The following is a 72089-nucleotide window of genomic DNA, read 5'->3' as shown; positions in this document are numbered from 1 at the left end:
CCTGATGGATTTTCAATAAATGTCATTTTATATTCTAAAACAAAACCAGACTATTTTGTATTTACCTGTCTTGTGGTATTGGGGTTTTGTTTGGGTATTTTCCAGAATTATCTAACAACAGTAGCTATTCTACTGGAAGCTGGGGCGTTTGTGAACATGAAGCAGAGCAGTGGTGAAACTGCTTTAATGAAGGTAAGTTCAGTGTTTGTCCTGACATGATTTAATAGTAAATACTTTTGGCGAACTAGTAAAACATCAAAGCATATTTGTAGAGTTAGTTTAGGGAACATGTACTATATTTGAAATACAAATACTACCCTTAGTTACTCTAGGCAGTGTTTTAATCCATTATTTTAATGGATTGTTGTATCTAAACAATAAGTGCAGATGCTGTGCTAAATGTAGCTCATCATCCAGTTCCATGCAGATGTGGTCTTAAAACTGAGATAATCTGGTTGTCAGCAGGAAAATTCCAGAAAGTCTTTCATTTAGGTGCTGCTGTGATTGACTTTTATCATTACATTGCAGGCCAGAAATAAAATAATGTGTTTGCAGTCTCCTTCCCACTGCCTGTTCTCCACATTTACCCCTCCTCATCACAAAGGAGATACTTTATTTATTTGTTTTGTAATGGGAGAATTCTAACACCCTTAAAACAGTCTGTGCTCCTCTTAGTATTTTCACCAAGTTCCCCTTCTTGATAGACTCGCTGTGTTTATACATAGGCTGTTTAAGGCAGTTTGTTTGCAGAAAAGGTTACAAAAGCTTTTCTGTCCAACAGTGTGGTATTGTTTCTCTTCTATCCTCTGCAAGGATGAACAAGTGTGCGGAATTCATATTTTCTGTGAAGAAAATAACACCCTTGTGGTTTCCTCATCCACATCAGTATAAAATCTCTTCATAATTTGGCTGCCTCCATGAACCTCAGCTTTGACTTTTCTTGTTTTTAAAGGTTTTATTAGTAATTTGCTGCACAGCTGTACATACTTTCTAATTGGCAGCCTACGGTGACTTAGTCTGGATATTTGTTTCGCTGTGCAGATACAAAGGTCTTCATTGCCAGTGACTTACTGGAACAAGTTTAGATGTGGGGATAAACACATAAGTGTGTTTATCAGGTCACTGTTATTTAACCTCAGGAACTGGATCATACTTTTAAAAAGAGGGTGGGGAGGAAGTCTTGGCACTCCATTCTTTTCTCTGAGGTGGTGTGTGATTTTTGTGGGTTTTTTGTGTGAGGGGCAGGTGGGTTGGTTTATTTATGGAAGATTATGGTTTGAAGGCACAGATTGAAGTTCAGAGCTGAGAGAAATTTCAGAGGGAACTTTGGATAGGCACCATGAAGATAGAAATTTAAACCTCTTGGCCTTTCCCTAATTTGTCTGAGTGAAGCGTTTGAAAATGAAGAACATGTTTGCATTCTTCAAAGTAGAGCTGTCTTCAGACTTTCCTGTACTTCTGTCAAGTCTTTGCTTGACATGCCCTGACATTCTTGTTAATCACAGTGACTGTCTAACATAACTAAATAACAATTTGGGTCGAGCTGTATTAATTTTCTGCACCCCTGAAGTATCATTTGAACTGAGCTTCCTAGAAACAGACACTTTGAAGTGTTTCTTTTAGTTGTTCTGAATACTACTGCAGAAACCCATTTAAAGACGTTCGCAGTTACTGAACCGTAGAAGATTGGGTGTTGTCACAAAATTGTTCTTTAATCTATTTTTATTCCAGTTAAGCCCACTTGATAACTCTGAGTGTTGCTGCTTGTATGTTTTCTGAATTTGTTCCTAATTTTGGATTTTAATTCATTCCTGCAGTTCTGTTTACTCCAGTGCTATGCTCTGTTCTAATGAGGGATTTATCATTGTTGTCCATCCTTCCATCTTCTCACTTTCAACACAGGCTTGTAAAAGAGGAAATTCAGACATAGTGCGGCTTATGATTGAAAGCGGAGCGGACTGTAACATTTTGTCAAAACACCAGAACAGTGCGCTGCATTTTGCTAAACAGTGCAATAACCTACTGGTGTATGAGCAGCTCAAGAGTCATTTGGAAACGTGAGTAAACTGTACTTTGAAGTTTGTTCTGGTGAAGCTTGCAGTTCTGGCCATGTCATAATTTTAGTTTAAGTCCTGGGAAGAGTTGGAGATTTCAGGAAAGAAAACGGGTCTGATTTGGGCAGAAAACTAATAAATAAATCATGTGAAATTAAGACGATGTGAGCTAACAGAATTAGGAGATGCTTGCTTAGACACAGAGTAAAAAAAAAATGGAAAGGAGGAAAAGAGAGAATTGGTAGAAGAGAAATTTTTTTTCCAGATTGCTGTATTTCTAGTTCAAGGAATCTGAAGTGTATAAGCACTGGACTGTTGAATGTAAACTCTTATTAGGGCATGCCAAATAAAACACTTTCAAACAAAAGAACACCTTACAGAAACACCATGGAAAGTTGTGCAGATAGTTAGGTTGTTGTTATACCCTTAAAAGCCAGTGGTGAACTGGAGTGCCAGGGGTAAAGCTTTCATGGCAGTGAATGATGAAAGTAAATCAGTAAATGATGAAAGTGCAGCAGAATACTGAAGAGCAGTGCAGTGTGTGGTGATGTGCTCATGTCATCTGGTCATGAAAAATATTCTGAGCTGATGAACAGGGATGTTAGATGACGACGGACGTAAAGCAGGGCCACCTAGAGCTGGCTGACCAGGACCCTGTCCAGGTGTTGTTTGAATATCTCCAAGGATGAGGACCTCATAATCATTCCAGGCAGCATGTGTCAGTGCTTCATCACCCTCACAGTAAAAACATGTCTTGTGATGTTCAGAGGAAACTTTCCATGTTTTAGTTTGTGCCCACTGCTCCTCGGGCATCACTGAAAAGAGCCCAGCTCTGTCCTCTTTATCCCGTCACTTCAGGTGTTTATTGATACATATACATTGATAAGATCCCCCTGAGACTTCCTTTCTCCAGGCTCAGCAGTCACAGTTCTCCCAGCCTCTCTCGTATGTCAGATGCTCTGGTTCCTTCAACGTCTTTGTGGCCCTTCATTGTGCTCTCTTCAGCATATCCATGTATCTCTTGTAGTGAGGAGGAACTGCACACAGCGTTCAAGTGTGATCTCACCAGTGATCACCTCCCTTGACCTGCTGGCAATACTTTGCCTAATACAGCATAGGATAGCATTGACTGCCTTTGCAGCAAGAGCATGTTGCTGGCTCATGTTCAAAGCATGGTGTCCACCAGGTCCTTTTCTGCCAAGCTGCTTTCCAGCTGGGTGACTCCCAGCATGGCCTAGTGCCTGGGGATGTTCTTCCCCATGTACAAGACTTTGTACTTCCTTGTTGAACTGCACAAGGTTCACGTCAACCCATTTCTCCAACCTGTTGGGTCCCTCTGGATGGCAGCATGACCCGCTGGTGTACCAGCCATTCCTCCCAGTTTGGCGTTACCTGCTAAGTTGTTGAGGGTACACTGCCTCATCATCCAGGTCATACATGAAGATGTCACACAGGACCAGACCAGTATTGACTCGGGGTACACCAGGAGTGACTGGCTTCCAGATAGATGTGCTGCTGATTTTTGCTGAACTAATGTGTTCTGACCCAGTTTTATACTGGGAGGAAAGTATTGTGATGCCAGTATTTTCAATGCACTGTAAAGCTTATCTGAGGTATTGTAAGTTCCTGTTTTGAATGTCTGTCCTGGGGAGATAGAAGGTATAAGGAACGTTTTCTTCTTCTAGCAGGCTAAATGGGAAAAAAAAGTGCTAGAAGCATAAAACCTAGCAGTTGGTCACTGTAGTAGCTCTTGCCAATCGAGGAAGCTTCTAGCCTTACTACCTGAAAATATGAGTTCAGTGCTCCTTGTCAGTTAAAAAGAAGGTAATACAGTAATAGCGGAGCTGAAAACAAAATGTAAATCTGTGGTGTCAAAATGCCTTATAGCACATGCTATTCCAGTTACCTTGTTTCAAAGCCACATGAAGCAAGAAGTGGAAGTAAAAGATGATCAGAAATACGGAGTAGCTTCTGTGAGGATAGACTGAGGGAGGAGGTACACATCACCCTGGGACAGAATAAAAGGTCAAAATATAAAATCAAATCAGAAAGCAACAACAGAAAATAATCCAAAGCCGTGAGGCAGGTTCTGCTGGCTGTCCTGTTAAATGATAGGTTTGATACGGAGGAATATTTTTGCACAGAAAAAATGAAATGTGGATCACGTTACAGAATGCCATGGTTAAAAATGCATTGGATTTTAGAAGGGATTAAGTAGATCTAAGGATAAGTGCAATTTGGCTGTAGTCTTGAGTTTTGGATTTCTCTAAGACAGATTGCTGGAAACTAGGACAGTGTACCAAAAAAAGCCAACCGCTTAATTTCCAGTATTCAATGGAGCTTTGTCAGGCATCTGGAAACTAGGTTGCGTGGGCTTCTGGGCTTGCTTTGGTATGGGGATTCTTGTGGTCTCTTTCCGATGAGACACAGTTTAGATTGTGCAGGTGGTAATCTCAGCTAGCATGGAGGGGTGCAGGCTCTTGAATACAGCTGGAAAAGCTGAGAGTTGGGACCTTTGCCTTGCAAAAGTCTTTAAAACCCATTTGTGTCAAAACAGCTTTCTGAAGAGGGTTACTCGGTAACCTGCTTGTAAAGGTGCCAAACACCGTTGGTTCACATGGCCTCTCTTTGCAGCCTAGGCTGCTCACTTCAGTTACACCTCTCCCAACCCAAAAAAGCCCAAGCCTACCATATTTAATGGTAGTGTCACTACTTTTTCACTTGCATTATTAGGGAAGTTTTACTGGGAACTGCATTTTTCTCAATAGTATTGCCAGTGACTGACTTGTTTGGTTCTGTGTTGTACTCGCGGTCGGGTTGATAAATCAGACATGCAGGGAAGTGGCTGTGTTCAGCCAGCAGGTACATACTGGTGTTTGGGAACATCTGCTGCATAAACAGCCTTCAAAATATGTGGCTAGTTAGATTCATTTTTTCTTAATCTGCTGCAGTGCTTTTGTGTCAGCTTTTGTTCGTGAACCTGATTGATAATGAATTCCACAAACAGGTTACTGATAAAATGTTCTATTAACGAAGTGTTGGGACCTGGGGTTCATGGGTAATGAGGAAGGCATTCACTCCTGAAAATCAGGATTCCAAAATGTGATCTGGAATCCTTTCTTTTTTTTTTTAATTGGCTCTCACTAACTCTCTAAAGTAATTTTACTGTGTGAAGCACAGGCCTCACTGGTTTGGTCTTTTAGGCTCTCAAGAGTAGCAGAGGACACCATCAGGGATTATTTTGAAGCTCGTCTTGTTTTACTGGAGCCAGTCTTCCCAATTGCGTGTCATCGACTGTGTGAAGGGCCAGACTTCTCTACAGATTTTAACTACAAACCCCCACAGAATGTGCCAGAAGGTAGGGGGGTGCTGGTGTGCTGGGTGGGTTGGTTGGTTGGTTTTTAAAAAATGGGTGGAAGGGTGTTAGGAAATTGCCTTTTGTCTTAAAAGCAGCTGTTCTGTGAAATTATTTGTGTGTGACTTACTGCAGTACGTTGTGTTACGGATGCTCTGATTATGGAGCATGGGGAGAGCAGGGATGTTTTGACGTATTGGGGGTGGCGTTTGTGTGTATCTTTCTGTTTAAGAGGTTTTTTTATCACACAAACACAGCTGCTTTCTGCTGTTCCTGGGTTACCTTAGCTTTGTGACGGTGACGTTAGCTCAGTGCAGGTGTTGCAGGAAAGGAATGGTTTAACTTAATACTTTTGAACAATCTTAATCCAAGACTGTACTTGGAAAACCTCATAGTGGATAACCTTGTTTTGTAGGCAGTACCTAATGGACCGGAATCTTGGAGTATAGGCATAACATATAGGATGCAAACACAGTCTGAAAATACTACCAAAAAGAAGTCAGCATCAGTCAACTTTGTCTTGCCCACAGACCCTTTGAAAAAGCTGGGAATGTAATTCCAGAGATACTTGGGAATGTTTCTTCATTCCTTCAGGAATCTAGCTGATAATCTCTGATGCTTGGCTTATCCGAGTCATTTTTATTCACCTTTTGACTGTATTGGGGCAATATCTACTTTTTAATTTTTCTTGAAATACTACATTACTGGGACTGTGAAATACTGCTTAAAGCAAGGTTGAAAGTGGTTGTGTCATCCGTTTTCTGGCTGCTGCATCCGTTTTCTGGCTGCATCCGTTTTCTGGCTGCTGAGAGTTGTAACCCAAGTCTTCCAGCTCTTGATTAGAGGTGTAGAATTAAGAAACCTTATATCAGTTTCTGTATTAAAATGAGGCATCTGTGGGTACTGAAGATTGTTGTTGACTGAATTTCAGCACAGTTCATAAAGATCTCAAATGGACTGGGCTCGGTTGTCCCTACCAACAGAAGAGAGAACCCAAACCACATGAAATTCCAAAACTCTCCTTAGGTAGACCTAAACCCACAGAGGTGAACCTTACCAGAAATTGCTGTACCCATTTTGCTTTCCTTTCAAACAGCCACATAACATTATTTCTGCTGCCAAAGGACTTTAACTTAGGAGCCAAGTTAGTTGTGTTCTGCGCTGGGATACACTGACCTGGGAGATGGGACTTCTGAATGTTGCTTGGATACTCCGTTGGGGTTTAATATATACGGTTTAATGTTTATATTTGTATCTGTCTTCAGAGGTGCAGTGTATGGAGTTGTTCTGAATAAAAGATCTCATTTTGAATTCACATGACTGAGTTGCCTTCCCTTTTAGGATCTGGAATTCTTCTCTTTGTTTTCCATTCAAATTTCTTTGGTAAAGAAGTCGTTGCTCGGCTCTGCGGACCATGCAGTGTACAAGCTGTGGTTTTAAATGACAAATTCCAGCTCCCTGTTTTTTTGGTAAGTCTTTTCATACAATGGATTGACTATAAAGCTGCTTTCTAAAGTCTTTATGGAGCAGCCTGGAAAATCCCAGTGCCTTAATTTGGACTTAGAATATTGTGATTTAAGCATTTATTATCTTGATAATGTTTTTTCTTAATGAAACTTAATTCTTCTTTGTGTATGGAGGGAACTACAAACCTTGCATGTACTAGACTCCATAGAAATTTGTGACTTGAAAGGCAGGGACATAATGCTGGGCAGCCTGTTTCTGGGCAGCCTGTTTCTAGGCAGCCCTACTTGAGCAGGGGGGCTGGACCAGATGACCTTGAGATATCCCCTCCAACCTCAACCCTTGCATTGTTCTGTGGCTTCAGAATGAAGGGTTTGAGAAGGCAAGTGTGAGTTTAAAACTGTTTAATATCCCAACTTTTTGACCTGAGTACATTCTTAAATACGTAACAACCTACCTCGTATTTCTAATGTGTTGTTTATTTAGGTTTTTGTTTTTTTTAATCTACTAAATGCATTATTGCACAATTCTCAAGTCCTCTTGATTTCTCTGTGGCTGCACAAAAGGTTCTTTGTAGAATGCCCAACTTTACCAAAAAATGCATACTGAAAATGTCGTGTTGTATTGGTCCGCTCGCGCAGCACTTTCAGGCATGTCCTGCCATTAACCTCGTCCATATTCTTTTTCCTTTCAGGACAGTCACTTTATTTATTCCTTCAGCCCCACTGCAGGCCTTAACAAGCTTTTTATACGGTTGGCAGACGCTCCTACTGCTAAGGTACAAAGCAGTCTCAAATGTGCATGTTAACTTGTACAGTAACTCTTCCGTAGTCGAAATGCTTCTAGTTGTATGTTGCAAATGTAAAACTTAAGGACTTTCCTTATCCTGGTTCCCATCAGTTGCAGTTCCATCCTGTGACATTTCCAGAACTTAGGAAAGTTGCCAAGGGCATCAGGTGTCACAATGAAATGTTTTCATGCTGCAGACAAAATAATTCAAGCACCAAGATAAGCAATGTTACAGCTAAACATTTTCCTCATCTATATTGTGAATTGACTGACACTCCATCTATCTGTTAGTCATTAATTTTTTGCATACAGATATTTTTGCTTGTGTGTTTGGGAGAACTTGGAAGTACTTACTAGGATGTGCAGTCTGCTTTTAAGTAGGCTGTGTAGTCCATTGTATTTTCCAGGTGGTTTGGGCAGCAGTCCCACTACATATTGCATGATGAGTAATAAATAGACCCTGTTCTGGTAGCATTTCTTTTATCCTTAGAAGACACACCAGTCAAGTTTCTAGAGCATCAGATTTAAAACATATACACTTAAGTGTTTTATTGTGCGTTTCTAAATTTTTATTTTAAAAAAGGGGGAGAAATTGAACTTGTGTGTGTTTCGGAGTTCACTTGTTCAACCACTCACTGGAGTCCTTTTAAAAGTCATTCATATTTCCATAGGGCTGCTACAAACTGATCTTACTAGGTTGTAAACTACTTTTTCTTCCCTTCCTCAGTCACTAGCAGTTTTACACCTTTTCTCATGCTGTTCTCATAGTAAAGTGTAGTTCCATGTGGGTGACCTTTAAATGAAACCTTTGTTTGCTCTCCCAGGTAAAGCTGCTGATTGGAGCGTACAGAGTGCAGCTGCAGTGACCTCACAGCTGTGAGCATGTCGAGTGGACGGACGTTGTTTTGGATGTACTTCTGATGTCTCTGTTTAGAGACTGACAGAGCAGTTTGGAACTTTTTGGTACCATGCTCCTAAGACTGTGTTCCCATCTCGCTGTCCCTTGCTGGCAGCCATGTAGGAAAGTGTGCGTTGGAGAGAAGCTGAATCTGAGGCACTGGTGGGACAGGGCTGTCGGCTTTTTTTACTTTGTACAGATGTAGATGTAAGTATTTGTGCCAATACATGGAATTCTGGTTTTCTTTAACCTGCTGAGTCCAGACTCTGTATTTCAGCTTTTCCACAATGTGGAATGGTACATATAAGAACTATTTAAGGTGAACTATGTGAAATGTCTTTTTTAATAGATTTTTTCCATTTGTAAACTAAAGTTTTCTACTTACTCTCACATTTCTATGTACAATGCAGAACTGCCATAGTTTTTGATCCGTGGGCAGAACTTACACTTTTAAGTTGTTGTGTTACATTTAACTTTGAATTGCGGAGGGCTGATTTGGAACTGTTCCTGCTACTACCAAGAAAGCAGTTCCGCCTGGAGTGATTCCCTCTGAACACAGTGAGATCTGCAGGCACCAGCAGTGGCACTGGGATAGTCCCAGCCACAGGAGGAGCACAGCTGGATTCCTACTTACACCAGTGTTTAAAAACTACTTTTGTGTTAAGAGAAGCAACTGGTACTTTTGACTTTGACATTCTTGGATGTATGGAAAAATAAATACAAGGTAAAAATAGCAAACTAGAGAACTTGTAACTCCCTTCAGTGTGCAGGCAGTGCTTGATGTAGGCTGAGAAGATACATCGACAATCTCAGATGTTCTCAGCTTGCCAGATGAGAAAATGTATTATCCTTTAAAGCAGGAATCCAGTTCCTCAGTGCAAAGAGCTGCTTTTTAAGTATATTATTACTATTTAAATGACAGCAGTTCTGTACCGGTCCTGTGCTGTAAAATACAAATGTAATACTTCTGCATGAAGTATAGAATATTTTTCTTTGTAAATTAACCAACATCTTGAAAAGTATAACAGAAAAAAATAAAACCAGATTGTGCCTTTGCTGTTCTGGTTGCCATGTGTAGTTTACATACCACTATGTGACTATAATATTGGAGAAACCCCTGCAGATAAACTCTTGATGTATTTGAGTGCTTGCCATCAAAATGGTGCCGATGTATTAAGTATTCATTTAAAAAACGTGATTTTTTTAATACAAAGCTTAGTTAACCAGTTTTCCATTTTAGGTTCTTAAAACCTTTTTTTTATACTTAAGAGATGCCAAGTGAGCGGGTACCAAAGCGCATTGCTTCAGTTCTGTGGAGTATTGCATTGAGCTATAAAAAGCGAGAACAGCAGCACAACCTACAACCACCTGCGTTGTTCTGGTTTAGAATGGTTGCGTGTCTTTTGTGGTGATGGGACAGAACTAAGTCTGAGGTTTAACAGAGTTGGTACCTCCACTTCTGAAATACCTGACACCTCATTTTGTGCAGTGTGAAAAGCACAGGCTGAGGCTTGGGGCTGACCCTGCCACCACTTGGGACTACTCATGGCTCTGGGTCTTTTTAGTTGCTGCATGTATCCCTGGATGATGAACATGGAGAGGGGACATGCATGAGTGTTCCCTTACGCTGGGGTGATAGTGCCCATGTGTATGGCTCCCCCTTCCACAGTCACTCCTTGGTGTACATGTAAGGGGAGTTGGCATGTGTGTGACCACTGTGGTAAATGTTGGATCTGTTCAAGGCAGGGACAAAAAGTTTAGGAACTGATGTCCACCTTACATAAATGCTGTCTAAAAATAGTCATGGTCCAGGAGCTGACATAGCAATTAGCTTGTCAACAGCTGATAGGGAGTTTGTTTGGCTGGGGATTTTGATGTTTTTCTTGAGGCATTTGAGAGAGAGGGAGTAGTTCTACAGGACATGGAAATAAAATTTGGGTTCATAATACTTTTATTAAGGGATGGATTTTGCAGCCATCTTCCTCTTGTAGTTGGCAATATAAACCCCATATCACTGCTGAAGATGCATAAAAGGTGTATGAAAATATGTTTGAAGCTGGTTTTTGTCTGAGTCTGTTCTGTGGTTTTTATTCAGTTGCTAAGAACAAGGTTTTGGTGGACAAAAGATCAAGACTGTTCTTATCTCAACCCGTGGGAGTTACATTCTTTCCATTCTCCTCCCCATCCCTCCGGGAGAAAGGGGGGAGTGAGAGAGCAGCTGCGTGTTTCTGAGTTGCTGGCTGGGCTTAAACACAAGCTTTACCAAGCTGGTTCAGACATCCTGTCTGAAGAGTTTGCACAGGAGCTGGGCAAGCATTTGAGGTTTCCCCTGGTTTCCTGGATCTGTCAGATCTGGACATACAGTCCTACTGGAATTGTTTTTCTGTGAACAGCAGGAACAAGACCCCTAAACCCAACAAACATCGCCTCCTAGTCCCCAGACTGGCTCCCTGTATCCTTCCTCCCTGAAACAAGAGGGGTTACCAGGAACTCCCAATGGTTCCACATTGTGGGGAAAGCAATTAACTGCAGCAAGACAGTAGTGACTGCACAGGTTTTATTACTGCGGTGATACAACACTAGGATACACCAATAATTATACATGATTTCCTCACTGCTGTGCACTGCTAAGGTGAGCCTGGCTCCATCTTCTCTACCCTGTTCCATTACACAGCTGGTGCAAGATGATCTCCTAGCCTGAGCTCCTGTATCCCAGATAACAAACCCCCTGGCTCCTGGGCTTCAACCTCCTGATCATCACAGTGACCTCCACTGGACTGTTCCCACGTATGTCTGGTGGTCAGGAGCCCAGAACCGGTCAGTACTCCAGCTGCAGTCCCAGAGCACTGAACAAAGAGGAAAGCTCGTCTGCCCCGGCTACACCACAGCGCTGGTTAATGCAGTGCCCTCTGCAGGACCTTACATCTGCCTTTTCTGAACTTGGTGAGGCTCCTGTCAGGCCCTGGGTCTGTGCTCAATGCCTGTTGATTGCAGGAAATAGAAAATAAACATCCTGTTAATCGCTGTTTAATTTGAATCAGTTTTATAATAGATACAGAAACCCTGACAAAACCCTGTATGTTACAGTGCAATGTTAAACTCACATTGTATCAAAATTCATTTTTCATTATTCATTTCATTGATGGTTTTGGGTTTTCATCTTTTTATTGGACTACATTAAGGCAGCAGGCATTTTTATCATGACTTTCACTTCAGCTGCATGGACAGTGAAATTTCAGTGCAGCCCTCCCTTCCCCATCAGTTAACACTGCCTTCCAGGCCTTTCCAGCTGTTGCTGGCTCAGGTAACAAATACTTCCTATGCTCTTTTAAACTGTACTGCAACCCAAACACAATCCTCATTCTCAGCTAGAACCACCACTTTGCATCTTTTGTCACATTTTAGTGCTTTAAACAAGGAGAAGTCTTTCAATGTATCATTTACTCTTGATTCTTGTAGTACATACAAACTTTAACCCTTTTATCAACACCATTTCCCAGCACTAGTGTTTCTGGGAAGACAGCCTGCTTCTGGTACAGTCTAGCTAGAAAGGGAGTCATGACTTCAGGAACACACCAAAGTTGGCCAACATCAGCTTTACTAGTAAAAGCTCGACTTTGCTTTGCACTGTGGACACCTCCACCTCTGCGGGGGACAGTGACATCACATACCTGGAACTTGTTGCTTCATCCAGGAACAAGCATCTTAAACCCTGCTGGCAGACACCCTTTGCAGGTTCTTCTGATGTGTCTTTCCTAGTCCCTGGTATAAGTGGGACACAGTCCTCCCATCCTTTCAAACTGTGCCACTGCCCACGCCTTACAGGGCAGATCCATCTACAAGCAAAAAGAGTACAGCTTGAGTGCTTGAGTAACAGCTATCAATTTGTTCCACTCCACTGTTCAGCTAGGTGCTGTATCTTTAATGGTAACAGCACTATTCTGGTGCCCAAGAGCAAAGAGCAACAGCATGGGGGAGAACCACATGTAAAGCACAAAAATGCTACAAAGAAACTGATAAACAAGCACAAAGGAAATCGATTTCATCACAACTACTGTTAGGTGCTCTATTGAGCAACAACATGGTAATATTCTCACCCCTGATGGTCCCTGTAATCCTAACCTGAAGGGCAGCATTTTGCACCACTCTGGCACAGCAGAAAGACAGCCTCAGTTCAGAGCATGTATCACCACCAGCCATTCTCGCTGAAGCAAAGAACAACTTTCAGGGAACAGCTGCGCTTCAAGCTATGGAATTACAGGAGACAATGAACTGAGAACTTCCTTGAACACATACTTCAGAGGACAGGACAGCAAACCACACAACTCAAAAAGCGAATTACAGAGCAATGCAGTAGCAAATACTGCTGGGAAATGCTAACACCAGACAGACCTTCCAAGAGGTTACCTGGAATTCTCCAGCACTGTGCATCAGCCCAACAACACAGTTTGGCTTCACCATGAAGGAGGTCGGAGCCCAGCACATTTTCTGTAGAACAGAACTGGATGCTGATCGATTTCAGAACTGGAGAGGGAACACAGCAGCACACCAAGGCACAAATCCTGCCCAGCAACAAGCTAAGGAAGATCAGACTGAGCAGGTGTGACTTAGTTCATGTGCCTGATTTGCCTCACTCTCCCCGTGTTCTGCAGCTTGCTCACTGCCAAAAAAATCAATGCGATCCACTCAATATTTTTAATCTAATCTTCCCTCAGTTTTTAATGCAATGTAATGAGGCCATCAGGCTCTGTCAGACGGGTTCACACTGCAATCTGAAGCGCGCACACACACACACACACAAAGGAATAATAAGGAAGGAGAAAGAAAGGATTTTATCACTCCACAGAGACAAGGAGTCGTTATTTAGCCAGTCAAAGGAACACTTGTATCTCCAGGGAGCCTTGGCCATCGGCTCTTCCTTCACAGGAAGGAAACTGAGGACACACAAATTCTGAGGTGCCTGGGAAGCCTGCCAAGCACCGGGGCTCCCACACAGCTCCTGCGCTGGGGCAGCCTGAGACATAACGACAAGCAAGGCTCAATTCCCAACAGCTTCATGGTTGAGACAAAACAGCAGAAGGACAGAACAACTTCTGAGTCAGAAAATACTAATCGAGTGTTTTTCTTGTTATTACTACTTTTCTGATAATGAGTTTTAACTGTGTTAAATGCAAAACGAGAGACCTTGTCATTTCTAGATTCTGTGAGTAAATCCTTGTGGCTTATTTCTGTAGCCTGGTGTATATTACACATTACTGGGGGATATTTTTTATGTTTTATATTATTGGGGGATAATTTTTATATTAATTGTGATTTCACTACAAATAGAAAACAACAGGATCGCCTTAGTTAAGGGCAAGACAAAACCACAGAACAAAGCATGCACCAGTTTTCCCACCTCCTCAGCCCTCCCCAGTATCAAACAGGTAACAGGGTCCGAGTTAGGGAACACTTAAAACTGATCACAGGTCACAGGCTAGGCCAAGGGAGGGGCGCAGCAGCAGCGCTGAGGGAGCCGACTGCTGGCACTGCCGAAAGGCCACAGCAACTGAGACAAGGGGAAAACCGATGTCACTGCAACCCAGTGGGGGACCCATGGAACTGCAGGCCGTGCGAAGTTGATGGATTGACTACTGGAAACCATTTCCAGAACAAGAAAGAAAAGAAGGTAACTGGCAGCAGTCACCATGGATTTACAACGGAAAGGGGTCATTTGCAAACCCTAAAGAATACTAACCTGACAGCCTCTGTGATGAGGTGACCAGTTCAGTGGCTGTGAGTGTCACCAGAAGTCAGGAGAATAAAACTCCTTAATGCCAATGTAGCATTAAGAAGCAGGAACTTCTTTATTGCAGCCCTGGGTGCTAGGTGGGATTTCCACAAATCAAGCACACCCCATGTCAATTTTGTTGTTACATTTATACGCAAAAAATACAAGGTAGTACACTCCCAGTTACAGCGACAGGTTAGTGATTTGCACATAACTGTAGTATCTGCTGTGTCATTTCGACATTATTATGTCTTCTGTTACTATGTTTGCACAGAGGAAGGGCCTTCACCTGGACAAGGGTCTTTTGTGGGTGTTGTTTTTAGTATTATAATAAGAGTATAATGAGCGTAGTTCATCTATAGGACACCCTTATCTTATTGTGCTGGCAAGTTGGTTGGCTAGATATCTACCTTGCCAGGTTGTCAAATAATAGCCCCTAGGTGCTTTGGTTGCAGTCTAGAGAGTAAGGACTAAGGCTAACATGTTACAGAGAACACAGATCTCAAGCAACACAGATTTCAAGCAGCACAGCAACCCATGCTAACAAAAAGGCTAACTTCTTAAATAAAGATGTTCCCATAGCTGTTTCACAAGCAAACACATAATACACACAGATGTAGTAAAACTTAACCTGCAACATGAGGAGAGCAGTGCATATTGTCTACTATGACTTCAGGGTGGTTTTTGACACTGTCTGACACAGCATCTTCATTGACTAGCAGATAAAGTACAGGCCCAGTAAATGGACAATGAGGTAGGACTGAAGACTGGCTGAACAGCCAGGCCCAGAACATTGTGATCAAAGACGTAAGTGCAGTTGGAGGCCAGCAGAGTACCATAGGAATCAGTAGAGAGGCCTGTCGTTTTCAACATCTTCATTTAGGACCTGGATCATGGGACACTGTACCCTCAGCAACTTTGCTGATGACACCAAACTGGGAGAAGTGGCTGATGTGCTAGAGAGCCATGTCACCATTCACAGGATCTTGACAGGCTGGAGATATGGGCCAACAGAACCTCAGGAAGTTCATCAAAAGGAAATGCCAAATCCTGCACCTGGGGAGGAACATCCCAAGGCACTGGGACAGGATGGGGCCAACTGGCTGGAAAGCAGCTTGGCAGATAAGGACCTGGATGGGGGTCCTGGTAAACACTAAGTCCAGGAACCACCATGAGCAAAGACTGTGACCTGGCCATAAAGAAGGCCCACAGCAGCCTGTACTGCATTACAAAGCAAGCTGACAGCATACAGAAAGAGATGATCCTTCCCCTCTATTCAGCACTGGTGAGACATCTGGAGTGTTGTGTGTTGGCCTGCCAGTACAAGAGACATGGACATAGTGGACTGAGTCCAGTGAATGGAAGATAGCTGAGGGACTGGAGCATCTTTCATGTTCTAAAAAGGCTGAAAGAGCTGCAACTGTTCAGCCTAGAAAAGGAGGGGCAAAAGTCTTACAAATATTTATAAACTTCTAATTAGAGCATATAAAGATGACAGAGTCTTCCCAGTGGTGCCCAGAGACAGAACCAGAGGCAACAGGCACAAACTAGAACACAGGAGGTTCCCTGTGAACATCAAGGAACTTGTACTGTGAGGGTGGACTGCTGGTTGGGGCTGAGATAGAATTAAAATTCTTCACAGTAGCTACTACAGGGCTGTGTTTTGGATTTGGGAGTAAACAGTGTTGATAATACACAGAATAGTACAATTATTTTATGTTGAAAAAGACCTTTAAGATTGACTCCAACTGTAAAGCTTACACTGTCCACCACTAAACCATGTCCCTGAGCAAAACAATACAGGGATGTTTCAGTTACTGCTCAGCACTGCTTACACAGAGACAAGGCCTTTTCTGTTGCTCACATCACCCCACCAGCAGCAGGCTGGGTATACAAGGAGCTGGGAGGGGACACAGCTGGGGCAGCTGACTCCAACTGACCAAAGTGATATTCTAGGCCATATGGTGTCATGCTCAGCAATAAAAGCTGGGGGAAGAATGAAGGGACCTTTGGAGTGATGGCATTTGTCTTCCCAAGTAATGGTTTCACGTGACAGAGCTCTGCTTTCCTGGAGATGCCTGCCAATGGGAAGTGGTCAATGAATTCCCTGCTTTGCTTTGCTTGCGTGCATGGCTTTTGCTTTACCTGTTAAACTGTTTTTATCTCAACCCAAGAGTTTTCTCCCTTTTACTCTTCTGATTCTCTCGCCCATCCACCAGGGATGAGTGAGCAAGCAACTGTGTGGTGCTGAGCTGCTGGCTGGGGTTAAACCATGGCAGTGACCAAGCGCTGGTACAAGTTGCCCAGAGAGGTGGTGGAGTCTCCATTCCTTGGAAACCAAACCCAAATGGACATAGTTCAGGGCAACCTGCTCCACCTGACATCCAGCTTTGAGCAGAGGGCTGGATTATACAACCTTCATAGCACCCTTCCAACCTCAGTCATTGTGAGATTCTGTGAAAGGCATCCCCATTTTCAGCTGCAAAGGTGAGATGGGAGTTAGCACTGCATGGGTCAGGGGAGCGGCTATTTCCAACAGCAAGGGTAACTACCAGCCTGCCTGGCAAACAGTGCATTAACTGAGGTGGCCTGAACAGTAGGGAGGGGAGCAGAGCTCCGACTCTCCATCTGAAGGCACAATAGGAAGAGAGTAACAGTGTGGAGAGCGTAATAGGATTCTGCCTGTCTTGGGTAGGAATTTTAGAACTATTTCAGTTTTGGGAATCAAACACCACATGGCCAATTTTTCAGTATTATTTATAACTCACAGTATGGTCTCAGATGTGTTAATGCAGAAAGATTTCTTCCCATGCTTTTTACAGAATGACAAAGGACCCCATCATGTTTATACTTCCCATGCAACGCTCTGAAGTTTTACTGCTTGCTTCCCACACTTAACAGCTGACTTGCAAATCAGTAAAAGGACCCCTCTCATTAGCAATACATAAATTAGTAATTAATGATACAGACTACTACTACAGAATCACAGAATCATTTGGGTTGGAAGGGACCTCTGAAGATTCTCTGCCATGGCCAGGGACATTTTTCATGTCATTAATAAATACCTCAATAAATCTTTTTCCTTATGTATCTAATTCTCTATTTACTTATTTATTTAACACAACTATAGCGACAGCTCTGAATACATTTAACTGGGCCAAACACACACAGAGAACTAACCCAAATGCCTCTAGCTTTACCAGTAGAACTTTCACATCTCAGATGAATCCCACCATTTAAAATTATTTTTACTTTAGAAAAGGAACTGGTATTTTAGAATTTCAGAACTACTGGAACTATAGAATCAAGTTACTCTTTAAAAGCTTCACATCTGTCAGTCTCAGAGATGCTTTTAGCACCCAGGGTGGGTGATACTACCTACTTGTACTGTATGTACCAGTATGTAGTACCGTATGTACTACCTACTACTGTATGTACCTACTCGTACATAGAGAAACTGAACTCTATCTCAGGCTTTAAAGACACAGCCTTCCATACCAAAGCCTACTGGCTTAATCCCAAAGACTGCTCAGAATCAAAAACTACAATGTTGATCATACAAACTGGATTCTGAATGCAATGAGTCAATAATATCCAGCAGCTCAGCCACAGCATCATATTAATGTGGCACTATGGGCTTCAGATGCAAGAAACATGATGGCTAATCAGATTTTGAGCTGTCTGATAGAGGCTGTGTACATGTATGTCAAGTCCTTTAAAAACATGCTAATGTGTGACAGAAATTATGTAAAGAATTACACTATCTGAAAGCAAGTATTACTTGAAGTGTAAAAGCAGAATTACTGTGCATCACAAATATGAACATAAAAAGAGGGCTCCTAATTTCAGTAGTTGCTGAATAAAGCCAAATACTCTAATACATACCTTGTACAAAACTTTTAGATTTCCTGCTGTATGTGTAATATAGCAGAAGGATTCTGCACGAGCCAGTCTTCATCCGCATTTTAAGATTTTAACAGTAACCTAAAAAATAAAGACAGTAAGTAACTGTGACACTTCAAACTATATATATATATAAATATAGAAGCTTCTCTTTTCAAATACCCATAACACAGGGAAATAAAACTTCACATTACCAGAAAAAAAAAAATTATTCTCTACACATTCTTAGCTCTCAGTTGTTACTACAACAGATTTTTCAAAAGATTTCACATTTAATTTTTACTACCTCAGCAGTTAAAAAGCAGCTGTTCCAAGAACATTCACTAGTTCCTAGATTTTCATACTTCTGCTTGGAGTAGATTAAGTGTCAAAGAGCCCCAAGTGATTCAGCTTTCAAGGGTTTTTAAAACATATCAAACACAACACTGTCTTCTAGGCCTGTCAGTGCATGTGGCCACAGTGACCTTTAATCCTCCTCTACAGTAATTAGGATCCCTGCACACAACACAGTTATTGATGAACCTTGAAAACTAACTGCTCTCACTGTACTGTACTGAGGGCATGGAAGCATGAATAGTCTCCTCCCTGTTGCACAGGCTGCTGTGGTACAAGCATAACTTAAAAGGGCAAAGCTATATATGAAAATAATACAACTGAACTGGAGTAAAATGTCCTACTTCAGAACAACATCTCAGAACAGAGCTGCATAGAAGTCTCATTACATTTTAATACTGAATGCATTAGAAACTGATGCAAAAGTTTAAGATTTTGTAATTTTAAAAGTTATTGAACAGATCTGCTTGCATTTGCAGTTAAGCGCAGTTGGAAGAACAAACAGCAAGTCAGAGTATAATTTTATTCCTATTACATTTATTCACACATTACTGTAATTATATTCAAAAAGGCCCAAATAATAACTGTCAGTAAGGGTTATCCATCTTGAACTGTGTGTCTTTTTCTACAGTCTAGATGAAAAACAGTTATCCAAAGTGTCTGAAAATCAAACAGCTCCATGCCCCAGCCATTCAGGCTTCAAAACAGCTCTCACCCATATACAAACATTCCTTCCTCCCTTGCCCAATTTGTATCACTTCTTCTCCAAAAGCACCTCTGATTTAAAAAAGCATGGCAGTACTGCAATGTCTGAAAGGTTTAACACAATCCATTAGTCAGTCTGGGGAATCAGACATAGAAACACGTTGCAGAGCCAAGGAGCCATAAAAAAACGGCTCTAGAGAGGAAGGCTGCCTCGAAAGCACCCGATTACAGCAGTGCAAGGGGATTAAGAATTCTGTATGTTCTCAGATAAATTATTTTAAGAAGTCTTCTTAAAGAAGTGTATCAACATCTTGAGGTCCTGTTTGATGATCAGAGAGCTGAGCATACCCTGTAAAGTATTTGTTACAGAAGAATTACTTTTGAAAGCCACACACAGGTTGCACCTTTCAGGCTATCTTTGCTCCAGGAACAGGCCCAAAAAACAACTCAAGAGTGACATACATGCAAATTACAACACAGAATCACAGACTTAAAATAAAGGTAACATTTACCTTATCAGATACAGCTGGAAAAAGGCTGAGGCTAGCAGCTCACAGTAAATATGATTTCAAAGTTGGCACAATTTTACTGAGTCCTATTAAAAGTGCTGTTAATTCATCAATTCCCCCACATGCTTTTCATCCCACATTCCCTTTCCCCCATGGTGCAGCTTGCAACAGATCTGATTTCGAAAGTTCTCCATCCATAACAGACATTCCACAAGACGGATACTTTATTCCTAAAGCACATACGAAGAGCATAGCCCTCTAACTCTTTATAACTGGAGCTGTAATTTTTCAAGTGCTAGTATTTAAATAATTTAGCAGGTGAAATGCAGTAACGGCCATAGTGATGCCTGTCAGCTGTGGGAACCAGGCTGGACACTGGTTTTGTCACCTGGACAAATATCCATTTCCTGGGCATCACCTTCACATGGAGAAACTAATTCAGCTATTAACAAGTATGTACCCATGTTAAAGGGAAGCTACAATTACAAAGTGCTCATCTGTCAGTCTGTATTTCAGCATTACGAAAAAAAAAAAAATAATCAGAAGACCCTAACAATTAGGCTTTCCTTCTCCCTCCCACTCCCCGCATCTAAAACCAGGAAGGCTAAAACTTCCAAAGGCCCAACACAGTCCAGTTTCCAGTTACCTTCTCTTTTTTGGCCAGCCAGATTTACTGAAGAGAAAGCAGTGAGCCATAATCCTGGCAACCGGTAGATACTAATGACATAACTATAGCCAAATAAATCTACCATGTCTTTGAAGACAATCTCTAAAACCAACCAGTAACAACTTCTCCACAATTCTCTCTCCACAAGAAATTAAGATCTTTCCAACCTCTTGACACTATATAAACCTTACTGTATATGATTAATTACTTTGTTAGACCTGAACGTATACTAGCAGCTCATGCTGAAAAGGGGGATTCCTAAGAGTGAGCAGAAACACAGCAGACAGTTCTTTTCAAAGTAACAGACTCTGAATCATCTTTATTCATATGATAAAGCTTTTCTTTACAATTAAAGCTCAAATGGGTATGGTGCCAAGAAAAATTCATCTGAAATATTCTAAAAGGCAGACAGCATGATAAACATGCCTATTCAGAGATAAACACATGCATCATGCACAAGCTGATATTGTGCATATACTGAGCCATTATCAAGGAAAACTGAAAAAAAACTAGCTCTTCAGTACAACCTATCTCAAGTAACACATACTCAGCTTTAACAGAATACTCTCCACTACTGTCCTTTCAATGAGGAATTGCTATACACAACAAGCTCCAAGCTGCCACAGAAAGGACAAAGATTTTTGTGTACCCGTGTCTTAAGCAAGGTCTGAATTTGAAGACCCTGAAATTGGCATTTCATAAATTTAATCAAAATTGCTTACTTACAAGTTATGTTCCTAGATGTAAGACCGTGCATTTAATACGAAATGAGGATCTATTTCTGGGGGTAAAAAAAAAAAAGAGATTTCCTACCACTTCAAAGAAGTTTGGATTTGATCAGCAGAAGGGAATGAAGTCTTTAACTTCTTAACATCACTGAGGATTCCACTCCACAGTGTAAAGTATTATATTTTCGTAATATATACGTATTTTTGCCAATTTTGTGAGCTGTGAGGCTGCAAAGTCATTAAAATAATCCTATATGAAACAGCAACTCAATCCTGTACTTTTGAATATAGCCCTCTCCCCTACACTGCTCACTAACATTCCCATGTCAAGGAGTCTGCAACACCAGAACAGCTGGTTAATCAGTGATTTTCCTAATTATCCATTCTACATCTGCTGTCTTTAACACAGCAGCAATGTCCTCAGATGTTCACATTTCTATTAATTTTGCGCATGCCAACCAGCTTGAAAAATATCCAAGTTAACGGTATTATTGTCTCAGCACTCGTATGTCCTGTTACACAAATGTGAAGTTCTTGAAACTTCTATAACAGAAAAACTAAGTAGTACAAAACTGTTGAAGCAGCAAGGGATTAACCTTTAACCCTCACCTCTTTCATCTAGAATTGACAATGTATAGGTGTGATTTCACCAATTAACAAAGAAAACTTAAGAAACCTGACAGATGAAAAGGATCTGAAAGTGCTCTACCACTCAGCACTGGAAGTTACAGAAGTCAGTTAAAATTTCATGAGCTTGATTTGTCAGATTCTAGAAACTGAGTGAATTCACCTACCACAGAAACATATGGCTGAGTTTGAAACAAATTTAGAGAATTTGCTGATTTACAGCAGATATGGTTAAACCAGCACAGCTAGCAAAGGGTTAAGCAGTAGCAGTACTGCTCTAGTGCTTTAAGGAAAGCCAGGACACCAGACATCATTGCACTGCACACTGCGCAAACAAGTTTACAACTGTGCAATCTGAGAGAACTACAAAGAAAATTTTAGACACATTTAAATAGGCATAGTTTCATCAATATCCTTTTAGTTTGATTTCAAAATATTTTTTAAATTGTTTTAAAGTAACAAAAATGTGTTTAGGCAAAGCCCAAGAGTTTTACGAGATTTTATGGTTTTAAGACTATAGAAAAATCAGCATAAAGTTTCTACTATAGAAAAACACATATACAGCTGAAATGTGATGACCTAACTAGTTTGAGGATATTATGGATCTTCTGAAAACTAAGGGGGAAATCTAGTTTCAAGGGAAACTTCCCTAGGTTATGCATAATCCAAACTTTGTCCAACTGAAAAAACAAGCCAACATTCCCAAGGAACTGTGAAACTAATATACTATGCATTTACTTCTGAGGTGTTAGTAATGCTGCTTTACCCAACTTTACACAATGCTCCCCATTCCCTCCTGGTAGGATTCCTTACCTGTTATTTTTGAAGCAGATGCCAAGTTAGGCCAGTGTCCTAACCTCCTCTTCCAAAATAATGACAGCTGAATTATGTTTGTGGGACTAAAATCTCTGAAGCCGTAAGACTGCTGGGGGAAAGGGCAGGGCAAGCTGTGGTCACATGGTCCTTATGAAGAGCAACAACTCAAGAGTCACTCCAAGAGCTTTCATCTTTGAAGTGTTTCATTTGAAAATGTAAAATTTAACACTAAGCAATAGATACAACTATGTTGAAATGACACTGAGTAAGGAAGCATTCAAATACCTAAGCATATCACAGAACTTTAATGTTAACTCATACGCAGTTCAATAAAGTTAAAGCTTTATTTACGTAACATAACAATGGAAGGGTTAATGTTGGAAGGGGCCTCTAGAGATCACCTGGTCCAACTTCCTGCTCAAGCAGGGTCACTTATAGCCGATGCCCAGGATCACCCAGGGCTATGTCCAGACAGCTTCTGGTATCTCCAAGGATGGAGACTCCACAACGTCCCTGGCCAATTTGAGCCAGTGGTTGGTCACCCTCACATTAAAAACTTGTTTCCTGATGTTCAGACAGAGACTCCTGTGCTTCAGTTTGACCATTGCATCTGGTCCTGTCAAAAGATTCAGTCATTCATTGTGCAGTCCAGCAATTTCCTTCTTCCTGTACTAACTCTGCTAGGTGACAATTTTTAGCTCTGACTACCTCATGACAATACTAATACCAGCTTCTACCTTCCACCATAACAAAGCCATATTTGTTGGAAAAAAAAAATCTTACATTAGATTTCAAATACACAGAAAATGGAAGCTATTTCAGCACAAAACCAACAGAACAGCATTAATAAACTGCAGGGTATCCTGCAAATGCTATCACACATCAGTCCACCGACATAAATACTTACCTGTTTTTTAAAAAAAAACACCATAAAGCAATGTTCAATAAAGGTACCATTTTTCATGAAAACTTGTGCTTTATAGAGATGAAGGCATTTACAGATGTTTCAGTATCACATAACTAGTCCTGGCAGCAAACCAAGCATGCACTTGCCCAGTCTAAGCAGGTTACTATTCAGACCTGGGCTAGAAGTTATGTGTAATGCCACCAAGGAACTCATGAGAATTTTTAAGGCAGAATACGTGGTGAGCTGAACTGCACAAAACCAAAGAGCACGGGTTCTCTACTTGCTACTGTTGTACAAACTTCATTGCCGGGCAAGCTGGGATTCAAACATTGCTTTTTGTCTTTTCCTTGCTCAACTGGACATATTGCTGATGCTGCACCAAGATTTATCTCAACTTTCCTGTACCATTTTACATTCCTTATTTTAGAGAAAGTGGCTACTACCTGCAAGATAAAGCTGTTATTCCTACCTGAAGTGAAATGGCTAAGTAAATATCAAACATTTAAAAAAGCATTAAGCCTCAGCCCTTATACATGCACAGCTAAGGAAGCACCTGCCAACATGTAATGAAGAGGACCGAAAAGCACAATATTAGGAATAATTTCAAGTTTGAATAACAGATTTAACTATCAGGCATCTCAGTGTGTGTTAGGAATACTACTAAAATTAACTCTTCCACCACTTATCCCCCTCTTCAAATGTGACACTCCACTTGACTACAACTTTCTTCACTTGAGAACGAAGTACAAAGGCCTAATGATGAAACCATGTTTGCACAGGACTAAACCAAGACCACAGGGCACGAAAGAGTGAACTTCCTTTTGTTATCATCTTACATACAATTAGTTGGCATCACATTCAAGACTAAAGTATTTCAAATCAAAGTGACTCGCTGTTGGCACTATTTTTCACATTTCATTCAGATTTCAAGATGTAAGGTCATACTACAATTCTCACATTAAAAATATGCATTTAAAAATAAGTTATCAAAATTGTGTCAGGTGTCCAATTTGTAAATATCAACACATTAACAAGAAAATGGTTATGAACACAAGCTACAACATGTAAGTTGTTATTTATGTTACCTGTTTGTGGCTTTTGATGTACACAAGGAAAAACCACTCACTCTTAACACACTATAAATATTATTTGCTACGCTTTGAAAAAGAAACTCTGTATAAGCAAGCAGCAGCTTCTCCAACAAAGTCCACATTTCAAAACGAAGTTCTGTATAGTGAATGATACATCAATTTCTTTGAAAGGTTAAGAGAATAATTACATGTTACCAGATTCTTTCACTACTTTTTACAGACCATTTTAAAAAGAGCTCAGTCTGCTCTCCTATTCTGCTCAACCTTGTTCTTGCCTTCTCTTAACTTCATTTCCATCTTATTTTACAACTTTTCACCAACTTACTTTCACAGAGTTCTGCAAAATTTTGCATCTGATCATCATCTGATTGCTGAGTATGCTCTGACAGGGTATATTTATGCATGAATTTTGAGTGATTCTATTTTACACCATGTGCAAGCTAAAATAAATGCAGATATCCCAGTAGCTTAAAGATGAACCTCAGCACATTGAGGTAAAACCAGGTCTTTGCTTCTTTATTACAAAATGAGGGAATCAGACTGAAATAATCATCCAACATTCACTTTCCATAACAAATCTTGAATTATCAAAGGAATCTGGATGTAACCAGTTTGCATTTTTTGAAAGCTTGTATATACTATTTCTTACGCCTTGGCTCAGATCAATGCCTGGCTGAGAATACCACATCTGTAATTCAGGGAAATTAATGTTTGGGAGTGCACTGCAATAACTGAAAAGGAGTAAACTAAGATCACTGTAGCTGGGAGGAGCAAATACTGATTTAAGTGCCAGACCACCCTCAAACCCTAACTGCAGCAGCTACCACTGTGCAACTGAAATTAGGTGAGGAGAAGAGATGAAGACTTTGAAAAGCACCTTTGTAGCCATAAAGGAACTTCATTAACTGAGGCAGGTAAAGTAACTGCCAGAACAACCAAAGGCACTATAATATTCCAAGTCCTGGGAAGGCTGACAGTCCTGGAGCTGTAGATGTACCTTATCAGCAGACAAGCAACCTCAGGTACCAAGTGTTCAACCACTCAGATCTATGTCACAATCAAGGCAAAGATGTCATTTTCCTGCAATTAGTGCAGAACCATGTTTTTGCCAGCAATTACATTTATCCAGGAGCTCTCGAATCTTGGCAGAAGGCCTCTAATGGAAGCCTCTACTGGCACACTAAGTTGTACATATTTGAGCTGCAGCTCTTTCCCAGCACAATTTGACTCATATACTTAGCCTTTCCCTGCATGTCATTAAATGTCCCACCTCTGTTCCTTTATGTAGACAAAAAAAAATTAGAAAATATAGGTAATTCCCCAATTACATTACTGTTCAACTGATCTTAATGAAACACAGGCTTTTAGACTTCTTTTGCCTACTAAAGCATGTATTATTTGCATTTTTACATTAAAATAGTTTCATGTATAGCAGAACTCTGAAAGAATATTTAAGAATTTTAGATGGGTTTTACCTAGATAAGTTTATCAAGTCATACTGGAGGGTTTTAATCCTATGGCAGCTTCCAGATTTTTAGAAGAGATTCTGAAAGATGAGGTCAAACCACATCTTCATTCTTTTCCACATTACTACCTCCCCTATCTGTAAATACATGAAGAGTACTTATCCACTTTTACTTTTCCGTATTAGCATTTCTACACACCTGTGAGTCAAGAAAAGGTACCCATTTATTATTTTGTCATGCATTCCGTCAATTACTGTCAACTAATTTATACAAAAGAAATTTTAATATTAAATTAACCCAGACCAAAGTTTTCTTTCTTCCCCTCAGGAAGAGCCATAAATCTTTTCAGCAACACATTAGGTTAAGAATATATACGTGATATTCATGTACCAGCAAAACACATATGGAGAGGTATGCAATGACTTGCCAAATCATATGAATAACTGTTTTTTGTTTTTACTGTGTCTCTGACATATGATCATTTCCTTTAACCCACTTCCATCAAGTTTAGTATTACAACCCCCTGATAAAGTTTTATCTTTCACATCATCAGGAAACGTTAAAGAGAACCTGGAATACAGAACAGGAAACAAAGTCCTAAATCGAATACATAAGGATACCCAGAAGCGGGCTAGAAAGTCTTCAAAGATGAATGATCTGACCCAATCCTATATTTCCTATATTCAGTATGTCTTACTACTCACGTAACTTCTAAAGCTTTGCAGAAGCTTGCAGAATTGTCACCATAATGCTAATAAATTTAGGGTTGAGTCACAATGCCCTCAATATGAGACCAGTGAAAGGTTCAGAGTTCAAATACTTCATAAATATGTAACACCTCTAGTAAAATAAAGCTTTCCCACCTTCTTTCAAAGGTACACCATTGAGCTTCCTTGACAAGTGGGCAGTTTCAAAGATACCAGACTTTTTTTAACAATTTTGATTTTTTTTTATATCAATGTGAAGATTCTACATTACCAGTTTTCCTACCTGAGACCTCAAGAATTAAGCAGCCTAGAATAATCAATCCCTTACCATCCCCCCAAAAATCCAGACGAAGACTGTCAAACCCCGAGTACTTCTGTCACTACTACAGCAATAAAGCAGAAGTGTATGTGTAGTATTAAGATTCTAGGCATAGTTTTAAAATCCGTATTTTCCAAAACTATCAGACATTTGGGAAATTCAGGTTTATGGTTATCTGGAAGAAGAAAAAGATACATGAAATAATTCATTTCCAACATAGTAAGAATAATGTTAAAGATCAGCTTTTACCCAGCTAGGCTTAAAGGCACAATGTATTCAGTCTTCAGTAACTATCATCACTCAAATTATCCTATTTCTGATGAATCCGTAATACATGTCAATATCCACAGTAAAGTATATCTGCCTAACCTAACCTATTTTAAGATGCCAACAATGAATTGAAACTTATAACTGGGTAAAATAAGACAACATTTCTTGTTAAGTGTTTATAGCAATGTTTTGCACAGTAGCCCCAATTTAAAAAGATGCATGTCCAGTAACATAACACAGCTCAGAATGCATGATTTGCATTTCCCCCCACCCCTCCCACACATCCCCCCACACCACCCTCCTGTGGTCTGGCTTTCAATACTCAATATAATTTTTAAAGCTTCACTTCAAAAATGATGAAACTCAAACTAATTTTTTTTTTTTTATGTTTAATACAACTTGGGGAGTTACAATACTATTCAGAGTAAACATCAAGTCAGTTGTGATTAATTTACTGTCTTGTACACATACTTGTGATTTAAACCAGATTATCCATGGAAACTGAACTACTTTTTTATCTTTACCATTAATACTGAAGTGAGCCACAAGCAGGTAAAAAAATCTAGAAGTAATCATACATGAAAGTATATAAAGTAATTTTATTCTCCTGAGCCAGCTGTCATTTTGGAAACTGTAAGAGGTATCCCAGACTTATGTTGACTTTCCTAAGAAGCACATCTTCATAACTTGATACTTTTTTCCCCATTTGTAATGGAAAAAGCCTATGCTGCACTAGACATGCAGAGTGAACACAAAACATAAAGCAAGCTTAGCAACTAATACCCCCTCCCCCCCCAAGTTTACATAATACCAAACAAATGCTCTAGTACCCCCTTCTACAGACATTCACATTCAGCAGTGTGAATAAAATATGAAACTGTACACAGCTACGATGCAAGAATGATGTGGAACATGCATGAAGTGGTGTTACAAAAACTACACAAAGCAATGATAAAGCAAAACTATACATGGCAATGATAAACCAGCACATACACCAAAATGGGTATAAAAGCACAACCATCCCAACTGCCAAGGTGATGTTTTTCATTTTTAAACCAGTAAGTCAATAAGACAATTATTTCATACATTTCCTTTCAAAAATCTGAACATTCAGGTTTTGAAATGTAGTGGTTACATTCTTCACAAACTAAGGCAGAAACTTCATTTGTATTATTTGGCACAGCTCTGGTTCTGAAAATGTCAGATGTGGAACTGCTACTGATAAAATGCTGGAAGTTCTAGAAGCACAACATTCCACACTACAACAAAACTGCAGATGAACTACTGTTTATTAATTTTCTTCCTTCTGTGCCTTCTGGAAAAGGCTTTTGACATGAAGATGATTAAAAACTGGAGCTGCAGCTTACCTTTCATATGCTCTGTCCCTTAAAAGTGGAGCATAATATATGGAACAACGCAGTGCTATTGTATCAAAGAACGAGAAAGTTAGCATATTAAAAGACATCTTGTAACTGTGGTACATATTTTTTTCCAAGAAAAAGTACACTTGAACAGTCTTGCTTCTCTAAAACAACTGTGTATATCATCTGTCCTGGAGAAATTGTGAAGAACACTATTTTCCATATTTTACTGGCTTGCATGCAACCTTCTTGGCAACTGCAGAAAGTGAACAGACAGATCAAGCTCACATATAATTTGGCTCAACATTTTAGTGTATGGGGTTTTCTTCATTACTTCAAATACTTGTCCTCTTGAGTCATCACTAAGAACGTAAAACACAACTGTGCTATTCAGACATCTTAAAGCCCTCAGCACAGTTCTTCTCTGTTTGTTCTAAATTATGTATTTCTAAGAAGTACTGAAAAGTCATCCAAACTCACTTTGTGAGAAAGTATGGGCAACTACACTCTCTACGTGGCATGTAGAGTCAGCCCAAACTAACCTAAATCCACACAGCCAAGAAAAGTCTTGTACTGCCCACTCCTTGGTGTTCTTTCCTTCCACAATGAAATGAGCAGAATAGAGCAGAATTTTCATCGGGATTTTTTTACTCTGCTCGCTGCATGGGCACAGAGATGCAAGGGTGGCACAAAAGCAGGCAGGAAGCATGACCAAGCAGCAATGAGGGCAAAGGGCTATGCCTATCTGCAGCAATGCATGTACTGCATTATTATTTTACACACAAAGATTCCAACTTTTCCATTTAGCATACATTAAATAATTTGTAAGCAACTTGAAAGACCACCTCCTGCAAGCAGTTCACAGCTGCATTCTACAGTACTGTGACAGCTGATTTATGTAGGTTTCTTTCCTGCAGTTTTCACTAAATAAAAATATGTAAAACTTAGTAAAAGCACTGCAAAATAAATCCTTTTACAGCAAATAATGAATGGCAAAAACTTTTTTTTTTTAAAGAAACATTAAAATGCCCTAAACACTAAGAGCAAACAGCTGCAAAGAAAGTTACAATAAATCATGGGGTTTACAAGTTTTTAGATTTATTACATTTCCTCTTCCAAATTGCTTACATATTTGTGGTTTCCTACCCTGCTTAAGTATATGTGGTTATTTAATGAAGGAAAATCTGTTTTGCTTGGCAGGGGTTGGCAATGGAGGGGCTATTTAGGGAGGAGTGTTTTGTTGGTTAGTTGCTGGTTTTTTGGTTGTTGGTTTTTTTTTGGTGTTTTTTTTTTTTGTGGGCTTTTTTCCCCAAATAGTCACTGAAAATAAATTTTTTCTCCCTTTCACATAAATACATACACTGAAATTAAGGGAAAAACGTAATGAAAATACCTTAATCCTATCACACAATTACTAAACAATTTCTGTTTGATGCTTCTCTGGTTATGAGACACAAATGCAAGACCAGATTGTCACGGGTTTGATGAAAGGCTAACGATGTTAAAATCAGCTGCTTTGTACTTACAACAACATGAGGTGCGTATGCTGTATACAGTTGCTGTATTCAGTCACAAAAATCAAGTTCTACAGAACAATTTCACACCACCACAGGAGAAACATCCAACTACAGTGACCCCACCTTATAATCCATGAATATTAAAATATTTTTAGAATATTACTTCATTTCAGTTTTTTTTTGTCCTTGGCCATCTGCACCCCACTAAACTCAAAGTTTAAAACACCCAAGTCATTCATGTAACTGGTACTTCGTTAACGGTTTTCATGTACAACAAGCTTTATTTTTGTGAAGCTACTGGAGATAGAAAAGTAAACCATGTATCTCCCATTTTTATTACTTTATTCCCCCTTTATTCCCCCTCCCCCATCTTTTTTCCATTTACATACAAGACCCTTCACACTTATTCTCAAGGTTCTACACAATTTTTTTTTTACTGAGAAATTCAAGGCAAGAACATTATCTTTATTCTCACTGTGCTTCTTTCAAGTCAAGCACTTCACGTCCCGCATACAGTTAGCATGTAAATTCAATCCAATTATACAGCTAGGCGTTACTCTACAGAAATTAAGACATAAAAGCACACTAGTAAAACTGGGAACAATACAAGTTCTAGACAAACCATTCACCAAAAAAAATGGAAAAACCTCACCAACATGTGTATGCAATAACACAGTTAAGGTCCTTTTGAATCTCATACCTCATTATGAGCATTTTGTCCTCTATTTGGGGGAATCCATACAAATCAGTTAGTTCTTACCCACACTTACATACTCACATAAAGATGTTTTTTTCTTTTAATGTGATGTGGGTATAAAATAATCACTATATGAAAGCATTTTTTAAATGGTTTTACCTGGAAGTATACTATGCTTATTTGTGAACTCCAAGCTTTTCTGAATTGTTCCTTCAAATTAGGAAGGAAAGGTTGCTGCTCTAAAATGCTCTTCTGAAGAAACCTTGTTGCTTTTAGAAGACAGACTGAGGTCATTAATATGAATATTAGTCTCAATTTAAGGAAGTTCGAGATGGAAAAGACCTATTAAATCTACCCCATTGAAAATGAACACATTGAGGGTTTGTTTCCACACATTTTAAATAACCTGAAGTATTGTTTTAATGAAAATTTAATATTCAGTTTATGTATTCTACAACTTACATTTTGAAAACAGATAATTTTTATAAACTCCACTACTTCATGGATTACCATAAAAACCTGAAATACCAACAGCTATGAATTTCAAAATATTTTATCTGGAAAAACCCCAAAACACCACCGCATATTTCTTCAGAACAGCAAAATGCCAAACTGGTGAGACCACCTACTAAGACTAAATATATTCTACAGTATATCCCAAAGGGCAACAAAACGCCAATCTAACAGGAAAAAATCATACCTGACATCAGGTATCGTGAATTTTTTGTCAATCCTCCTCACATTTCATTAATTTTTAAGAAAGCAAATTTTGGGGGGATAATTCTCCATACACAAGAGATGCTGGATGCAGGATCCGTAAAGTCACCTATGAACACACACCACTTCAAGCCTCATGAATGGGATTGAGAATCCCTTCACAATTGCAGTCCAATGTAAACTGACTCCACCAGTTGCTATGGAGCATTCCCTGCTGTTTTAATAGTGTAGTTACAGTTTATTTTGACTTGTCACTGGGAAAGGAAAAAGTAAAATCCAACCTTTTATACAAAAATTTGTAAGTTTGCAAAAAACTTAGCTCCTACAACATGCTTAAGTAAACTGAGCTTCATGCCACCAGAGCACACCACTCATTTGCTGAACATCTCACTTCAAAGCATATTCTCCCTTCAAAAGTAATAGTAAAGCTTTGCTATATTTAACTGTTAAAATTGCGTTTCACATGAAAATCAAGCAGTTTAGATTGAAATTTCAGGAGTGATGTAAAAATCTAAGTTCAACCAAAAGTCACATTCAAAAGTGAGTGCATTGTAGTCACACCCTTTCCAAGCTTACTTGTTTTCCCTCAGCATGTAGCAGAAAGTCAGAACTCTACTGTGATTTTTAGTCAAAGTGACCACAGTTAAGAACTTCAGTACATTTGTACACAGAAAAAAATGTTGAACTGACTGGTGAGATGAGGAACAAGAAAAATTAATCACTTCCAGCACATGGGCAGTACCTTCAAGCGAAAATGCTGCCTGGTTCCATCTAGATACCATTTTTAAGAAACAAACTGGAATCATTCCTTTCTTAACCAAATTATATGCTTATCGCATAGCTAGAGTCAGTTACTGCCAATTATGGCAAAACAAAAGTCACTGCCTTTATAGTTGAGCTGTATACAATCAATATGGCCAGGCAGCCCTACGGAAGCTTTTATTAAGAGCAGAATTTGGCAACCTGTAATCAGCTACAAAAGGCATTCTGCAGTGAATCTTGAAAGTGTGCCCAAATTCAATATTTCAGTATTTATTCTTTAGGACTTATAAGCTTGGTTAATGGATATTTAAAGAGACTAGGTGATTTTCTGCAATAAGGACAGCAAACAAACCCACTGCTACTACGCAGCAGAGCCAAGTCAGAGTTCTACAGGGTAGCTCATAACTGTGGAATGAAAATCACTAGTATTAATTAAGCTCTACAGTAACTTTCAAATACAGACATACTAGCAAAAATGGAACATGTACTTGAAATAGCATAAGGCTGGCAAGGCAAGAATGAACCACTTCTTGAAGGTTTGGTATGTTTAATATACTTCTGAAGCATACTGACATATTACAAGACTGAGGGTGTATATATCTGAACAAATATATAGGAGTTAGCCAAAAGGCCTGAATGCCACAGCCTTTTCCTTTGAAAAACTGAAGAAGCATCTTGAATCTATTTGCAAGTTATATTTCAAACATTTTCCCCTTACAGCTTGACAGTTTAGAACTACCCACTCCTATACTTTCTCAACCCCCTCAAAAAGAGCAGAAAATTTGAGACAAAAGTAATCTAATATTTAAACACCTTACTAGACACCAATGTAAACTGCATTTTCAAGTGAATGCAGTACACCAAAGCACAGCCCTTACACAGTTGCTATATACAAACACTAGTTCACATTTGGGGGGGGGGGAGGCAATTTTCCCAATTACAGAGTTTTAGGAAAGGTATGTTAAGTAAAACCAGTTGCAGGGTTGGAGTTGTTTTGGAAGAACAAGTGCTGTAACATGGCATATCTATCAAAGAGGGAAAAGAATATTTCAGCCTTCATATCTTACTCACTACTGCATTACAAACTATGAAGTGTGGCATGTATCTCATGTATCAAGGAAAAAAGGACAACATTAAAGACAGGCTAGAACAAAAATGCTTAGCAGTTACAGATGTCACAAGAGAGGACTTACACAGTTGATAACTCCTGAACCATATGAAAACAACCTCTTAAACCCATATAACACTGGCAATTTAAATAACAGTACTTCCAAAATGCCAGCAATGCCACAATTTTACTGTCACCCATTTGCTCACAATTCAAATTCACCAGGATCACCACTGCAATATTCACTAAGCAGTAACACACATATGCTCTCTGCTTCTTGCATCCCATGCTTTGAGCTATGTACATACCATTTCGATGTAACTAGGGCACCAGGTTATCTCAGATCAGTTTTAAGCAATTTACTGTCACAATTCATGCAGATGAATTTTAGTAATTTCTATTTCTGAATAAACATGAGTGAACTGATAAAAACAGAACACTAATCTCACAACTACCGCACACAGGACAAAAAAAAGCAATAATAACCAAAAATATCCCTACTCTCTTGCCAGTACAGGAATAGAACCAATAGGTCTTTTCCATCATCTTCCATGACTTACAAAATCTGAATCATAACAAACTTCTTGACAGCCTGATCATCTTTATCTTAAAACTCAACCAGCAAATCTAGCCTGAGACATGTTGGCAATGGATATTTTTCAAATTCATCCTTCTGTAAAATATCAAGAATATTCATGTGCAATCCTTTTAAATGCATATTACTCTACTATAGTGAACAATTATTTTAACTGGACAACACATACTTGCCTCCTAATTAAAACAGTCAATCATTGGTAACAGACTTATTTCTATTCAAACCACATTGGGGGAAACATACCTATAATAATGCATTACACAGTGAAAGGCTTTAAACCAGCTTGCACAAATGTCTCCTTCTTTGCAATGGCAATCAACAATCAGTAGAACACACAGATGTCACAAGTTTTTTCTTCTGTAGAACTATGGTTTAGGTAAACTCATTCATACTGTTATGAGTAAAATACACATACGTTCAGATTCTTTTTCCAATGTGTTCCCCACCCCCCCCCACCCCCCCCCCAGTTATTCTCGTAATGTGGGTAACAGATACACTCCATTGATAAGCTTCTTGTGACTAAGTTTGCAAAGGGAGACTAAGATGCAAGGACACAGTACCCTTAAAAACACTTTATATAAAATCTGATGCTCTTCAAACAAAAGCAGTTGTGTTGTAAATTGTTCATGGTATGTACTGCAACATGCAGTTTAACTAAACAGATTCACTAAATAAGAAGAGAACTTTGATACATAGTAGAAACTACCTAAGAATGAAAATGATGCCACTTATAATTAAGCATAAAATTATTCTCACCCAGTATTAGTAATAACATTCCCAAAATCCTTTCAAGTTATTTTTATATTTTATTGCAATCAGATAACTGCACGTTTTACAGCATAGTCACACATTGTATTTTGCTAACAAACACATTGCCTTACATAATGATCTGCATCATTTCTGCTCTATACTACAAAGCCTATGACTGAATACAAAAAAAGTTTTACAAAAGAAACTGTTGGGGTTTTCTTAAAGACTACAATAACAATAAAACCGTTTCCAGATAACAGCTAAAATTGTAAAGGCATATCACTGTATAGTTTTACTGGAATTCTAAACAGTAAGGAATGAAGTAAGTTTTAGTATCTGCGACGCTTGTTAGGTCCTTCAAAGTTGCCCCCTGGGTTTCCTCTACCAAAGCCACCAGGTCCACCACTCACGGCACCTACACCACTCATTGGCGGCTGAGGAGTTTCAGAGCCCGTTCTACTAATCAGAGGTGAACCCATCTGTGATGGACCTCCTTGAGGGAATCTCTCATTATGCTAATACAAGTCCATTTGGAACCATGCCAAATGTGAGTTACAACAAAAACCACAAGTGATGTTGTCATGAAGTTCAGCAGATAGTCCAGCAGAATCAGGATCACACATAAAGGGAAGAAAGGAGCAATTTAATTAGTTATTATGGAAAAAGAGCTGGAAATTAAAGAGTGCTTATGTTATGCTCCAACTTTGTAAAGTAAATTAAAAACTTAAGACCAACTCTGGTGTCAAATGTAACTTCATCCTTTCGAGCACATCTGAAGCAATATATATTCTCTATGTAACAGACAGCAAACAGTAACCTGAGCCCTGTTCTGCCTTTGATACATACTATAATGCTTCCCCCTTAAATACATCACAGAAACATTGTCAAATTACAAAAACAAAAATCACCCCACTCAGCTTTTGTATTTATTTTTTGTATTTCTAGAAACTGTATGTTTATTCTTTCAATACTAATATAACCCAAATACATAAATACCCAGATACCTATGGGTATTTCCAGCCATATTACTCATCATTTTGTATGCCACTTTACAAATCTTCAGTTAGACTTTTAAAACACAGTCCAAATAAACTGACACAACTAGTGACAAAATCCATAACTGGACTATGCTTAGTTTCCAAAAAAATTGATACGTATCTAAAGCTTAATCTGCGGTATCAATACAAGATGAAAATCCAGTTAACGTTCAACATTTAGTTCCCTTTGATCTGTGCCTAATACCAATAAATGTATATGTGCTTACACACATGTATTTGGCTATAGCAATTAAGAGATAAACCAGAAAACATGCATCTGAGCATTTACAGTTCAGTATTCATGAAAGTGTTTAAGAACAGAACCCCACATGATAAAATTTAAAACATTAACCCAACAAACCAACCATTAAAAGCACTAATATATGGTACAATCACATCTTGAAATAATTCATCATTCACCTGATTGAAGACAGTTATGCTTTCAGAAGAAATTCCTTTTGTACAGAGATCTACCTTAACTACCCAGGTATTCAGAGTTCAACAAGAACATTCAACACTAGCACTTTATACGCCTGAATCAGAGAAGAATTCTTCTGAAAGTCTAACTCCAGTAATAGTAACAGACTTCAACAGTTCTAGAGTCTGCTAATTCATATATATATATAAAATTTTAAAACAGCGTTATATCTATATAAAAACAAACGCACCTTAAATCATGCTTGTATATACGTGCAATATTTAAAAGTTGACTTTGCATACTAAAAACGTTAACAGCTGCATAAATATCTACTACTGCCCCAGAGTACCTTAAAACCTGTAGCACTGGTTAAAAATTATTTAAAATATTATCTTTAACTCATGCCAGCTTGTTAGTGATGGAGCTGAACTTCAGCAAATAGGAGCTTATGACATACTCCTAAATAATTTTTATCATTTGACTTGCGGACAAAAAGTCAAATCCTCTTTCCACCAAGGACCCCTCTCTCCAGAGGTTTACCTATTGTTTACCTACAACAAAAAGGGGGGCTGCAGAAGGAAGAGCTGTTCTTCAAATGTTATTTTCAAAGACTATGTTTCAAAAGACTGCAGTGGAACAAAACTGAGATTGCGCCAACCTTCCCCTAAAAGACTTCTGAAGAACATAAAATTGAAATTAAAAAAAATTATAAACTGTATTTCTGGTCTATAAAGCATATTCTCCATTTCCCTCAGTGGAAACTGAGGTTAACTCTTACAGGGCTTACTTAGAAAGCCCTCAAGGGACCTTTAAAGCGTCATGCCAACAACAGCAAAAACACCGTTTGGCTGTGCCTTTCATTAGGGGCCTGCTCCCAAAATTAAAGATGACCGAAAGTCCAAACTGAAAACAAACAAAAAATCCCACCCAAACAACCCAAGAAACAATCCCCCAAACAAAATCCCACAAAACAAACAAAACCCAACACAAAGCAAATATCTTATTTGTCCTTCAGTAGCATGCAGAAGAAAATGGTATTAAAAAAAACTTAAACATGCACTTTGAGTTGTCAGTATATTCCCTACATTTCCATACCTGGAATGACTTTATGTAGAAAAACAACAGTTTGAGATAGATACCATGATTTAAGATAACATGTTTCTTTTCCTTATACCTCTTTTTCCATGCCTGTATAATCACAGAAGAATGTTCCAGGACACCAGTGCAGAGCGGTCTCCAGAAAAAGCATCTCTGAAAACAGCATTTTGTGAAAAGCATCCCCCTTCCCCTCCCCCCTGCTCTACAAGAAATGATACAAGTGATAAAATGAGCTCACTTATGATGTGAAGTGAGATCTTCTCCTTCAACTGGTAAAGACCAGACTCATTATGTATAATAATACATATTTTTGATTTGCTTAATCAAAACCTAATTTTCCTGTAAGGAATGAAGAGCTTTGTCTAAACTTCATTATACAGATTACTCAATCGCAGACAGGTACTGCTGAAAAGGCATATATAAAAGTATAGCTACAAAATGCTTGTGTTCCAATAAAACTATAATGCAATTGCTGTTTATACTCATTTATATCACACCACCACTAGAACATCCCAATATCTATTTCCAGAATAACACTGAAAAATGTGTGAAAAACAGATTAAAAATTATACAGTTGTTTTTCTACATAAGACATTACAGGCAGGAAAAGTGCTGGCTATGAGAACAGAGCAAAAAATGGCTAGTACTTTAACTGCATCCCAATGGCGTATCTGCTGTTAATAAAAAATACTAGATCTATACAAGACATTCCCTATCACCCTTGGCTACTGGGCAATACTGTTTTTCCTCTGCTGATATGACAGTTATCCCTAACAGCTGCTGGCACACTTATTTTCTAAGTGGCATAATTACTGTCATAATCTCATGCTTTCAATGGTGTTAGAAAGGAAATTCAAAACCCACTAAAGTTGCTTTAAGAAATTAAACAGTTTACACAAAGATATCTTCACACTACACAGCTTCCGACATTGAACTGTTCATTGAAAAACTCAACAAGCTAATACACTGAATTTAGTTTTACAGAAACAGCCAATGCCTAAATTTACACATTACTCTGATAAGTTGTTCCTTCTTCATTTCACAGAAATGAGTTTTTCTTAACAGGTCATACAGGCAAAATTCTCCCATGTGTGCTATACATTCTAATCTCAATTTAAAGTCTGGTTACTGATCAAAGAATTCGCCTTGCTCCCAAGTAGGATTTTCATAGTAATATCAAATAGATTTCCTTTTCTGTTGTAGTCATTTACGTAACAAGTTTTATCAAGTGCTTTTAACAGTTTCAAAACATGTAACATGTGCTCACTCAGTGTGAAAATATCTTTGGTAACAAAAATTGGCCATGAGACATGACAGCTATTCAAAGTAATTAAATTTGTGATACGTTACCACTGTTCCATTATCTGGCATCATTGGTGTTCCCATATTTGCAGCTCCTTCTGGTCCCATGGAAGGACCAGGACCCATTGCAGGGCCAGGTAAAGTTCCTCTGTTGTTCATATTCATACCCATCATTGGAGGAGGGCCTTGGTTACCAGCAGGTGCTGGGCTAAACGCATCTATGCAAAACAATCTATACTTAGAGCTGTCCTATCTGAATTTTACAATAATAAACAAACAATTTACAATATTTAAAAAGCCAAATGTACAAGACTTCCAATACTTGAAATAATACAAAAAAATTCTTTGAGACTGTACATTTATTTCAATCATCTGCTTTTAAACAGATTTTCGTTAATCTCTGATATTTTGCATTGCACAATCTGCCTCACGCATTTGAGAAGCCTGAACTTTGGAGCTAAACATAGCTGTACGATTTCTGTACAGGAACTGAAGTGTTCATATAGCATATATATGCAGTATACACACCACAAGCAAAAATCTCAAGTGATTTTGCAGTAACTGGCAGCTGTATAAGGCAGCCTGGCTCTTTAGGGATGATAACATAATATACCAGTATTATGGTAACTGTATATATATTACATTAGTCTAAGGTCTAAAAGCAACACTAGAGATGGCACTCAACATCAGCCTCCTCCAAAATTCTGATTCACAGTAAGAGGCAGGAAAAAAAGCTTGAAAACATCTTTTGAAGGAGATCATTTATATGATAACACTGTGCTAAGAAATACCATTCTTGCCAGTACCCATTATCAAACTCAACAGGTTTGTAAAATTGCCTTCACAGCATTTTCTTGTAATAAAAAATGGAAAAAAAGTCTCATTATACATGCACTGTTTACATCTGCTTGAAGATGTACGAAATACAAACAACTTCAGGACTGGTGCTGATGCACTGTTGTTTCCCCCTGCCCCCAACAATAATCCAGCCTTCTCAGTGCCAAAAGATTTCATGCATCCAAAATTTGATAAAGGAAAATGACATGCCTCCAAATCCAGCGTACATTTTAAGTCATGACAACATACAAAAATAACAAGAAACATGACATGTTGCTAGTCTAAGAAACTTGTTAATTTTTATTTCAAAAGTCACCCGCTCACCTCTCTTCACAACTGTACTTACTTTAGTAGGAACTTACTTTTAATCACTGTAAGCAGGCCATTCACCACAGACAGAGTATTATTATCTCCAGGTATGCAAAACTGCATCTTTATTACTTGCCCCGAGTACAAATACCACAGCAGTCAGTGAAAGCACTGCACCCAAGACACTGCTGCTAAAATTGCTGACCTCAGCTGGATCATACATATTACGCCAACTGCAAGCTCCTTAGCAAAAACAATCAATGCAATACAGTAGCACATGTAAGGTGCTAAACAAGATTATTAGAAGCAAGAGAGAAATATCCTGCAATTTTGAAATGCAGAACTCATTTGATTCTAATAATGAGAAACTCCAGGACCTCTCTCTATAGCACTAAGCCAAAACAAAGGCGTACACAAGACAGATGCTTCTGACCTACCCACAAGCATGTTAATGTAGCAGGTAGAAGACTGTTAAAATTTAAGAGAACTACAGTTAAATATACCCTAAAACTGTTTTTTAGCATTCAATGACTAAATATAGAAGGAAAAAGAGACATTTAAACTTCCAATATGTGGCTAAACCTTTGTTTTCAGAGGGTAGAAGTACTCTCCAGGACTATCATAATGGCAGTGCTTCCTGCTGGTAGTAGTGCCATTAACTAAAAGCAGTCAGTGCTCAATTACATGCAACTGGCTTGCTTTTCAACCTAATTAAATTCAGCCAGCTGGCCACACACAGGTAGTGTTCATTTATCCTTCAACTGTAACAAGGGTTTATCCTCTGTATCACACAAATACACCCACTTTGCTTCCAGGATGCTGTATCTATCAAGCCTCTATAGTATTAAGCCAGTTTCAGGCAGAGTCAGCTCTGACAGTACAACTAGGGAGTGTAATGCAAGGAGAGAGGGGGGCCCTCCATGATGTCAGCAAGAGACTACAGTGGCACTACAGCTGCACCTTCGAAGTTCTCCTAGCTCCAAAGCAGACTCTATGATCTAACCACTTGATTGCCTGTTCTTTTTGGTAGGACACTGATGTTACCAGTTAATTCACCGGACCTGGTTCAGCAACAGATGGAAAGCAGTCACCAGTACTCATGCCACAATGTCACAGATGTTAAAAAAGTCTTCTTCTGCAATCTCAAGGGCTGAAAATGTACACTTCATCAGAACTGCACATGACAAGGCCTAGCACAGCTGGCAACAAGCCATAATCAATCCTCATCAGGCAGACACATTTAAAAATATTCCTTTCTTTTTCCATATGGAAAAGTTTATGAGCAGCACTTAGCATTATAAATCCAGTTAAATGCTACACCAAGGCACACAGATTTTCTCAGAACTTGTTTGCCGCAAAAAATCAATGTAAAAATTACTGGTCCTGCACAAGTCAGCCCAATACCAACTAAATTCGTCACAAGGGTAACTTGCTTTGTAATGGCACTATGCTGAAGGTATTTCCATTACTGAAGATAGTCCAGCTCCCCACTGTCCCACACAATTTTTGGGGTCAGGTCTTTTGGTTGTAGTGGTGGGCTTAACGTGCTGGAGAAAAAAAAACCCTCTACAACAATCTAACCTAAAATCCAGATACTATCAAAACAAACACTATCTTTTTACCTATTTGCCAGGGGTATTTTTCCCTTTTTAAAACAGTAGTTCACTGTTACTGTGACTTCTTTTGGAACTACACATTTATTTCTAAGAACATTTGTATGAAGTGTAAAATCAAATCATAGCACAAAGCTTACAAAGCAAAACTATGAACATCACTCTTAAGCATTAAAACCTTGCAAGAAAGTGTCTGTGAACTGACTGATACAAATGCATATTTACAATCTCCATGTAAAAAGTCTATCTTGCGGATGTGGACAAATAAAGATCTGGACTTCAGCATCAATATTTACAAAGTCACCTAATTAAATGGAATTTTCAAGTAGATTGTAATGATCTGCAGAAGTAAAACTATAAAAAACTTAGTCCAAATTTATTCTTCAGATTATTTGTAGTTAACTTTACTCTTCCTTTAGAGTTACTTTTAAAGCCCTTCATCTTCATTGAAGAAAAAAAAAATAAGCAAGCCTGCAGTGATAAATGTGTCCCAATAAATGCAAGGAAATGGTAAATAATGTATTCTAATACCTGGAGATCAGATGCACTCATCTATAAATACACATTACTCAAAAGGTCAAGCAACAACATTTAGCAAGTTTTGTACGTACTTGCAAATTTAAATTACACAAGAATAGTATTAACTTTTCTTTAAATTATCACCTTAATTTATTCCAAATGAACATCAGGAAGTTTCCAAGGGAATATATATTGACAGTTAATACAGTTTAGTAAGATTTGGGTTTTTAAATAAATATTCTAAATTTCACTCTTGTTTAAAAGCAGATATTCTGGATAAGCAAGATTCCACACTGTTTCAGTCTGCATATACAGAGCAAACACCAATTATTAAGAATGTACTTTTCTAGACTTCACAGTAAGTTTTTAGAAGTGACAATATTTTAAGTCACAAAGGCAACTGAGGATATTTGCAAATATAGGCCTGCATAGATTAGTACAACACTAACCACGTTGTTCATTAAGCTTTTGTCAGATACATCAACAAAAGCTTACCAATTTTGAGCTCTGCATCATTTCATTGCATGCAATTGCAGTCCCAACTTCTCTGAATAGGCTGTCTACCAAAAGAATGCCAAATACTTTCTGAACAGATCAGTCAATTTCTATCAGATAATTTCTAGAGTATCAGCTTTCCCTGCCTTTTTGTTTCTCAACTTACACATCATATTTTTCTCCCACAGGTATTTGAAGATAAACCTTGGGGGGGAAAAACAGCTATCTGGAAGCAAAGTATGCGTTGTTTGTTTCTTTTTTCCTAATACTGTTTACTCCTTTTTACCAGTACTTGTCACTAAATAGTAGTGCTTGAGTAACATGTACAGTCCCAAAGAAAAAGAAGTTTTACAATACAGAAGCCTTTTTCCTTCAGATCCCTACCTCCCATGTTTATTGCTCCACGAGGACCCATATCACCCATTCTCATTTCCTGTTCTCTCTGAAAGTAAACATAGTTTTCATGTCAACCTGTCATTCTTACAACTTAAAAACATTCCTAGTCACTCCATGAAAATAAAAAATTTCAAGTTTCAACAGTTTCCATTGATTACAAAAATGTACAAGGAATAAAGTTAACTATACTCCACTGTTTTTATAAGACGAAATGGAATAATAAGATCAATATAGCAATGCTGTACATTTCTGCATAATGATAAAGGTTAAATATCACAAGTTTCATTTATCAGACACAGCAGTCTAATACTCCTAAACAGTTATGTTATCAACTGCAAATGAATCCATCTTCACACAGTATTTTTCATTAATAATATTTACCTTTTAACTGTAAACAAAGATTTATTTATTACAGTATTACCTACAAGCCATGGTTCAATAATAAGTCAGTCTGGTTTCATGACTCACAAATGCTTTTACTGACTGGAAACCAAGCTCTGATGTGTTAAATTATGGTATTTAAATTCAATCTGACAGTTATCTTTGTTCAAATAGTTTTAACTTAACTTGGTGGCAGTACATTTTCTGCCGAGGTTTATCATGCTATTTCTCCATTAGCTCAGACACTCACCATCCTCTTTAAACCAGAATAAAAATGCAGTATCAACATAAACTCTATAACATGCATTTATATTAAACTGATAAATAACATGCCAAATTCATTTGATGCTCAGTCATCCAACAACAAATAGTTCTGACATTACTGACAGTGAACCATGGCCTGTTGTGAAGCAATACTGAAAAGGCAGTACCCAGAGTAGCAAAAATCATTACTCTGGGGAAAGAGAAGTACACTATTACCAATATTTCCAAGGTATTTTAGTATTACAGTTAACATCAGAAGGATGAAATAGGAACAAATTTCCAGTTCAACATGAAAATTAACGAAACATACCAAAATTCTCACTAATTTTCTGGAATAATGTTAAAGTATATTCCACTCAAGTGGACACAAGTGTGCTGAGAATAAGCATATCCAAAAAAAGTTATCTGATTCTGAAAAATCACTGCACTTATGATTTAAGAGTATTAATAGTTCAGATGTGCTTTGAAAATAATGCCATATACTAGGCAATTGTTTAAGTCTTGGTATAAACAACCTTTAAATGGAAATATTAATAAAAACACATTTACAGTTTCATGAACTCCTTTTCGTTCAGTCACATTCTCACACTTAAAGTATCTATTTTCATACAATTAAAGTAGCAGACACCAACATTCGACAGAGTCAATAACTTTGTAAAATATCCTGGTATGGGAAATTCTCATATAATAAATGACATAAGGTTCAGGTCCATAACTTTGTTACTGGTAACTAATATTTACCTAGAAAATGTACTTACAATAAGATTATACATTATCTTCAAAAGAGCATGGCTTAGTGTGAAGCAAAATAAGGCTTTGTAACCAGAAGACACAAACAGGTTTTAAGGTCCAGCTATGAAAGGCTGTTGATAAACACCAAGAAGGAACTCTTCTTCTGACCCTAGAAGCCATGTTAAAACTTTAAAAATGAACATGCAACTAACTTTGTCAAGCAGTAATGCCAACAGACATTTTAAATAAAATCAGCAGCCCTATTAGGATCAATCATACCCACAAATTGATACCAATGAGTAAAGTCACAAAATCAGCATACAACGTTGTCAACATTGTCTGTTTTTACTTCAGCCCTGACATGAAGAAGACACAGAAGGAAAAGTAGTGTTTCATCTCTAATATCAAAACCTAGTCCAACATGATAGAAAAACACCATGGCTGTAAGTTTACATTGACTGTGCATGCACACACGCGCATATGTGAAAACCGGACAGGCCACAAACAGCTAAGAGATACTCTTCAACTAACAAGGGAAAGTACCTTATTTTACATTACTGCATAGAACTTACTAGATGCATCTCAGGTTCAACTATAAGTCTGAGTTTGTCGGGATTTTTTTTAAGTATCGAAGGTACCATATAAGGCAGGGCCAAGTACAACAGCAGCTAGATACGGATTTTGAGTAGAGAGCTATAAAGCTGTACTAGTTATGAGAACTCATTTTCTTTGCAAAGGATAGAAGCATTGGCAAGCTATAACATACACTTTTTAAGAAAAAGCAATAAACCAGATCTTTTCTCATCCTGAAATGTTACCAGTCTTCAATTAACAGTAGGCTTAACAAGAGTGAGCGGTAAAACCTGCAATTTTTACTTTTTTAGTCTAGTCAAACCTGTTACAAAACCCAAAGTAATTATTCACTATTTTGTATCTTTAACTTTGGTGTTGAATCATTACAGTATAAAAAACATTCAGCTATAGAGTCACGATCCATAAATGCATCTTACAGTCTCTGCAACCTTTTATCTATTAACGTGCCTGCAAGAATTACTATTATTCCTACTGCTGCATATTCACACTTATCATGTTCTTTGAATTTTCAGCACAGGGAATATGGGAATTAACAAATATAAGCTAAATCCCCTGACAGAGAAAATACTCAATTTCAAACGTTAGTTGACAGCATATACTATTAATGTAATTAAATGCCTGACATATTAACTATAAAAACATGTCTTTAGATAATTTGCCAAAACCTGTATTTGCAGGAGTCCAGATGATCACAAAAATTCAGTCCAATCCCCCCTATCCAGGACATGACACAATCATGTCCTAGCTAGCTATTTATTATGTGAGCATAAACAAGTTATTGCAGGTAGGTTAGGTCAACTATTCCATGGGTATTATCCACAGTATGACAGAGGAAGGAATACCAACAGTTAGGACAGAGTAGTAGAACCAATGCTGGTTGATACTCAAGCCCTTTGCAGAAGATAACAACAGCATTATCTTCTCAGTGCTTCTTTTTCCTCAATATGTGACTGCCCGTTCTTCTGTTGAGTAGCAGCCTGGTTTCAGCCCCTTCTCTGAAGGCATTCATAACTAACCATAACAGGGGTAAGCTGAGCAGCAAGAGAGGACTAAACTTATACTAGAGAAATATAGGGAGGCAATTAATAGCTCTGAAGTCACCCGGTACCTGGGAAAACAACTTAAACTGAAAGAGAACAAGAAAAATTGATGATATGGACATTGGTAAACAGAAAGCCGTAAGACAAAGAATGTGTAACAAAGTGTAATTTAACTTTTGAGAGATTAAAAACAAAACCAAACCAAAAAAAAACAGAAGCAAATAAAGAATAAGGTTCTTTTGTAAAAAGCTAATTGTCTAGCACACATCAAAAGAAAGCTTTCCATATTAATTCTGGTCCAGGATTCTTGTCAAATACTTCAGAACTCACTAATGCAAACAACCCTCAAGAAGGTCTGATTCATCCGAGTACTCTGCTTTTAGAAAAACTGCTACGATGGCAATTATTGCATTACACTTGCTAATTACATTAAAAATGAGATTGCCTTACAACTTCAACTCATTTTAACATCAACTGTAAAAAAGTAATCTACATAAAAACTTTACAGTTTTCAAATTACATCTATATTGTACCTTTTTCACAAGTACTAGAAACAAGATTTCTTGAGCAGCTGAGATATATAATGCACACTGTTCTTACACCTCAATCACTATTGATATCAATAGTCTAAGTATATAGAGAACTGCCAAGATGATTCTGCTGGGCGTTGTTTTTTTTTAAATATGGGTGTTTCCCAAATATATTAGGATTGTTTTTAATTCAGTCTCTAAACCCATGAAACTAAGGGTTTTGAAAAGACACCTAAGAACTGATATAGGAGAATATATCAGATGCAATTCACTTGTCATACTGAAAATAAAAATACAAGTAGCCATAAAAGTTGGTATTTTGTTAACTGACAAACCAATACTATTTGGTACTCCCAGAAGTAGGCCTCGCAATTGCACCAGCCTGACAAAAATTAAAAATCTTGTCTCCAAATGATGCAATATTCCTGGTAAAAATTCCTCTCAAGAAAATTATGGCATGGAATAAATATGACATACAATATTCTAGACCAGCAAAAAGCAAGGTAGCAACAGAAATATTAAGATAACAGATCACAGTTTTCTTCAAAGCATTTGTGGACACGAAATTTGCCTCCCAATTAACACTGAACTATTCACTCACCTTTCAGCTAAGGAATGGTGACCAAAATAACGCCAAGACACGGCATCAAAAATTTGTCTAATCAGAAAAAGAATACTTAAACCCATGAACTTAAAACTTGTACATTAAAATCAGTAACTTAATTAGCACTTTATCTAGATTGTGTGTTTAGAGCAAAATGTAATTCACAGTGCTGTTGATGCTCACCTGTTTTCATTAAGATGGAAACTGCATTCTATTTCCTAGCAGACATTTTCAAAACAGGTATGACACTTCTGTAACCCTTCCCAGAGTTCATTACTCCTTTCTAGAGAGGTTTATTTCATAAAGTTCTTTCTAGAAAAGAAAATTTTCAAAGGCTTCTCCACAGAAGAATAGAGAAGAAACTGGCATAAGGCTTTAAACCTTGTACAAAATTGAGATTTTGTGTAAGAGACCTATATTTTAAAGACAAGTCATACAAGTGGTTAAAATTGCTAGCTTGGCAGGCAAAATTAGCATTTATGGGATACTTCTGATTGTACGTTATTTCTCATTTCCTAAGAATATTCTATTTAGTTCCAGTGACTATCTCATTAGAAGTTAAATTGCCTGCAGAGTTGAAGTAACAGCAGCCTTCCACCCAGCCCTCTCATCACCTTTCCCTCTTTGGTTTATCCATCAAGATCTATTTGTAAGATCCAAAAGTTACAATATTCCAGTTCAGTTTATTCAATCACATGCACTGCAATCTAAATCCAGAGCTAATCCCTCCTCTGAGCTGGGCATAATACTAGATTTCTTCCAGCATAAACTACTCAAGAATTCTATGAAAACAGGAGTTTGGGGAAAAAAAAAGTAAGCTTTTACCTCACCCAAAATTAGACAAGCAAATACATTAAACTAGATAACAACTACAGTAAATGTAGCTATAAAACATGTAGCATACGGGAAACCACAAAGCCCTATTTTAATTAGAAAGTCTAATTAAATGAATTTTCACTAGGCTTAATAGCCATCAACAGGACTCAATCTTTGAGAAAAACATTCTAACATGGCTAAAGCAGAGAATTAAAACTCATTTTCCTCCTTGGTGACTCAAGTCTTGAACAGAGTTGATGGAAATAACTAAGCTACACCATTAAAATCCTGAACACTAAAAAAAACCCAGCACATTAGGAAAAAAAGCAATAACCATTGCATAAAAAAAAAAGGCAGATACATATATTCCAATAAATGCTACAAGTTGGAAAAGCATTCCTAAAACACAGATAATTATAGCAGTTAAAAAAAATCTGATTTCCCTTACAGAATAAAGATTTTAGTCCACTGCATTTCCTACTTTCCTCATTTCAGTAAGATTGTAAAGGAAGTATCAATGCTATTAAAACGGGGGAACTTCTTTTAAAGCTAATTAACAGCAAAAAGTATAGGAGTGTATTTGGTAAAAACCTCCATGCACTACATCTATGCTTTCTGTTTTGGGAACAAACAAGTACTGAAAAGCTTCTCAGTGCATCACATAAAACACATTAACACTGGCATAGATAGAAATGAATTGCGATTTTGTGTGCAAGAGAATGTACACACACTCAACACTTCCCACAGATTTAGAAAAAGCTGTTTTTAAAAAGAAAGTTACGTATTATCTCAAATTCACCTTTAATACCAGCCAATTCTGATCTTTACAAGATGGAAGACAACTTAAGATCTTCCCCTTTTTTAGGTAAAACTAGCTTCCACCTTCAAAAACATGCAAGTTTATGGGTTTTGCAGGTTTACTAGGGGGGAGGGCCGGGGAGGAAGTAGCATTAAATAACTGATCCTCTGTGATGCTTTGGGATTTTGTCATCCTCCTACAGCTGGATGCAAAATCCATTCTGAAGAAAAGCTGACTTCCTTTCAATCTTCACCATCAACCAATACATCAGTCCTCATACGTTGTTTAAGTCAGGTCTACCCTGATAGTTTTGGAAAAGGAAGCATTTTAATTGCACTGATATTGCTCACAAAGACATTTTGGGGGACAACTCACTAACAAGCAACATTCAATAATCCCATGAAAGAAAATACTATTTCATACAGAAGAGAGAGCTACTAAGCTAATAAAAATGAGGTAAGGCCAAAGATCACCTGGAGATCCCTCAAATTTATGAGCATGAAGGAGACAGGAGGATCCCAGAAACGGCAACACATTTTTAAGAAACACTAACATAAATCTCATTGTACACATTAGTACTCAAAGACTGTCACCTATAGCAGCTGCAAAATCCTATTAATGCAATCTGCTTCTCAAATATTGTAAGGTAAAAATCAGAAATAATTTTTTCACAAAGGTGCTTACGAGAATGTAACTTCTTTACCAGATCTGACTATCCTTTATAAAAAATAAAAATGAAAAATGAAGGTATCTATATATTAACTCTCTCAATAGCAACTTCCTCATTACAGCATTCTGCCATCGAACTGGATTCTGAAGGAGACAAGAGCCATTGTTTTTTGAATTACAGTAATGACGTTAAAAACTAATTAAACTCAGTTCAGCAGCTGAACATAATACAGTTCTTTTTAATTTGTAATCAATTTAAGGCATTTAACTATTTACTTACCTGCAGAACTACTTTCTGAAAGCAATATCCACCGTATCACCAAGTTCACTATTTACAGATTAAATTACATTCACAACATATTCACATCTTCAGGGGCATTTTATGCTGCAGCTTCAAATTATTCTGGCTTTATTTTAGCTAAAGAAATGGCATTATAACAATTAAACATCAGAACAGGCATTCACAGGAGCATGGAGAATACCTTACTTCCACAGAGTAAGTTGCAAATAATTTGATTTCAAATGCACTCCATAATTCACCCTGACGGGTATGGAGTTGAAGGGCTGGTAACAAAGTCTGGGCTAACTGTACCATCATGCAGAAACAGACTAAAATATTTAACTGAAAATTGTGTGTTACAAACGAATACTGCATTTTAGATTTCCCAAATGTTAAGTTTTTCTTTCTTTCACAGGAAACAAATCTAGGTAAATATTAAAACAGAGTAAACACTGGACCAAGTCAAAACAACAATCTTCCCCAACTGCAAGATTCAAGATGGAAGTCATGCATATTTACTTGGAATAAAAATTAACCAGCTATATAATGAAGTGTTTAAGAAAAATTCTAACTACTTGGTTAGAAAGTGCAATATAAATTTGCAAAATTAACTTCAAACACTTGAAAAGCAGCACTAAGTAGTCACAGTGCACTAAATATGACTGTCAGACTTCTATATGAACATTTTTTCCTAAGTAGATACTATATATGCTGACTCAATTGTAACAACAATACAAGTCCACAGTTGCTATCCCGTAAGTGACCTGAATTGCCAAATAATTGGAATATGCAAGTATTTGACAAAAGGAAGCTGAAAGCCAAAGTTTTTCATTGCTACAAAGAAGTTCTGTAGGAAAAACATCTAACAAACATACACATTCTTTCATACATGTTATGAATATTGCTTACAATCAGAATAGTTCAGCGTTTAACATTTCCCCAACAAAGTTCTGACCTGCCCACATACACTGCACTTAAACACACAAAACGAACAAAGAGACATCAATGAAGGTTCCTGGCATGAAGCCAGCTTCGTAATTTTCCAGCTAGTACTCTTATACAACCTGGAGGTCATTTACTGTAAAACTGGAGCAAGATGCGGCAGACTTGAATGAAGATGCTGATTATTTAAATAGACTTCTGACTGAGGAAAACAATATACATTGTACCAGGCATCTAGTATTCTAATCCAAAGTTTAAAAACCTGGTCATCTGAACAAATCCAAAAGGATTAAAAGAGATTGCTTTCTAGTTAAATCCCCTGACCCAAGTCCACCCACAGTATCTCTTAAGCTACAGCATCTGCTTTCATCAAAGATATCTAACAAAAACTACTCTTTTAACACACTATAGAACCAAAGGTCAGAATCATGTTAGGGACACACTGGGCATCACAATGGGACAAAGAATAATAGCTGGTTCTTACCTAAAGAACATACAAGCTACCATATAAACAAAGAGTTTAATAATTCAGAAAGGGCAGTGGGATGCAGGAGGAAGGAAATAAACACAAATAATCAGTAAATAAAATTTTGAAATTATTATAAAATCAACACTATATACAGAAAAGAAACAAAGCCTGAAGAACCTAATTTTGATATTACATTGTCTTTGTCACATCTTCTGTACTAATAGAAGAGAAACTTACAGGCTAACCTGCCACAAGTGTATCAATAAAACTGCATTCAGCAACACTAGTAGAAGCAGTGTGCTTCGTGTCACATACGAAACCAAACTAATACAAATACTCTTTCTTACTATACAATGCTAAGCCAAAACCAGTGAGTCACTAGACACTGTAAGAAAAAGGTAGGAACAGACTTTTAGTAGGGTCTCTTGTGATAGGACAAGAGGTAGCGGCTTTAAACTAGAAGAGGGAAGATTCAGACTAGATATAAGGAAGAACTTTTTTACAGTGAGGGTGGTGAAACCCTGGAAGAGATTGCCCAGAGAGGTAGTAGATGCACCATCCCTGGAAACATTCAAGGGCAGGTGAGATGGGGCTCTGAGCAACCTGATCTACTTGAAGATCTCCCTGCTCATTGCAGGGGGGTTGCACTAAGTGACCTTTAAAGTTATCTTCCCAAGCTATTCCATCATACTGTTTGGGAAAAACATTTTTAAATGGTAAACCTTAAGTTCATACAGTTTCAACCCCTTTCCAAGGGCAGGAAGAACACCTTCCACTAGACCAAGTTTGCTTAAGGCCCTCCTGGCCAACTTGGCCTCATCTTTTTTTCCCAAGTAAGCCGTATTTATTGAAAATACTCACTTATCTAACAATAAAATCTATCTCTGGAAAAGTGCCACCCAAAGTCAGATTTGATGGAAAGACAGAAAGATCAGACTTAAATTAAATATTCCTCATGTAAGAATAACAAAAAAAAAAAAATCACTACTTCTGGTTATGACAAGCCTACTGGATTGCTACACTACGGAGAGCAGGCTTGCAAAATATTCATGAGAAAAACCCTAAATACTTTAATTAAAAAATATAATTTTGCCTGATATCAAAAGGCAAGCTCACTAAGACAGGTTAATTTCTATGTCACAGTTTATTGCATTATTAGTATTAAAATTTTCCACTCCATGAGAGCTACTGAAGCAAAAAGCCAAAGGCTTACTGCTCACACCAAGAAAAAAGCTACTCAGAAGGCACTGCCTCTTGAGAGACAAACCAGATCCATAAATAAGCTTTCCCCACATTAAGCAACAAATCAATTAACAGATTTTCTCACATTAAAACATACTGTTTGTACAGAAACCTACACTTACTGCTGTTTCCGTGTTTTACTCTTGCTTTAAACACAGAACCTTTAAGTAAATACAAGCTCTTCTAAGAGGTGGAAGTTATGCTGGCTGCAAGTCTCAATGCCACCAGGATCTCAGGATTTAGACAGGTGGGTGAGTTCAAAATAGGTACCAAGCAGACAACTGAAACTGAAAGTTAAGTTTCTTCTTAGCCTGGGTAAATACGTGTACAAACTTCAAGTCAAACTTAACTCCAGTAGCTGAGGAAGAAAAAACGAAAATTATTAAGGCAAACATCAATTTTAGCTTCTTCAAAATACGTCGGGCATTTATCAAACACTAGCAAAGGATTTTTCTAAATTGTTTATAAAAGCCTCATTCTTACTTGTCAGAAAATAAAAAACAGAAGAACTCAGTATTTGAGGAACTTAGGTTAGATAAGTAGATTTTTTTTTAACTTGTGAGCAGTAACAAGTTTTCAGAAATTGTATTAAAAATATGGAATGTAGACTTGTTAAATCTGCTCTTTAATAGATTTTTTCATTACTACCTGTAAAACCCATGAAAGGGGAGAAGCTAAGCATCCAGAGTATTGTATAAACAAGCACACCATTTTAAGTATTTCCATTAATACTTGGAACAAAAACTGCATCTGCTAGGTCTGAGACCTCCTGAAACACTAAGACAAAGACCAATGTCATTTTGCCCTTGCATATGAAGCATCTGAAAAGTGCTTTTGCCTTCTTATCAGTCTTACTGGAAGAAAATTAAGTTATCAAATAAACAGATAATGTAAGGAACACAGACAAAAAATTCCTTATCAATTACTGCTGAAGAGAATAAATATGGGAATGCTTACAAGCAGTAGCACAACACCTAAATTCATACTGGAGATTTATGCATGTCTGACAGCAAAATAAGGGACAAAAATTACTTATGAATGGTCACTTATTATGTTTGCAAGTTCACATGAAATATTAGCATGTCCTAAAGTACTTTGTGCAAAAATTTAAAAGATGATGGCAGAGTAAAATACTTAAGTCTCCTAAAAATCTGTAATGTAAGAAAAACATCACATTACCCTAAATATTTACAGTTCACACATATCAAAATAAAAATTAGAAATTAAATGTAACATTATAATGATTATTTATTCCATTACTGAAAGATAACTTGAAGTAGCATCCTTGATACATTTAAAAAAATAATCCTTAAATGGTCACAAAATAAATATTTACAATGCAAAAATATCTTATTCCACAAAGGTTTGGTTTACATATACAAACACATAATATGCTACAAAAAGATGGCGTAAGTTCTGCATTGATTTTTATGCAATGGCTTTTCATACTAAAAGCAGATATGACATTTATAGTAGTTTTTGTATGTGGCAATGTAATTAAAGGCTAAAAATAATTCAGTTTCTGAAAATACAAAGTGAATATTTTAACGCCTGTTAAGGAATTGCTATTCTTGCCTAAAGCACAAAATTTAGTATCTAAAACACTGAGGAACACAAGAAGTGCAAGATTTAAGTATGTGGCTACTGATAAATACCACTGCAACCCTGCAAAAATTAAAAATACTAGTGCTACCACCGAACTAAGACCACCCAGAAAGCCACAAACTGTATTTATAAACTGCTTGCTCAAAGGCTTAGTCTACGTTGCTTTATGCATGGGAAGAAACTTGATGACTGAAGTAAAACCACTGCCAAGAAAGTAGGAACATTCTGTCAGGTGGGTTTTGTGGGTTATTTTTCTTTTTTAGTTCTACATTTAACGCTCTGCCTTTCTGCAAGCTAGCTTTACCTTAAAAGACTTTCAAGTGTCAAACATGAACTACTTCCATGCATATGTATGCTGGATTGCAATAAGGAGATAATTCCTATCCAAGCTCTACAGAAGAGCTTTAATAAAGCAGCTTAGCTTTATAGCAGTTTGTTAAGCAACAGAGACTTCATTCAAACAACCTCAAAAAATTTCACCACCATCACCTTTATTACGTACTACACTGACTAGGCTGTCAAGTTAAAATAACAAACTTTCATTAGTAATAGAAAACAGACCAAATTTGAAAAAATCCTTGGAAATGTTTATTAATTTATTATTGAAAATCTGCTTTAGCTTAGTTTAGTTTTGAATAAGGTATTCTGCACTCAGCGAGAATTCAAACTTCCTACAGAACAAAGACTTGTCAGCATCATGGAGCAAGAAAACAGAACAAAAAGAAAAAAGAAAAAAAAAAATCAATCCAGTCACTTAAAAGCCAAATGCAAAAAACTATTCCTGAATTACTTAAGTCCACAGAAATCTGATAGGCTTGTTTCAAAAACATCTATTACTTAGCTTGCAAGCGAATGTAGAAGTGAGGAACAAGATATGACTCAGTAAACTCCACATAAATAAAGAAACGGGAAGCTAAATTTATGAGGTGCTCCAAAGGACAAAACTCTTAGAAGACAGAATAAACCTATCTAGGGGTTTTAGTTTTGTTTTGGTGTTTGGGGGAGGGAAAACCCCACCCCATGTGAATTTTCTGGCATTCCTGGTTATGAACATCGCTGTTGTTTTGGGATGTGCTTTTTTAGTCCCTTGTTCTCATCCATCTTACAGCTTTTGATCCAAGTGAACTGCAATCTCTGCTATTGAGGAAATTTCCACTGCTTTTGTGGCTGTCACTATGCTGAGGTGCCCCTGCCCATGGCAGGAGGGTTGGAACTTGATAATCTTAAGGTCCTTTCCAACCCTAACTATTCTATGATTCTATGATACTTCCACAAGTAAGTGATACTTCAGCAGTAGTGCTCCTGTGTAAGAAAAACTAAAGGAAACCAGAACAACATCTAGAGACAGTTCTTTAAAAGATTAGGAGATAGAAAAGTCAAGTACTTCACTAAGTCAAACATGAAAGAATATTAAGCATTCAGAAGTTGAAATGGATGAACTCACAAGGAACAGTTCCTTACACATATATATGCAAATTACACTTGAAAAGGGGGGGTTCCTGGGAGGTAAGAGGACAAGGATATCCGAAGATCTCAACTCCCACTTTACACCATCAGTAACAAGAGCTATCACAGCTGTTGTTTCATTAAGTAAAATATACACCTGACACTATTTCCAGTGTTACTGCAGAATTAAATCTGTGCACCATAAAACTAAGACTGCAACTCAAACATTTTGGTAATGAAAACCATTATGAATACATGAAAACTATTTTAATAAACTAAATCCAAATCACTCATCACCCTTCTAAGCTGGTGACATAATAAAGTATGTGAATAAAAGTGAATAGATGAATAAAATACAGGTGAATAAAAGTCCTGAAGCTGGAATTATGTGGTAAAAAGGCTCTGATCGAGATTTAACATTGTAAACCTATGTAAGCCATTCACAACTGGACAGTAACCACTGCACAGTTTGAATTATTAACGTATTGCTAGCACTCAGAAGTACTTTTTTAGTGTTTGAGCTGCTTAAAAATAAAATATTGCTTCCACTCTCCATTAGCAAGCTCCTCTTTCAGCAAGTAGTATGCATGCAAAACAAAAATCAGCAAAACATTGTAGGAAAATAAGTTTCCTAGTTAAGCCACTGTGAAATCAGAATACATATACATTGAGCTGTAACAGCAGATTTCAACTGACTTTTACAAAGCAAGGGAAAAACCCTAGCCCGTATGAAAGTGTTTATGAATAACTTATGTACTAGAAACCACACAATTAGATTAATAAATTGCTCAGGTATCACTGGGCTGCCCATCAGATTAGCAATCAATGCAATCAAATTTTTAATGTACAAGATCACCATGAACAAGAATGCTTCAGGAAGAGAAACCCCTACACAGAAAACATTAACTGTAACTAAACCAAGTAAATGGTAACCACATTAAATTATTACAACATGTTTTTCAGAAGTAGTTATACTGAAAAATCAAAGTTTAACAAGAAAAGATACAGACAAAAAATTTAAAACAGGAAAGCCCTGCAGCCTTATATGAGAAGTTCCAGTTCTGGCTGTTGCTGCACTTACCATTTATGTCCTTCTTTTAAACTGAACAGTAAAAAGGGTAAGTGAAGGAAGCTTAGTTTTCAAAGCTTTTAAGAAACAAAAACAAGGATTAGAAACAATTATTATTTTCCTTCTAAATATATGGTTGCCAGAAGACTTGTATGTTACAAGGATTATGCCAAAACAGTTTATCAAGGCCTGAAATGGTAAAAACTATCCACCAGTATTAGAAAAAAAGCAATTTTCACCAAGAAGCAGCTTTTGAACCCTTAAAACAAGAGAATTTTTCAGTGTACGTACAATGGTAATCTGAGACTAGAAGTAATTAACAGATTGAGTCTGTTCACAATAAACAAGTATTAGTGAGAACAAATTAAAAATATAGTTGTATGAGAAATTCTACTAAATTGAAAAAATAATTGATGTTTCATTTTGCAGTCTCCAGAAGTGGTTTATAATCCTCAGCTGCAAAATGCAAAGCCTTTTTCAATTCCCATTCACACTATACAACCAAATATAATAAAAACCTATAAAATTGATAAGCCATGTTTGGAGTTACATAGCTGACCTTATTAAAAACAGTTGCTAAAGAAAGTAAATACATCAGTTCCAATTTTGTTTTCAATTCTTCCCCTTTGAAAGTTCAAAGGACGTGAGAAGTAAAATATGAGTCGACACAAGACCAGAACACCAAGGACTAGTCTGAGGACTAGAGGAAACTTTCAGTTTTAAATCACTGTATATGCCACTTCAACTTCACATGACATTAAAAAACACCTGTACTGTATTTCCTTATATAACTTATAACAATTTTGGTAGGGTTGTCACTGCACAGCTACATCTATGTATTTTTGCAGTGTATTAATTAGTTCCAGATTAACACACAATTCCAGTAACGTAACTCAGTGGGAAAGCTACATTCTCTCAAAACATTCTTCCACCTTCACCCTTCCCAAAAAGAATTTCACCACATAAGTCACAAAAATTATACATATTGTTTGAAGTGCTTTCCATTTGAATGACTCCTCTCCCCTTCTTAAACTGAAGTTTTGCCACGTCTAGCACCACCAAGTTTTTATTCACATAGAGTTTGGCATTCAGAGATGCACATAAGCACAAGGATGGCCAACTGTAGCAAGCAATTCAAGCACAGAGGCTAAGTAACATTACCTCCAGAGAGCTGCAAGAAGAAAGCCAGTAGATTGCTGTGGCGAACATTTTCTAGCTTTCCACAGCACCAAAAGCTGCACAGTAGAGGCCGTCATCTCCTAATAGCAACAGCATCAGAGGGAGATACTGCCATCTCATGCCTGTGCGTTGGCTCCCTCACTTCCCCTTTAAGCAGCTCTCTGTGTAGCAAGTAGCATGGGGTCTCGCAGATCAACCACAAGATTTCTGACAGGGAGCTTAGAGTGTCACAAAGTCAGGCCACTCCAAAAGATGCTACGTGAAGATATTACAGCGAAATGAAATTTCTTATTTGGTACTAGAGAAACCACAACCACTTAAGTGCTATTTCTAAGTTACATCAGACAGCTGTTACATGCTATTTCACCAAGTATGTTTAAAACTTATGTAGGAACACACTGAAGGACATGATGCATCTCGATCTTCATCACATCAAAGAAGAGACATATTGAAAGTAGTTTTCTTTTACAGTGTGAGCACATACGGAAATAAGTGATAGATTATTTTCAGCAAAATCAACTGACAGCTGTTAGTAATGTCAAAGGAACAACTTTGCTTCCTCTCCCTCACCTTTACTAAGAACACTAAGGGGAGAGGATGGGGGGACAGGGAGGAGATGTCCCCCTGAGAACAGGAAATCTCTTATTTTTTAACTTCTCTTAGATTGTCTCAGAAAACCTCAACTCTACATAAAATGTTGTGGTATAGAATTTAAAGAAGGTATTTCTTCCACAAAACACAAAATTAGAAATTATCTGAGAAATCAACAGTTTATGTATCAAGCTGTACCTGTGAAAGGGAGCAAAATTCCCTCCTGCAGACTACAATGTTCTGTTTTAAGAGAACACTGCATGGATCACTTATTGCTTCCTCACTAAGAATAGCTGTAACAGTAAAAGATATTCTTCTCATATGAAACTAAAGCATTCACCATACAGTCTGTGTTCATTTAACTGCTTTGGTTGGGGTGGGTGGGTGCGATAAAAAAATCATACCCTTGACCAAAATAGATCATGAAAATTTAGAAGCTGACTCCTCTGACACCACCACTTCGCTAGTTCTGCGAGGTGAGTCTTCAGAAGCAGAACACACCTAGAATACTAATAAAAATAATGTGGGAAATTATAGCAGAGGGCAATTTTTGTGGGGTTTTTTCCCTCCACATTTCTGGTCTTTTGGTCTCCTTTAGTAAAGATTGAGGTTTTACTCATCCAATTTTAGAGTAGAATCTTAGGAGACACTGATTTTAGGCTCCATACGAAGTTAACACTGCCCATTTTGTTTCTGAAGTACACTATTCTTAAGTTAAGCTTGTGTGAATTACTTGTTTTGGTTTATGCTTAACAGCCTGAACTGGTTTAAAATTTAAACCTTTAGTCAAACTAGGGCACCTCTTCACAGAAACATCATTTACTCCCATGACTTCCCACCTAGAGAAATTATTTATTTTAATGGAAAAATTCTTTTCTCAAATAAAAAAGGAAATTTATTATGTGAACCCAAGTGAAGAAATGTTATATCATCAGCTTGTAGGAAAAATAATTTGTAGCACTTCACTCATGAGAACAATGGAATACTGAAGGAAAAAAGTAAACAAGAAGGTGGCAGCTCAACAGCTACTACATAAAAATCACAAGTTTTACAAATTCGTTTAATAATTCACACTCTTGCCACAGAATTTTACTTACATTGTCCATGAAATTGGGTTTGAATCCTCCCTCCTGCTGTCGTCGTAATTCCTCCTGTTCTCTCTGCCGCATCATCTCTTCTTCACGACGTCGATGTTCTTCCTCATGTCTAGAATAGTTTTTAAAAACTACTTCAACTTAGACTCTTGACCTGTTCAGGTTTGTACTCAGCTTCAGGAGATAAGATCAACCATATAAACAAAACTGGACATTTATTTTTTTAAGACAGTGTAAGGCACTAGCCTACTCCACTTGATGGGTTTGAATACTATTGAAGTATTTATCTTTTTTAACTGGAATATCAGTAAATACCAGTATATTCTATACCTGTTGTTCTGGCTACATACTGGCTGGCAGGTTAAAATATTCCAGTTTATAAAAAATTCCTATGGATTAAAGCATTTCAATACTGCCAAAAGACATATTTTTAACTCAAGAGGTGTTTGTGCTTTGTCTTTTTTCTCATCTACATTTCTTGGGATATTTAATGTAAAAAATGTAAACTCAATCAACACGATGATACTATGCCTATTTTCTTAAACTTTAGCAGGGGCATGAAAGCAAGTATTTGTATGAACAAATCTTGAAGAAAAAATTGTTTGCAACATACCAGAATGTTATGTTCCCTTAATATACCATAATATCAAGTGAAAATACTCCCCAAAAGTCTCATTACAGACTTTAAATTTGCAATGCTACTATTCCACATGCCCATAAATCTCAGAAGCATGTCTGTATCTATTATAGCTATGCTTCAATCACAAGGCTAAAATAAACACTATGAAACAAAAAAAACCCACACCAAATAAACAAACAAAAAATCAAACACATTATTTCTCCACTATTTATAAAGCTCAAAAATTTACAACAGAACTAGTAGAGCTTAAATAAATTAAAAACTTCAGAAATACTTAAAGCCATTCTTTTATATTAGTCAAAGTGATCACTTTTCAGGAACATTAAAAGAATCATCATGTACTATGCTTTCCAAAAGCAGCTTTTTAGCAGGAGAAACATTTTTATTTGACATCAAAAGCAAGCTCCACAAGCTAGAGGATCTAAATTCATGCAAGCCTACAGCAGCTGCATGCCACACCTTTGCACAGTAGAAGACAAAATACCTCAGTTGGATCTGCTTGCGTTTTTGAAGTTCTTGATTTCGAAGTTCTTCCAAACGCCTCAATTCTTCTTGACGTCGCATGAGATCTAACATGATTAAAAATGCAATAGACAAAAGCTGCCAATCAACAATGTGGCAAAACATAAAAATTTTATTACTGTCAGATTACAGTTCTAACATTCCATTTTAAAGCAATTTCTCAAGACATTCAACTAGCTTCTTCCCATAAAGCTAAGTCTAGTAGTATATGAAAAAAACACACTGGATCCATAGCTCACAAACACAAAAAGGTACAGGACTGGCAAAGCCTCCAAAACAGGTTGCAGAAACAGAAATCTTAAGTCCTCAAACAAAGGAAAGGAGAAAAAACTTAAAATCTCTTAATCAGATCCTGGTTTCACATCTAGGGCAAGGAATCAATTTTCTCACAACGCTTTGTACCTCTGAAGTCACACTAACAAGAAAACTGATAAATATATATGGGTTTACGCTCCCCACTACCTACTGTAGACCACTGTATGACATGCATTAGAAACAAATTATATGATCTTCAGGTGCATGTAATACAAGCTTGCATAGATTTACTGCACAACTGCTGAGAGCAATTTATAAATGGCTAATCTTTTAACACTATCAGAAAGGAACAGCTGTATCCTCTTCAAAATTCAAAAACACTTAAAATACACATAAAAAACAGGGTGCAATTAATAGTCATTACTTTTTCTGTACTGGCTTCTGCCCAGCCACATTACTGACTTCACCCTGGAAATATGTGTTTTATTCAATTAATATTAATTGTACCTTTTGTTAGAAAGCAGCTGCTTGCCTTTTCTATCTTCACAGGATATTGGCCACATGACATTATTTATAGACGCCAAGAGAAACATTCACCTATACCACCTATTTTATGCCTTTATTCAACTGAATTATTCACGCTTTTCTCCATGCATTTCTTCACTGTATTAATTAAAACATTATTTTATAGCTATGCAGATTGCTTTCCTCAAACTTCCATCAGCATGTATTATTAGTTACATATTATAACTTAGCTTTTTGCTTTAATACCCAGAACAACTACAATGACCAGTACATTTCATCAAAATGTCATGGATTTGTTTTCTACTAATGAAGACTATCAGAGTTTTACTCTCACAGCACTCTTAGTGCCATCAGAAGTCCTTCCTCAAGCACAGTTTGCAGGCTTCTTTTTCCAATCTCTTCTGCAAAATTAATGTATTTCACACCTCAACAGAATATGATTACATTGAAGATTCATTCAAACCACAAAGTCCAAGGGCAGCTTCATTCTAACTGTGCTTGTCTAAGACGGCTGCACCACTGTTAACCTGACACAAGTGCCACATGCACATGCTTGTTTTGGTGGCGGTTGTGTAGGTCTGTGGGTTTTTTTGGTTTTGTGGGTTTTGTTTGGGTTTTATTGTTTGTTTGTTTTGGGTTTTCTTTGGTGGTGGTGGTTTTATTTTCAAGGAACCTTTAGATTATTTCAGAGTATGTTCTTTTAAAATTAACCTTTAGGTTGTCTCAGGTTATCACTGAGATCAAGAACTGACCCATTCTATGCTCAATTTTGTCCCCTGTGGGAAAAAAAAAGCATTTCCTTTCTGGTTCTTTGTTCTTTCAAATTCATGCAGCTTTCCCTTTTTCTTGGGTTACTACACTGGCACAGGATCTCCTACTTCTCTCTCCCACTAAATTTACCCAACCTGTATTTTCAGCACTGAGCCATCTTTTCCAGTATCAAACTTATGACCAAAATTTAAAATGTGTCAAATTCAAAGGGAGGGGGGCCCTGTGCTGTGTATTATAGGCATTTTTGTTATATCACATTAACATCCACATTCACCACCTATAACTATCCTTAACATGCAAGCCAATAAACATTTTTTGCTTGGAAAATAAACCAAGAAGCAATTTGACAGTTGCTATTTCAGGTGCTGCAATAATTATTTAGCATTTCAAAACAGTTTTTCATTTTACTATGTGCTGTATTTTATCTTTACATAAGATCTTTTTTAACACACTAAAAGCAAGCATGCTTGTTTCAGAAAACCAGGCTTTCTCCTCATGACAACTTTAAGTTGCCGTAGATTTAAAAATACTATATAAAAAAAGAAATTCCTCCTTTTAATTTCTTCTCCAGTTATGACAATGTTTTAAAGGAGATTTTAAAGGACTGTGTTTACATTCAATATATCGAGCATTTAGGTTCTTAAATGCCACCAACCTAGTAAATACACTAATCCAGCTCATTGAGAGTTTTTCAACATGACATTCAAGTCAGCAGAAAAAATTAAGATAAATCATTCCCACACAGGGAAGTTGCACTACCAACAAAAATGTCATTTCTTAAAAGCATTAAAACCAAATAATTGCAGCAAACAGCTTTTATGAATTACCAGGGTTTAGGTTTTCAAATGCATCCACTACAAGTTCATATCCTTCATAATGACAAGGGACTTTTATTTATTCAAGCTATCAAGCTAATTACTGTCTTAGGATCTAACACTTTAGGGGCAAGATTTTTTTTTTAGGTAGTCATGACCTCCCTTAAATTCAGATTAAAAAAAAAAAAACAAAAAAAAAACAAAACCAAACACACAAAAACACACACACAAAAAAAAACCCTCCACACCACAAACCTTCAGTGTTTCATTCATGCAACAAACCTTGAGATCCTTCCTGATACATCTGCAATGAATTTAAACTTTATTGCTTGAGTCTTGTAATTTAGCAATCCTACAGAGGGAACTAAAAATCAAGTAGTAGTTCAGTATTTCTGAACTGGAAACCAGTGCTTGCATGTCCACAGCACTTCAGGAAAAATGTGCTTAGGGTAGAAGGTTTACAAGAACAAAAGAGCAGATACTTTCCCTGTTACTCTGCCCAAGAAACAAAGCTTCACCCAGCTCCATTCTTAAAGGCAGGACTTGAAAGCAATTCCTAGAAAACTTCTTCCCTGACAACACTAGCAGAAGGCAAGATGCCCAAACAATTACAAAAGAGGGGATATATGATCTTCAGATTTCAAGAACGACTGAAATTCATGGCAACTGTGAGCTATTTTAAGTTGTTACATACATATAATACTATGCACACACCAGACTGTTCAGCTGGGTCACAAAAGGGAAAAAGAAACAGCATTAGCTACTGGAAGATTAGAAATTAAACCCAAGATGCACAGAAGAACCAAAAGAATTATGAGCTATCATCTTATTTTTTCCTGCACATAGCCCATAAACAGTACTTAAACCTATCCAGCAATATCAAAAATGTAACTTTACTGATAGGTGTGAAACTACCATTCAATTTCTTTAAACTACTTAACACTATATAAATTTAAGAATGGACCTAGACAATCGCCTCTTACTCAGTTTCCTAACCCATCTCTACAAATCATCAAGGTATATGTGCAAGGAGATATACAACTTCCTTTTTCTCAGTTCAATGCATTTAATAAAAGAGCATCTGACAAAATACCTAAGTTTAGCATACAGCTCCATATACTATACAAAGAAAACCTGTGACAAAACAAAATTAATACTAGTAGATTATCTGATTTTACCTTGCCTCATCAGCATTAGCTGATGCTCATGTCTAGCTGCTTCCATTTCTGCCTCTAGTTTCTCTTTGGCTTCTCTAATGTTCCTGTCAACCTGTTCACGCTGTTGCTTTTCCATCTCATCAAGAGCCTTCCACCGTGAAGCATACTCAAACTCAAATGTTCCAGGCTGAGCAAAACGTGGAGGCTGTTCTCTTTCCCTAATAAAAATTTTGCAGTTAAAATATACAGAAGGACACATTTAGATCAACAGCTGTAACAGCCAAAGAATCTATAAACAATCACTTCAAGTGTAGGTTTGACTTTAAATCAACCTGTCAGATGACTACATTCTAAACCAGGAAAAAGCTTAATTCAGCTGGAATTTTCCAAATAAAGATCTGTTCTATTTATGCAGTTTTAAGGTAAAAATTCATGCCTGCATCAGCACAAAATACTAATGGGCAACACTAGATTAACTGTGTTCAGCTTTCTAAAGCAAGCAGTCAATTCATAAAACCCGTTATTTATATAAAGCTTACTAGGCAGCTCAAGAGTATTAGCCAGGATGTCTAACCATTAGAAGGTATCAACTTTTTATTTCACATTCTAACACAAATATTGCAATGAACAATGACAATCATTTTTTAAAAGTGGTATTCTACAGCCTCACCAAAATAGGCTTTTTGCCTTCAAGCAACATGACTTCTAAATGGTAATCAAACTTCAATATTAAAAATTATCACAAGGTGGACGTTAAGTCACCCAATGATCTAGACTCACTTCTTCATGCCATACTCAAAACTTTTATCTGAACTGTGGAAGCTTCCAGGATTTACGCTCCACTGACTCTACAAACAGCTAAGGGGCTATTCAGAGAACATAAAATTTGTGCGTATACAAATCTCTGGAGGATTAGACCGCAGCCCTAATCCATAAAGGACTTCTTGCTTTGTTGACAAGCTCCAACTGATTTCAGTGTAGGCTAGGATTATATCTACTTTCGTAAATACACAGAATGTTAAATCAACAAGCCTGAATGATCAGAAAATACTGGCAAAATCTTATTTAATCATTTGATACAAAACAGCACAACATACTTCCCGCTACACAAACTCAATACTAGAAATTAGCATCTGTTTACCATGGTAACTAAATACATCAATCACATTTTATAAAACAAAGCTAAACACAACTTACTTGTGATACTGTTGTGTTTTTTGCATTAACTTCTCTGGGAGCCCATCTTCATCATCAAATTGCTCCATTGGCTCTACAACAACAGGTCGAGGTGTTCTGGAAGACATTTTCAATTTAATAATTGAATCATAAATGAGAAAGTTAGTTATTTTATTATTTTGATGAAACACTTCAGAAAGCTAGTATGTTACCTGTAATTCTTGTCTTCCAAACTCTTAAATTACAGAATTTAAATTAATCCTGATTTTAAGAATGATCTTTTAAAAGGATTGTTTCTGTGCCCAAAACCAGCTCTTATGCCTAGAAACCACAATTTACTTGCCACAGTTCTGTTTGCTTAAAAGTAAAGTTTTTTTAAAAATCTCAAAACCACCTACAAACCATTAAAAGATATTTAGGAAGGAACTACCTTTTTGTTTTCATCACTGAGGCAACACATGGGCCATGATGATGTTGAGAAAGCACCAAGCAAACCCAGAACAGAGCAACAAAACCTATTCTTATTTCCACAGAATATTAAAAATTACATTTCAAAGTTACTCTACAACTGAAAACAGACTGATAATCTGGCATTAATATTTCAGTGATAATGAGCAAAATATTTCTGCTTATTTAAAACCCATTCTTTGAACAATCATACTCTCACAAATCAGAACCTAATTTATCTATGAAAATGCCTTCCTTGAATTCTTACTATCTGTAGCAATCAGAGGCAAGTATTAGCAGTACTGCCAAGGACAGCAGTATAAGGATCCTGAATTGTGTAAAACATCTCTGCATCAGTCTTGGGAGCATAGCCTATAACCTACGATAAGAACTAAAGACACTATTTTCAAAATGCCAGTGCTTATTTATTGTGTTCCACACCTTTATTTCACTTCACCATTTACTTCACTTCGAAGGTCTTTTTGCAGAAAAAAAAAATCAGTATGTTTTTAGAACATTAACATCTGAGAAAGAAAACTTTGGGCACAGCATGCAGATTCAAAGGATGAAGCCACGAATAACAGAACACAAGTCAGCAACTATTTTTCCTGATGTTATCTGCACGGCAATTGCTAGCAGATGTTATTTAAATGTAACTCAACTGTGGTTTTAATGAGTTATGATGTAAAACACTTTTGAATCTCTAATGTTTCCAATGCCTAGCTTTGATATATTTAACCCATTTTTAGACGTATTTAGAATTTAAATACTTTCTTATGATCAGGCAAAGAGCTTTCAGCTAAAAATGTAAAGTTTTAGATTCTGAAGCAAAACATCAAAGTATCATGGCCGCAGATTGATGCTGTCTTTGCAACTGCGCCATCGGGAACATGTGAGCCACATAAGCAAGGGAACGATCAAGCGCTCTTTATTCACCAAGGCCACTGTTAGGTGGTTATTCAATCCAAGAAATCTATACAGCTGGTAAAAGAAGCATACCATCCCTCATATCCTAGCTTCTTTCTCCCAGCCCCATCTCTCATGCCAAGAATAGCATTCATGTAACTCTCAACTAGATCAGTTCCCTTGTTTGGCTCACCAAGCTTCTATACCAATACTAATGCCAAAGAAAACCCAGGGAATAAGAACAAATTGCTGGCACCTACTGATAAGAGCAAAGGCATATTCAGACTGAATTTACCACGTAGCCACCAGATCAGTTCAGTGGCACACTGAAGATTTATGAGGTTATCATGAGAAAGAGGAGTTTCAGACACTCTCCCCATCTGCAGTATCCTCACAACATTTTCCCCTGCCTTATCCCCTGCTGGACCTGACAGCACCCATGTTAGGGAGCACCTTCATATACAAAAATGAACCCGACAAAACCAGCTGAATACTTTTCTGTTGTTTCACTGAGCACAAGTGGCTTATGGAAGTATCAAAGAGTTCTAAGTGGCTGACAGATCAACAGCACAGCCAGGGCAAGAAAATGAACTATAAGTTCCCTAGTTTGATTACAGAATCATAGAACAGTTAGGGCTGGAAAGGACCTTAAGATCATCTAGTTCCAACCCCCCTGCCAATGGCAGGGACACCTCACACTAAACCATGCCACCCAAGGCTTCGTTTGATGGCAGCAAGCTTCCATCCTGTGAAACTAAAGCTTTATTTTCCAAAATGAGAATCAGAAAATATTTTAAATCCTGAGTGTATCATTTCACACAATCTTTAAGAAAGCAGTTAAAAATGTCACAAACTAATGTGTTAAAGCATAGCAGTTAACAACTCTGGCATGTACAGAAATAGAAGATGCAAGAAAAGTGCTGTAATTTGCAAGCTTGCTTGCCCTTGAAATACAGTTACCCAGAGATCACTGCCATAAACTTCTGCATAATCTAAGGCTTCAATCTTCATTTACAAAAAAAAAAAAAAAAGGAAACCAACAAAAAACATCAGTGTACTTCTGCCTTTCAAACCACAAATAAAACTTTTGATATAAAAATAAATGCAGGAACACCTCCCTGAAGTTTATGGAAGTATCAACAACATAGTGAGTGTGCTGTTTAGCAGCTAGTTACTGGGATCAGGAAGAGTGCAATCAACGAAAATAAGTTCCACTAGAAAAAGCCCTAGTATACAGAGAAATAATACTGTATATAAAGGAAAAGCAAAACTTTGCTATCGGATTCTTGTAATTACAAGAAGCAGCAAAAGATGGTTTTCCTTACCAGAAAAAAAAAAAAACACCCACAAAAAAAAAACCAAACAGGCACATTTGGTATATTCATGTATAATATCTTAATTTTTCACCTCATGGCTTTCAGAATTGAAAATTAAGAACTAGGGGATAGCCATGAATACAGTTTTCTTTCACATCAGAAATACACAAATTCAAATAAAATCCTGTGAACTTACGTTGTTAGCAAGAATGCCCCATCACTGCATCTTTCTAGAGCTTTTCGCGCTGGAGGTTTTGCTGCAAACTCTACGAAACCTTTTCCTGTAGCTCTGCCACGATCATCTACTACAACAACAGCTCTTTCCACTGGCCCAAATTGAGAGAATGCTTGTTCCAGCAGCTCATTAGAAACCACAGGTGACAGATTCTTGACGGTTAGGGCAGCTCCATGTGTAGCAAATCGAATCCGAAGTGGTCTGCTCTTCAAAATAGTACCATCAAGTTCCGCCTTTGCTATTTCAGCCAGTGTCCTAGATTCCTTTTTCAAGATTGAAAATAAAATACATCAAGTATTTTCTAAGAAAACAGGTAATGCTTTTGTGTCAGTGACCCATCCCCCACATCTGAAAAGCAGGGTTTTTTTTCCGTAACTAGCATCAGGGTCATTCAACTTCCCCCACCCACCAAGAGAAAGGCAGAGTCGCTGTCCACTGATGTTAAAAAAAAGCCCCTGTGATTTATTCTTTAGAAAAAAAACAACCCACACACCATAGGCACAAATTGTTGTAACATTAGTGTGTTAGACTTAAATTCTCATTATAATAGATACGTTTGTGCTGCTCCGTAAAGGCTTTCAGTAGAGTTGAAAGCCTGCTGATTTTTCATATTTACACATTCAAATGTTGATATTCTGTATCCCTGCCTCCACACAGTAGGAAACAGCATTTTCAAAGATCAGACTACAGGATCTAAGGTGTTTTTTGTTTGGGTTTTTGTTCTGAAGTAACAAAAAAAATCACACTTGCTTATTACAACTGTCAGATGAACTCTCAATGGATGTCCAATTTCAATTTTCATCAACAAATGATGGAATTACCTTTGCTCATGTATTCATTATTCTCACATTTATGGGTTTTCTGCACCCACATCCAAGATACAGTCTGCATCAGTAATTGCCTTTTTTCTCATTTCAGAGATTTGCACGTAGCTTGAACCTGCAACTCCTTACATTTAAATTATTCTTTAGATCCTAGCCATTTTCTCCAGAATTCAGCTGACTGAACTGTTGTAAAATAACATATTCTCTAAACACAACGGAAAAGCTGCGTATATAAAAGCTGTAACTACCCTATATTACATCCAAAAGTGAGCCGTGACATGTAAATACATCACACTTCCTCCAGAAAATTGCTATTTCAGGATGGGGGATTCTTAGTTTAAAAGATGTATGGCAGAACTCCACAAGCATTTATCTTTCAGACGATCAAGAAGAAAAAATAACCTAACCAGTAAAATATACAGAAAAATCGTAAGTAGACACCCAAAGCACTCTAAAGCTATTCCCAGGATGATATAAATTAGTGCATTCTAGACACGGCAGACAGGAAAACTAATCTCGCACACTAAAACTGACAGTTAAATACAGTATCATAAGTTTTTCACGATTCCCTTTTTTGCATGCTTGCGCATAGCAATTAAACATTTTACTACCCTTTAAAAATCTTATCTGGACCAAATAATTTAAACGACTCAAGGTTTCATTTCTTTGCAATTCTGAGATTACATGTTCTGATTTCATGATGTGTCAGCAGGGGTATTTCGAAACAATCCTGTCCAGTCTTTAAAATTAACTGTTTTCATAGACAAAACCTACATTCATAATGAACTGTACAGGCTGAAATTTGCTTCTGCATGAAGAAAGATTTTTTTTTTTTTTCCCGAGTTCGAAAGTATGCTACGTTCTCCCAGTTAAATTAGGGAAGTCTTTATACAGGTATTACAACACCAAAGCAGATCGCACAGCCACATCTTCCATTCACTGGAGAAGCAGAGGCTGCACGAGTGAGTACCCGCGTAGTAGCATGTAAACGGTAACCGGCGAAGGAACCCTTAAACCAGCCGGGTACCACGCAGTGAGGTGGTGACCCGAACGCGAGGGGCCAGGAAGGCTGTTCACAATGCAGGCCTCAAGCTTAGATACACGGAGGCAAACAGGGGAGGGGGAGAAGGAAGAGGAAGCGGGGAAACGGCTCTAGCAGCAAAGAGAAAGAATGAAGGACACTTGCTTTTTTTTTTTTTTTTTTTTTAAAGCCGGCCGCAAAGGCGGGGAGTGGTTGGGGGGTGCAGGAAGGGGGAACAACGGGCAGAATTTTCCCACTTGGAAAGGCAACTCCTAGGTTACGGGGAGCCCACAGCGGCTCGCGCGAATCCTCACCAGGCGAATGAAGCCAAAGCCACGGTCCCGGTTGATGAAGACCTCGCTAGGCTCCCCATAGCGTTCGAAGAGGCGCTTGAAATCTTCCTCTGTGATATCGGTAGGCAGATTCCCCACGAACAGCCTGCAGCGTTGCGTGTAGCTCTTCTCGCCAGGTTTGAGGAAGCTTTTGATGTCGATGGTAAAACCAACCTCCTGCTCTTCATCTCCACCTTCTTTGCTCGGCACTAGCGCCATGGCCGCCGCTGCCTCACTCTCTGTTTCTAGGCCCCGCAATCCCTTCAGGTTGCCGCTGCCGCCACCACCGCCCCCCACCATGCCCAGCGGCGCCGCTGGGGAGCTATTCTCGATCCGCACTTGTTTTAAGTTCCTGTTCGCTGCCATATTCAGAACTCGCTCCCTCCTCGCTGGCTTTCTCGGGGAACGCGGAGCTCGCTCCAGCCACCACCGCCCCCGACCCTCAGCCAGTTCAAAATGGCGCCGCCGCCAACCTCGGCGAGTTGTAACGTCCCTGAGGCACGCCCCGCCCACCACCGTGCGCGTTTCTTTCCCCGCCAGGGCCCGTTGCTGGCGCTGGGAGGGGTGTGTGCATATGTTGTTCTGCGTGGCAGTAGGGCCGCAATGGGTTCCCATGGCGTCTGGCGTCCTTGAGGTAGTGTTCTCTTTCGGTTCCGGCATAGAGGCGGTTCCGCTTCAAGCCGGGAGAGATCGGTCTGTCTGTCGCGTACCAGTGAGCTGCACTGCCTGAGCGGATAACCCGCCCAGAAGATCCCCTGCTGCACCCTGATAGCTCGACTCCCTCGTGGTTGGCCCTCCCGCAACTATATTGTATTAGAGTTCTCGGAAGTGTTCGGGTCCCGCAAGGTTTGCCACAGGTCGTGCCCAGGCGGTGTGACCTGGCGAGTGGCGAGTCCCTGGTGCAGTGTCTGGTCGGCTGAGGCGGCTGCTGGAGGGCGGATGGGGAAGGGAAAGCCCGAGCTCTGCGGAATGGCACGGGAGTGGAGGAAGGACCTGCAGGCAAAACGGGGAAATCGTTCACCGAGTGAGATGCGGAGACAAAGCTGAGTGGAGAGAGACCTTGTTACATCTGCTACTCACAGAACAATTTCTTACACGGCAACAGCTTTCACTATGAAGGTGATGACATTCTTTTGAGAGGTGCAAAGTCAAACATTTCCTTCCTTGGGCACCCCTCTTGTATGTTGGACCACGTCTTATCTGCAGCATAAGACTATGTTTTCTCTCTTTCTTGCCTGCTAGACGCCCAGTTCGTTGTTTTGCTCTCTGTGCTTCAACCAGCAATTCAACTGGCACATGGTTTCTCAGACAGAGCTCATCAGTCTGCCTGAGGCCTCATAGAATTCCCCTTCCCCACTCTTCCCTCCCGTGGGGGGAAGAAAATGGATAATCGGTTGGTCTCTTACTGCCATAGTAGACTGAGGGCCTCAAGTGCCCATGTAATTTTGCATCACACAGCGGAACTTCTGGACAGTTCTGGGCCCCTCAGTTCAAGAAGAACAGAGACCTGCTGGAGAGAGTCCAGCGCAGGGCAACTAAGATGATTAAGGGAGTGGAGCATCTTCCTTATGAGGAAAAACTGAGGGAGCTGGGTCTCGATAGTTTAGAGGAGACTGAGGGGTGACCTTATTAGTGTATATAAATATATAAAGGGGGAGTGTCACGAGGATGGAGCCAGGCTCTACTCAGTGGCAAACAATGATAGGACAAGGGGTAATGGGTACAAACTGGAACACAAGAGGTTCCACTTAAACTTGAGAAGAAACCTCTTCTCAGTGAGGGTGACAGAACACTGGAACAGGCTGCCCAGGGAGGTTGTGGAGTCTCCTTCCCTGGAGACATTCAAAACCCGCCTGGACACATTCCTGTGTAACATTATCTAGGTGTTCCTG

The 72089-nt window shown here is 38.0% G+C and overlaps 2 protein-coding genes across 13 annotated transcripts in view; one reads left to right on the top strand and one right to left on the bottom strand.

Moving 5' to 3' along the window:
- The window catches only part of MPHOSPH8 (M-phase phosphoprotein 8), a 23110-nt gene extending 12505 nt beyond the window's left edge, over window positions 1–10605 (top strand). For both annotated transcript variants that reach the window (XM_061457736.1, XM_061457735.1), the window contains 6 exons: window positions 106–192; window positions 1903–2057; window positions 5258–5412; window positions 6751–6878; window positions 7568–7651; window positions 8487–10605. In XM_061457736.1, coding sequence (XP_061313720.1) covers window positions 106–192; window positions 1903–2057; window positions 5258–5412; window positions 6751–6878; window positions 7568–7651; window positions 8487–8528 — 651 coding nt within the window. In that variant the 3' untranslated portion in view covers window positions 8529–10605. The remainder of the gene's footprint in view (window positions 1–105; window positions 193–1902; window positions 2058–5257; window positions 5413–6750; window positions 6879–7567; window positions 7652–8486) is intronic.
- A 6321-nt stretch (window positions 10606–16926) lies between these two features.
- On the bottom strand, window positions 16927–70717 carry PSPC1 (paraspeckle component 1). 11 transcript variants are annotated; one of them, XR_009744182.1, is made up of 10 exons: window positions 70180–70715; window positions 67982–68283; window positions 65138–65233; window positions 63962–64158; window positions 60380–60464; window positions 59259–59367; window positions 42898–42955; window positions 38789–38958; window positions 17769–18314; window positions 16928–17708 (listed from the first exon to the last, which is right to left on the bottom strand). XR_009744182.1 is itself a non-coding variant. In XM_061457737.1 (9 exons), the coding sequence occupies exons 1-9, from the start codon at window positions 70561–70563 to the stop codon at window positions 35215–35217; spliced, it is 1587 nt and encodes a 528-aa protein (XP_061313721.1). In that variant the 5' UTR covers window positions 70564–70717; the 3' UTR covers window positions 34922–35214. The 11 variants fall into 11 exon arrangements, 7 of the variants coding, with proteins under 7 accessions (XP_061313728.1, XP_061313726.1, XP_061313721.1 ...); XR_009744184.1 differs by lacking the exon at window positions 42898–42955 and having other exon boundaries at window positions 16927–17708; window positions 70180–70712; XM_061457737.1 differs by lacking the exons at window positions 16928–17708; window positions 17769–18314 and adding an exon at window positions 34922–35400 and having other exon boundaries at window positions 70180–70717.
- Between the last annotated feature and the right edge of the window lie 1372 nt (window positions 70718–72089).

Source organism: Pezoporus flaviventris, unplaced genomic scaffold, assembly GCF_033815535.1.
Source record: "Pezoporus flaviventris isolate CSIRO_AGI_PZ_B2104156 unplaced genomic scaffold, CSIRO_AGI_Pfla_v1 ptg000025l, whole genome shotgun sequence".
In the NCBI taxonomy this organism is placed as follows: domain Eukaryota; kingdom Metazoa; phylum Chordata; class Aves; order Psittaciformes; family Psittacidae; genus Pezoporus; species Pezoporus flaviventris.
The sequence above is the reverse complement of the archived record's forward strand: the minus strand, read 5'-3'. Positions and strand labels throughout refer to the sequence as shown.

What these genes read in the sequence shown, in the direction of transcription:
- PSPC1 (XM_061457737.1), bottom strand. Translation starts at nt 70,563, where the DNA reads ATGGCAGCGAACAGGAACTTAAAACAAGTGCGGATCGAGAATAGCTCC. An exon ending in GCTAATGCTGATGAGGCAAG is followed by an intron (nt 60,465 to 63,961) that starts GTAAAATCAGAT and finishes TAATCATGTTAG; the next exon opens with ATCTCATGCGACGTCAAGAA. An exon ending in TGCCAGATAATGGAACAGTG is followed by an intron (nt 35,401 to 38,788) that starts GTAACGTATCAC and finishes GACTTGTATTAG; the next exon opens with CATAATGAGAGATTCCCTCA.